This window comes from Anabrus simplex, chromosome 2 (genome assembly GCF_040414725.1).
Source record: "Anabrus simplex isolate iqAnaSimp1 chromosome 2, ASM4041472v1, whole genome shotgun sequence".
Classification (NCBI taxonomy): Eukaryota; Metazoa; Arthropoda; class Insecta; order Orthoptera; family Tettigoniidae; genus Anabrus; species Anabrus simplex.
Genome location: NC_090266.1, coordinates 545,081,920 through 545,154,008, shown reverse-complemented (window position 1 = coordinate 545,154,008; position 72,089 = coordinate 545,081,920). Strand labels below are relative to the sequence as shown.

At 39.1% G+C, this 72,089-nt stretch overlaps 1 protein-coding gene across 2 annotated transcripts; it reads right to left on the bottom strand.

Moving 5' to 3' along the window:
• Window positions 1-16,904: 16,904 nt before the first annotated feature.
• On the bottom strand, window positions 16,905-70,613 carry LOC136862922 (Kruppel-like factor 3). Of its 2 annotated transcripts, none has more exons than XM_067139205.2 (2): window positions 70,419-70,613; window positions 16,905-18,809 (listed from the first exon to the last, which is right to left on the bottom strand). In XM_067139205.2, exons 1-2 carry the CDS (start codon window positions 70,434-70,436, stop codon window positions 17,640-17,642), a joined length of 1,188 nt encoding a protein of 395 aa, XP_066995306.1. In that variant the 5' UTR covers window positions 70,437-70,613; the 3' UTR covers window positions 16,905-17,639. The 2 variants fall into 2 exon arrangements, with proteins under 2 accessions (XP_066995306.1, XP_068081914.1); XM_068225813.1 differs by lacking the exon at window positions 70,419-70,613 and adding an exon at window positions 67,852-67,884.
• Between the last annotated feature and the right edge of the window lie 1,476 nt (window positions 70,614-72,089).

The following is a 72,089-nucleotide window of genomic DNA, read 5'->3' as shown; positions in this document are numbered from 1 at the left end:
ATTTTACTGACGTTAAAGAATGCTGCACTACCCTGCTGGATAAGAGTCTGGTGCCTTCTGCATTGTGTGTTGCACCAATTTTCATGGCACGTTATTCATTACTCGTGTTCTGGTTCGTACTCGAACCTGTATATCTGTCTTATGCTTAATTCAGTCACTCTACAAAACTCAACATTTCCGAGTTTTGTCGTTAGATGGCAGTGCTACGCCATCTTTAATTTCCAGGCCTTGCTTCCTGTCGAAATTAGATAATGATGGTTACTCCTTGCTTCTTTTAATGGGATCGCGAGGAGAAACAACAAGATGGACACCTCGCTAAACGGGACCGCTTTCCTGATCTATCAGAAGGTTTTTAGCAAATGTAAACGGCGATTATCCCTATCTGACCATTTTATTGTTCTTTTATATTTCTCAGGTACGTGCATTTTAACTTTACCCTTTGGTGCGAACTGTTCTGTCCTAGAGCGTAGGGTTGTGTGTGTGTGTGTATGTGTGTGTGTGTGTGTGTTATTTGCCTATCTGATGTACGGTCCCAGCGCTTCGTATTTATGTGCCTATCTACATTTATCCTTCGATTACATGAGTGTTGGTCATTCGTGTCAGAATCTGTAAAATTGGATCTGTACGAATTGTGACCTTGTACACCTTGTGTGTCTTAGTTTTCCTATCGCTTGAACCTTGTGTTCGATGCTTCTCGTTCCTACGGAATACTGCGTCCTTTATATCGAGGCAGTCTGATTTTGTGACCCGGCTTGGTGGGGAAACCGTTGTGAGTGAAATTACCCTTTGGACGGTCCGATGGCCTCGCGCCACATATTTATTATTATGTTCGGGTGGTTGGCGGTGCATGCGTGAGGGCTATGCGTATGGGCAGGACGAAGCAGAAAGCCGCGCCATATTATGTATATTTTGCCCTTATTAACTCATGTAATGTCTCTGTATTGCCCTTTCATTTGTGCTCGTACCTAACCGGGCCTGTATTTGACTTATTTTTGATTCCTATGGCCGTCATTTTATTTCTCATTCCCCGTTTCCCTTTTCTTTTTCTTTTGCGATACTTCACATATGGACTGCACAATCTCGTGGCTTCCATCCATGAATGTTTATAACTAATTTGCTCGGCCCCCTCGTCCGCTTTGACGCATGGTTTTTATTCCGTTCTGATGGGTCGTCTAATGAAAGGTACAATTAACTAAGAGAAAAAAGTACCTAAATGAACATTGACCGTGTGGGCGTTTTGAGATATATATATTGCACCCATAAGCGAATTTACGTAATTAATTTACAAATTAAAAGTTGAATATTTCGCATATGGGATACCACAGTTAGGCTGTGAAACTAGCAGTCACAAAGGAACTTTCTGGCGCCAGTGTGACGGCAAGGAGAATCCACAAAACTCCTCTTAGAGCACGACCAACTTGTAAACCACCCTGAGTACTCCTTCCAATAAATTTTATGACACCGCCTAGGAGTGGCGACTTTCTTCTGGTTCTCACGAGAAAATCACGCGTTGAGGCCTGACCTACTTAGCTAGGACAAAGGGGACAACGACAATAACCGCCAATCCTTGGGAGGAAATGGAAGTATCCACTTTACGAAGAGCGCGAAAGTCTCAGCCAATCACAAAATTCTAAATTTGAATGAACTGTCATAGCGGGAAATCTACAGTCAGTATTTCGCGATCTGAAGCCCGGTGTGGTGGTGAAAAACAGTGTCCTGATTTCTTTATAATATTTGGAAAATTATCAGTGCGAATCTGTGGTTAATTAGTGCCTAATTAATAAAATTTAACTTCACACGGAGGAGTAAGTGGGCCCAGCAGAATGAAGTGTCATGGCGGGATGGAGCCATTCACCGGAAGAAAATAACACCAGTGACGCGCGCCGTCGTGTGGATTATCCTGTGATCATTTCCCACGGCGCAATATTACATGTAAGTCAGACAAAAATTAGGAAGATTTGTACATAAATTTCAGAAATCTTAACCTACGGATGTACGATAAAGCGCTCCTGAGGGCTAGATCATTACGCCACATCCCTTCCACGGAACTATTTTCTAGGTGGGGGGAGAACTCTTTACAAAACCCAGCGACCAGGGGGTTGAATTCTCAGTGTGTTTTGAGTTTTCGCAGTGGTTCTTGAGTATTCTCAGTGAAACTTCAGTTTGACAGTGTGAATCAGAGCGACAGTGAGACAGAGTGCGACAGCTAATTTAGTTAGTCAGCTTTACTTTCGGCTGGTAAGAAAGTGATTGGAGACACTTGTAGGCATTTTGAGAAAGCCTTGTATTATTTTACTTGGGAGAGTAACACTGCAGAAATGAACACTTTAACAAACTCTTACTATTTATGCAGAGATAAGGGGCAGGAGCTACACCTTCAACACTTGGCTTAAATGAGCTCACATCACGAGTCGAGAGGAACAAGTCCATGTTTTCAGGATAATTACATAAAGCCTCTTTAACCCACGGGTAGTTTCACATTTTGTTATCAGCATAAATTTCTCCACAACATTGGAACTGTATTTAGCTTGTTTTTACCATTTAATAAACTGTTTGGCAAGCGAGATGTTTACGGGCAGAAACTAGTAAAGACAGACAGGGAGGAGAATGACTTTTCTTTAAGGAAGGCCGCAGTGGTAGACCTTGACAAACAGTTATGTCCCGTTGGGGTTAATGTTCGATAAGCTGTGTGTGTAAACAAAAGCTGAGAGACCGGTGTGTAGACCAACAGGTGATTTCCAGGCAGGTAGCAAGACGACCGTCTAACTTCACGACAGGAGTCTGCAGTGGAGTGCGAGAAATACGAGTGTTTTCTGTCAACGTAAGCGTGTGTTACGCCATGGCAAACATGTGTCAAATTTGCGTGTGTAAAAATTTGGAATACCACATCAGCTTGAAGATGGAATTCTAAATTCACCATGACCGAGGCCGGAGGGTGAGTCAACATGCCTCCATCACACAGGTATGAGCATCAATAAATAATGTAAATAAATATGTAGGACCGTGACTAATCGATGATCAATGTAGCTTAAAGTATTGGGTAGGATTGTAAATAGTTCACATCTTTTAAATAATCATAATTGTAAATATAATAATAATAATAATAATAATAATAATAATAATAATAATAATAATAATAATAATAATCGAGTTATGTGTGCACTTCGTTTAGGTAGATGTTGTTTGCATGTTGTTATGGATTGTTTCTGTAGTATGTCACTTTGACAGTTTAGGCAGCTATGATATTTGATCTATGAGTGTAATGCCGATTTATAAGTAATTTTTATATTTCATCATGTTATTATATCGATGGTTTAGAGTCATATTTTGTTGGAGTTTTGATCTTGTAGACGCCGCCTCGATGATTTTAATGTTCATTTTGCTATTTTGCGCTTACAGCTTGTTTTATGTTGTCGGATCATCCTTCAGATGACCGCGTCTGATAGTATTTATCCCGTGTCTTTAGCGACGATTTTTGGTTGACGCGAGTATTTATTTCTGTGTAGTTGCGGTTACACATCTTTCAACATCTGTGTTTTGAGAGGCAATCTCGCGACTTTTTTTTATATGTAGAAACAGTGAGTGCCAGGAAACCATTGATGAGTCAGCTCTGATTTTTTTGTGAGATGCGAAGCAGAGAATGATCAAGAGATCGAGCTAGATGATTAATGTCCCTGATGATCTACGTTGATAATGGAAATATGATATTTGGACCATGTCATGAACTGTCGTAAGAAGTCGTAATGTGCACGACAGATATTTTGCCCGCCGGATACGAGCGAGGCCGTGTTGTGAGAATAATGAATAATAAGACGTCGAGAATTAATGAGTAAAGAGAATTGTGAAATGAATAATTTAGCCAAGAGTGTTAAATGTGTTACGACATGGGTTATGATTGTAGGCAGAAGCCTGTATTTGTTTAAATAATTCCAGAGAAAGTAGATGCTCGACAAATATGCTAGCCATTGTACAATGTGAGCAGAGCGACGAGTCAATGTGGTTTTTTTTAATAATCATGTAGAGTCATGGATGACATGAAATAACAGTCATTGTCCACAAAGGTTAAATAGTATCATGGCCAGACATTATTCGTCTGAGGTTAGAGATTGCCGTCAAATTCACAATATTTATATTTTGCTACTCGCAGCGGGGTAAATTTTTATGGAGACTCCGAGATTATTTTGCTCATTCCATCCTTATTAATTTCCAGTAGGCCGCGATGGTGGGATCTAGCTTTGCTTATTTGTTTTTCTTTCTGAGTGTACTTTATTATCGCTCATTTGTAGGACGTAAGCGTATGTGAATTATTTATAGTTGATTTGATGTAAATAGATAGGTGTAGATAGGCTAGTTTTGATTTTTTGTATTTTCTTTGTCGGAGCAATGTTTCTCCATTTAACAGATTTAATGATGTAAATAAGATTTCAGATGTTAGGTTAATGGATCGTCGATTAAGTCATGGTCGAAACGATAGTAGTGGTATGCTCATACCAGGCATTTAAGTAATTACCAAACTTTTAAAATCCACTACATTTTATTTTAGAAATGAAGCGATCTTTAATAAACCAATTGTATAAAACTGCCGCAATGAATGAGGTAAACAAGATGGCATCTGCCTCCATCTAGTGGTGGTACCACAAATAATGCGTTGATAATGAAATGCAGTGAGCGGCAAATCCAATAGAAATTTCAATGTACAAGGATCGCTATCATTTAAAATGTTAACATCAGGCACTTGGCCTAATCTTTGGATTATTTTTAAGCAGTCCAGTCTATCACAGCTATGCAAGTGAAGTTTAAAAATTAGATGAGTGGTTGTAACACTCAGATTGATGTTTCAATAATTTATTTGTTTAATCATGAGGTGTTTGAATAAGACAATGGTTATGTAGGAAATGAAGGGTGATGTTCATGGCTGTTTTCTTCGAATTATCCCTGATGTGATACACTTGGTTAGTGCAGGCCATGATTATTTTAAAGTTGGGTATTTTTACCAAATGAGCCACATGTGATAAATATTTGATAACTCCTATGAGTCAGTGGATTGATGACGTAACTAATTATTTTATTATGATTCAACTATTTTAATTTAGTTTGGAGAGATATTTCTCTACGTAATACCATTCTGTATTTCAAGAAGGTGGTCTTTCTGACCAGAGTTTTAAATTGAGTCATGTTATTAACTTGAAGACAGTGTCAACATAGTCTGCAATATTTTAATTAATGTGTTTGACCTTCAGTCAGTTTATTAGGCAGATTATGGTGTTAGTGTAAGGCAGATCTTCAATCTTTAATTTTTCTTAGTCTCATTTATTTCATTTGTTTACATTTTTTCACCAGTCTAGTTCACTTACATTCCTTTTGGCATTTTGCATTTTATTCAATAAATTAGTCTTTTATTTAAATTTTAATTCAGTCTTTGGGTACCGTCATTTTAGTTAGTTTACCCCCATCTTTTCATTTCCTCACTCCTTGATCGTCGGGTGGCCTCTCTTCGGGGATAGCGGACGGTCACGACTGAGGAAGAAGAGTCTACATGCAGCGGTGAGTATGATTTACATGTCATTTATTACAGGAGCAGCCGGCGCACAGAAGAAGGAAGAGTTCACCGCAGTTGTTGCCTTGAAAAGGGCACAATATATATATATATATATAAAAGAGAAGGAATAGAGTATTGTGAAATTGATTTGTTTTGGTTTGAGCTCTATTACCGTTAGTAATTCGGTGGGAAGCCTGGCTGGGTAAAGGTTTAAACATTTAACTGTGAGACAGATTTACGTGATAGAAATTTGACGTCCGCCCCGTAATGAATGGACGAGCTTGTAGCTTTCCTTGGTGATAAAAAGTGGATGATCTTGCGTGCCAACATCCTCACTCTTCAAGTTTGACCCTGTGCTGTCAAACTTGGATGTTTATGCTCACTTTGTATGTATTTCCTTTTAACATTTTCCTTTCAATGTCTTTCTTCGCATGATTCATTTATTAATTTTCTCTTCTCAATTTACTTTTCAAGATACTTGAGATTTGTGTGCTGATCTGCATTTGATTCATAGTAGCGTTGGTCCTTTGGTATTATTACTATTATTAAGGGACTAATCTCCAGTTCGAGGCTTATATGATGTGGCCTTTTCCCATCGCGATCGCCAGACCTCGTGTTTTCTAGTGCACTTGTTTCCTCGCGTTTCCTGTATTATTTCTCTCTTGTCTTCCTTACCGGGTATTGGCTCAGTGTGGATGAGATTTGAGCCCGTCTGTTACGACGAACAATTCCAACTAGACGCCGCTAATCGCGAGCATTAAGCATCCGTTGTCGGCCTCAGGGCTGATCACTGTAGGTGGTAATGCCTTCCATGAGGTATTCCCTGTACAAACGTGACACCGTCAATAAAAGAATGTTAAATGTCCGTACAACTTCCACAACGAAGAAGTCCAGCACAATGTTGCGAGTGGTATTCATAATGCGTCTGTCCGTAACAATGCTTAGGTGGCAATATTTATTGTAACTTCCTTACAAGGATATAGGAGATTTCAAGGATTTCGAAGCCGATCTGAATAGCTCAGAGGGCAATCACTGGCCTTTGGAGCTCAAGCTGGTTGTCCAATCCCGGCTCAGTCCGGTGGTATTTGAGGATGCTCAAATATGTCAGCCTCGCTTCGATAGATTTACTGCCAAAAAATTCCCGGGGGACGAAATTTCGGTACTTCGGTGTCTCCGAAAACCGTAAAAGTAATAGGAAGTAGAACAGATATTATTATTATTATTATTATTATTATTATTATTATTATTATTATTATTATTATTATTATTATTACAAGCGAATGGACCACTAAGGATCACGCTACAACATTTCTTTCTCTTCGTGCGGACTTTTCTCTGTGTCCAATACTCCTTCATGCGTTCGCTGGCCTGCTTCCGTTGTTCATCTGTCCAGGCTCTTCCGGTCTTCCTAGTTCTTCCTGCGGCTTGAACACCTTCCAAATTCTTCAGTGTGTTCCTAAACGTATTCCTTTATAACAGCAGGTCTTCCAAGATGCTTAACCTTTCCATATCCTTCTTCGTTTCCTTAATACGTGCTGTAGTGGTCTCTTTTCTCCAGAAGTAATCAAATATCTGTTTGGTAAGTCTGTTTGCGTTCATTCTGTATAGATGTCCAAGAAACGCCAGCCTCCTTTTCTTCATGGTCTCTGAGATTCTTTCCACCTTCTGGTAAACTTCTTTGTTACTCCGAAGTTTCTATCCGCTTTCAGTTTGGACAGCTCCCACAATTTTTCTGAGGATTCTTCTTTCCAGGACCTCTAGCTTCTCCAGCTTGTAGTTCATGGACAGGCATTCACTGGCATACAGGCATTCTGTTTCGACCACGGTGTTGTAATGTTCTAATTTGGAATTCCAAGATAAGCACTTCTTATTGTAGATGTCTTTTGTCAAGCCATATGCTCTCTCTCCATTTTTGAGATCCGATCTTCCACTGCAGCTTTTTCTAGCCCATTCTCCTGTATCGTCTCACCAAGGTACTTGAACTTCTTGACCCGTTCTATCCGTCCTATCTATGTTTCCAGGAATTTTGGTCCCTCTTTGATGTTCGTCATGAATTTGGTCTTTTCTGCAGAGATCCTCAGTCCTGTATGGCTGGCGATCCTCTCCAAGAGGTTAATCTGGATGGTTGCGACCTCTGGACTTTCTGATAGTATAGCAAAGTCGTCAGCAAAAGGCAAGCAGTTGACTTTAATCCCACCTGATTTTCTCCCTAGACAGATCGGGATTATCCCTTGATGTTCAAGTTCTGAGTTCCATATTCTCACTATCTTTTCTAGGACACAGTTGAATAGGAGTGGGGATAGTCCATCCTCTTGCCTCACGCCTGTATTGATTTCAAATTATTGTGAGAGATGCCAGAAGAATTTTACCTTGGAGGTTGTGCCTGTTAGGGTATCTTTGATTATATTTGCCAGTTTAGTTTTGGCTCCAAATTCCCTAATGATCTTATCCAAAGTCTATCTGTCCACCGAATCGAAGGCTTTTTTGAAGTCTATAAACGACACCACAATTTTCTTACCACTCAGCATTCTGTGGCGGAGTATTGACTTCAGGTTGAATATTTGTTCGATACAGGAGCGACCTTTCCTAAATCCTGCTTGGTATTCCCCTAGTTGTTGGTCCAGATTCGCTTCTATTATTATTATTATTATTATTATTATTATTATTATTATTATTATTATTATTATTATTATTATTATTATTATTACTGATATTAGAAAATCATGTCTTCGTAGCATAACTCCTTGCAGCGACTTCAAGCGAGCTAGTACAAGCTTTATAACTCTGGATTCACTAGCAAGGCGAAAGTTCTCGCTTTGAAAAATTACTGATGAGTTATAGCATTATGGCCCGGTTTAAAGATTTTATTGACCGCTCTAGCGGTAGTAATTACATGGCGTATGCTAACACATCAGCTGTAATGCATTTACGTGTCATAGATTGTAAAATACTGTGGAAAACACGTGTCTGTCACTTTCGATGTGATGAGACTGTACAAAATGGCGGTAAATTGACTTGTCTGTAATTGGTCATAACATAGCACGCGTTCTATGGTACAGCGACTGTCCCTATCTATCAAAAGAAAACGCCTCATGGACAAGTCAGGTGTGCGAATCTCTACAGACAAGAACTGGACTTCGCTCTACATAAAATGGTACAGTGTATTTGAGATGGACGTCACTTACTGCTTCTTTTACGTTCTTCTTTTTTAATGTGCGGGGACGCCTATATCGGACCAAATGAAATTGCTGTAAGATGTTACGTAAGATACGACTAACGAGGGAAGACATACACATACATACATGAAAAGAAAAGGTGATGTTTTATTTAAAAGAGCTTGTGTTTTTACAAAACTAATTCTAAATCGTTGACAGGATTCAAAATATCGACGGCTTACTTCTAAAACCTCGTATCTCCCAATGCTCTTCCTATCCAATATTTTCCTTAAGAGTGGTCACGCCTCCCAGCCACAAATGGATATGCAGCCCATCAGAACAATTTTCGTTGTCTTAATTTTCCTATGCTAAAGTGTAAAGGAAAATGGACATTAAATACATTATACTACAGGAATGTGTAAATTTGCCATGCAAACAATATACCTACAACACGATATGATAAGGTCCATTTTCCTTTACACGCCAGCATAGGAAAATGAACACAAAGAAAATTATTCTGATGGACTGCATATTCGTTTGTGGCTGGGAGGCGTGACCAGTCTTAAGGGATATAATGGGTAGAAAGAGCATTGGGACTTACGGGGTTTTAGAAGTAAGCCATCGATAGGTTACAAAATCCATATTAATCCTATTATTGAAAATACCTCGCATTCTGTCGTGAACATCTTCATTCAGTGAATCATATAGAATTACGTCCATTGCCTGTAACGTATTTCTTTCTTTCTTTCTTTCTTTCTTTCTTTCTTTCTTTCTTTCTTTCTTTATTTATTTATTATACCGTCCAGGTTTGGTTTCACCCACGGACCCAGCGAGGGTTCCCACCTCTACCGCCTCACGGATATTGTCCAGGAGCGTGAGACATTTGGCCTGGGTAGGAGGACCAGTACCTATCCCAGGCGGCCTCACCCGCTATTCTGAATAGGGCCCTTGTGGCGGATGGGAGGATTATAAGGGATATGCAAGGAAGACGGAAGGAAGCGGCCGTGGCCTTAACTTAGGTGGGAAACTACGGAAAACCACTTCGAGAATGGCTGATGTGGGAATGGAAGCCCCTTTGAAATGACCCCGTTCCAGTCCTCGTACCACTTTTCGAATATCGTGGCAGAGCCGGGAATCGAACCCGGGCCTCTGCGGGGTGGCAGCTAATCACACTGATCACCACACCACAAGGGCGATCCTGTAACGCAAAACTGGAAAATATTCTTATTTCTGTACCCGTTCAACACTGTACCTACAAATCGTCGGCTTACTTCTAAAACCTCGTATGTTACAATGTTCTTCCTACCCATTATGTTCCTTAAGACTGGTCACGCCTCCCAGTCACATATTTATATGCAATCCATCAGAACCTTTTTCGTAGCGCTTATTTTCCTGCGCAGACGTGTAAAGGAAAATGGACCTTACCATACCGTATAGTAGGGATGTTGTTCTCATGGCGAATTTAAGCATTCCTACAGTTTAATGTATTTAAAGTTCATTTTCCTTTACACGTCAGCATAGGAAAATGAGTACAATGGAAATTGTTCTGATGGGCTGTACATGCATATGTGGCTGGGAGGCGTGACCAGCCTTAAGGAAGAAAATGGATAAGAAGTGCATTGGGAGATACGAGGTTTTAGAAGTAAGCCATCGAAATGTTGTTGTTTGAGTCATCAGTCCATAGACTGGTTTGATGCAGCTCTCCATGCCACCCTATCATGTGCTAACCTTTTCATTTCTACGTAGCTATTGCATCCTACATCTGCTCTAATCTGTTTGTCATATTCATACCTTGGTCTACCCCTACCGTTCTTGCCACCTACACTTCCTTCAAAAACCAACTGAACAAGTCCTGGGTGTCTTAAGATGTGTCCTATCATTCTATCTCTTCTTCTCGTCAAATTTAGCCAAATCGATCTCCTCTCACCAATTCGATTCAGTATCTCTTCATTCGTGATTCGATCTATCCATCTCACCTTCAGCATTCTTCTGTAACACCACATTTCAAAAGCTTCTATTCTCTTTCTTTCTGAGCTAGTTATCGTCCATGTTTCACTTCCATACAATGCCACGCTCCACACAAAAGTCTTCAAAAACATCTTTCTAATTCCGATATCAATGTTTGAAGTGAGCAAATTTCTTTTCTTAAGAAAGCTCTTCCTTGCTTGTGCTAGTCTGCATTTTATGTCCTCCTTACTTCTGCCATCGTTGGTTATTTTACTACCCAAATAACAATATTCATCTACTTCCTTTAAGACTTCGTTTCCTAATCTAATATTCCCTACATCACCTGCCTTCGTTCGACTGCACTCCATTACTTTTGTTTTGGAGTTATTTATTTTCATCTTGTACTCCTTACCTAAGACTTCATCCATACCATTCAGCAACTTCTCGAGATCTTCTGCAGTCTCAGATAAAATAACAATATCATCGGCAAATCTCAAGGTTTTGATTTCCTCTCCTTGGACTGTGATTCCCTTTCCAAATTTCTCTTTGATTTCCTTTACTGCCTGTTCTATGTAAACATTGAAAAGGAGAGGGGACAAACTGCAGCCTTGCCTCACTCCTTTCTGGATTGCTGCTTCTTTTTCAAAGCCCTCAATTCTTATCACTGCAGACTGATTTTTATACAGGTTGTAGATAATTCTTCGTTCTCGGTATCTGATCCCTATCATCTTCAGAATCATAAATAGCCTGGTCCAATCAACATTATCGAATGCCTTTTCTAGATCTACGAATGCCATGTACGTGGGCTTGTCCTTCTTGATTCGATCCTCTAAGATCAGACGTAAAGTCAGGATTGCTTCACGTGTTCCTACATTTCTTCTGAAGCCAAATTGATCTTCCCCCAACTCAGCTTCAACTTGTTTTTCCATTCTTCTGTAAATAATACGTGTTAAAATTTTGCAGGCATGAGATACTAAACTAATAGTGCGGTAGTTTTCACACCTGTCAGCACCGGCTTTCTTGGGAATAGGTATAACAACATTCTGCTGAAAATCGGATGGGACTTCTCCTGTCTCATACATCTTGCACACTAAATGAAATAACCTTACCATGCTGGTTTCTCCTAAGGCAGTCAGTAATTCAGCGGGAATATCATCAATTCCAGGTGCCTTGTTCCTATTTAGGTCACTCACAGCTCTGTCAAACTCTGACCTCAAAATTGGGTCTCCCATTTCATCAGCATCGACAGCCTCTTCATGTTCCAAAATGAAATTATCTACATCGTTACCTTGATAAAACTGTTGGATATGCTCCTGCCATCTTTCTGCTTTGTCTTCTTTCCCTAGAAGTGGCTTTCCATCTGAGCTCTTAATATTCATGCACCTAGATTTCCTTTCTCCAAAGGTTTCCTTGATTTTCCTCTATGTAATATAATATTGATCTAGACTTTATGTAGTTACAACACCGATCTGTAATACTGTACTCTCACAATCCTCTAAGCACTGGTGGAAATTGTTCAGGGTTCACAAGTAGGCCTACATATTATGTTTGTAAACTATGCTTTATGAAATGAAACAACTGATTCCTTTGCTGAATATACTTGTAATTTGTGACACTTTACTTGTGATGTTTAACTTGTGAATATTTATTTGTGAAATAGAAATTACCTTGTAAACCGCATATTTGTAACTTATGAAGTACTAGTGAGTTTTATGAAACAAGGCATCCAATGATTCCAATGTGCAGCAACTAACGCAGTGCGTTCTGATTGGTTGATTTCCTATTTCGGCATAAACGTAAGCGCAACAGCTTGGATCTTGCTAACTTCTATGCTAATGTTTAACTGAACGTTTATTTTTGCGTTTATGTGATCTATTGTGATCGGTTCCATTATAACGTATAGCATCTAGTTTTTACGTTACGTTTAAGTTTCGTTGTGAATGGGACCTATACGGGCAAGTTCGCTACGGTATAGGGACTATCTCATAAAATACGTTTTATTTACACTTCCAAAAGCCATTCTATCCTCCCACTGGAATTCTGCTGCTCACGCGTTACACAGATATTCCTTTCGCCCGGTGATTATTAAACTGAATTCGCTATGGTCTACATTTTTTATAGTGGCCATTCACCTGATTAAACCGGGATCGACTTTGTCACACATTTGACTTTTTCGGGAGTCTGGAATGAATTGTTTGTCACCCTTGAGCGAACAAGTGAGGAAATACGTGGGTCAAATTTCACTTCCAGATGTTACCATCAAGTAAGTGGGTTCCAAAAAACCAAACCACCCCCATGGCGCAACAGCCCCGAAGGACCATGGCCTACCAAGCGACCGCTGCTCAGCCCGAAGGCCTAGAGATTACGAGGTGTCGTGTGGTCAGCACGACAGATCGTCTTGGCGATTATTCTTGGCTTTATAGACCGAGGCCGCTATCTCACCATCAGATAGCTCCTCAATTGTAATCACGTAGGCTGAGTGGACCTCGAACCAGACCCCAGATGCAGGTAAAAATCCCTGACCTGGCCTGGAATCGAACGCGCGGCCTCCGGGTAAGAGATAAGCACGCTACACCTACATCGAGGGGCCGGCAAGTGGGTTCCACAACTCCTAATGATAAATATTAATGTAACAGCAAATTCATCAGTGACAACAAGACTATGGGCAGGGACCTTACAACTTTCAATATAGACGTTAATGACTTGCTTTGTTTTGCCAGTAACAATTCTATCTCTGTTGCTTCGTACGTGTCGTTGTAGAATGATTTCGTAACTGAGCAGTCTTCTGTATATTTCATTAATGTTGCTTTGTATATTAACAGTACCATCCAGATGACATAAATAAATAAATAAATAAATAAATAAATAAATAAATAAATAAATAAATAAATAAAATTTCACAACTAGGCTTACTTCTTCCGCTTCTGACCGCAGGATGGTGTGCTTCCACGCCACATCATTCCTAGCTAACGACAAGTTCACAAAGTAGCGTTTCTTTGGTAGTGGTTTAACATCTACTTGTATATAGGCCTACTAGTTTTCATAGGCGGTGAGGTGGATATATGTAGCACAAGGAACATAGCACCCTAGTCTCAAGGTTCGGGCTAAGTATAAGCCTGCGTGATCAGAAATCACGGAAAACTACTTACGTGTATTGTATCCAAGTCAATGTGCATTTTTGTTTAATATTGTATGTTGTGAGTTGTGACGTGCATATAGGTACACGAAGTGAGATCTGTTCCATTCGTTGTAAGGTACTGACCATACTTACCTAATTGTATATGAATACTATATTTGAAACTTCATGGTGGAGACCATTAAAAATAATCATACAAATACTCTCCTTCTTCTGCTCTGCTGCAGTCGCGGCTACGAGTGGATGTGGTCCTGTTTCACTGCCGGATGCCCTTCTTGATTCCAATCCTATATGTAGGGATGTATTCACTGTAGCGTGCTTCTGTGGTGGTAGGTAGTGTGATGTGCCGTGTGTACATGAAGAGTTGTGAATTAAGACCAACACAAAAATGCATTCTCCGAGTCAGAGAAATTCACGAGAAATGGAATCTCGCACCCTACCGAAATTCGAACCCAGGCCCCTCTCAACTGAGGGTCTTGACGCTGACGATTCAGCCAAATAGTTAGACTATGAAGGTAATAATAATAATAATAATAATAATAATAATAATAATAATAATAATAATAATAATAATAATTTTATTAAAAAATTGGCCAACTGTAGACAGCTAGGAACCCAAGAATATGGTACAGTATTTTCCTTTTCATTGCAGAACATCTTCATACGTCGGATGATCGCCTGCCTCTATTCCTCCGATAACGCTCTCCGTAATTGACGTCGAATTTGCGAAAGCGAAAAGTCTGTAGAAGTGATCTATCACCTGAAGTCCACCCTGTTAGTTAAGATGTAATTTGTGATCTTCAGTCTTTGTAGATCCCATCGTATATCTTCCAGCCAACCGGTGCTATGTTTTAATTTGAAGACAATAATAATAATATCCAGCTCACAATAGAACCCATAGAAACGGAGGAAGATTAATTGGCTTCTGCGAGAATTTTGATTTAAAATTAATGTCAACTCATTTCTTGGTACTGTCACGAAAGAAAATGACTTTGAAATCGATGGCTTACTTCTAAAATCTCGTATGTCCCAATGCTCTTTCTACCCATTATATTCCTTAATACTGGTCACACCTCCCAGCCACATACGAATATTCAGTTCATGAGAATAATTTTCGTTGTGTTCATTTTCTTATGTGATGTGAAAAGGAAAATGGACGTTATCATACGTGTTGTAGGGATATTGTTCGCATGGCAAATGTACACATTACTACTGTATAATGTATTTAAGGTCCATTTTCCTTTACACCTTCGCATGGGAAAATGAACGCAAGGAAATTATTCTGATGGGCTGCATATCCATTTGTGGCCGGGAGGCGTGACCACTCTTAAGGAAAATATTCGATAGGAAGAGCATTGGGAGATACGAGGTTTTAAAAGTAAGCCGCCGATATAACAAAACGCATTATTTCGGAAAACTACAACAGCATTATAATACAGTAATAAGACCTGAAGCATTATACGTAATGCAAACCTTAATGAACAGCGGTAAATCACTCATAAAGTATATAGACAAGAAAGAAGGAAATATTTCATGGGAAATTTTTGGCCCAGTCTACACGGAGGGAGTATTGATGAAAAGGAAATCTCATGAAATTTATTGCCATATTGAAAAAAAAAAATCGCAGACACTATCAGGAAAAGGAGATTGAAATTCAATGGTCACATTCTCAGAATGAACAATGATAGACTGACCAAAAGAATTCTAAATCCTGCCTTCACACTGAAAGTCAAGAACAACTGGCTAAATGAAATAGAATCAGATCTTCAGGAAATCAACATCAACCAGGAAACTGTGAAGAACCGATCTGCTTTCAGAACATTGATTAATAATCATTGTTTCGCGGGTCCAAAAGCTAGAACTAATAAACCTGACAGAAGAACGTAAGAAGAAATTCAGTGAGAGGATGAAGAGATTTTGGGAAGAGGAAAAAGCAATTTCATCAGCTAAATAAGTTCAGCGTGCTCCTCATTTGGGCATAACCATGTGATAATAATAATAATAATAATAATAATAATAATAATAATAATAATAATAATAACAATTTGCCTAGATTCACCTCTTGTGAGGTAGAGTGTTTACAGTGAACTATACATTGTTTGGTGAATAACAAGTGATTTTATATATTTTATCTGAAATTCTCTGTCACATCCTTGAATTTGTCAATACGAAGGCCGCCGAAGTATAAACGATGCTGGTAAGGTCATTCGCTATGCAGCCGGTTCCGGGCGTAAAGAGTGTGAATTTGTCACACATAATGCCAATTGAAATATCAATTTCGGCATGCTTGTCATGCTGACAAGAAACAGCACCTTATGTTTCTGTGAAAAAGCATCGTGAAATTACATCATGTTTTATTTCCCTAGTAGTACTCTTCCGTGTCGCCTAGGCTATGTATGGCAGTTAATGATGAATACAGTATGTTGTGTATCCAACCAGGCTTCGATCTGAGGACTGAAATAATAATACTAATAATAACAATTATGATTACAATAATACTATGAATTTAACGTTATTGCTGATCTTATGAGATGCATTGTGCTTGAACTTTTCCATGAAATGTTGTTCAATAAAGTGCCAGTGATTTTACTGTTGTGTCTTTCCCTCTTAAACACTCTTGCACACATCTGCAATCCTGAATGTATGGGACGAAAGTTTGACCAACTACACTACAAAACCGGCCGATTCAAAACTGTGAACTCCTTGTTAACAAGATACACATAAGAGTACTAACAATTAATGCGGGAAAAGATGAAGACGAATAAGAAGAAAAATAAAACCTATTTCATGAACTACTAGTAGCTTTTAGGGAGACATGAAGGTCGAAATATTGTCTGCGGGGTATTATTTCCCTTGTCGAAGGATTAGCCAACGAGAGACTTTTGCAGTGAAATAATATGCTCATCACGAAATAATCTATAATGACCCTACAGAAACGAGTTCTGAAATATAGCACTTTCTCAATCTACCCGCTTGATCTGACCTGTAACAAAGCCAACAAATAGTGTATTTTGTTCTCTTGGGATCGATAGTTGATGGAGGGTAGTATCTGCAAGGGCATTTTTGTTATTTGCAGCTCCTGGCTCAGTGAAGGACTCGAAATGACTCCACCATAGATTCATTTGTAATTACTTTTATTTTACACATACTTTTTTAACATGTAACCGCACTCTATTTTGTTCATAACAGCATGTTCTTCTATTTATCACCTCCTCAGTGCTACACATTGCTACTTTTCATTTCATTTCTTATATACGGACGCACTGTCATCACCGTTACGTTTTTAAATACATTAGTTGGAACAATCTATTTTGATTTCATAATGAATTTACTTTATATGTATATATATACACAGAGTATTTACAATATATTTCATGGCACATCGTGGAAATATTACGACAACGAGAAAAATATACTCATCTGTGAATACTCGGTGAACATAGACGTATTGTCGACTACATGATACCTTACATCTAAGTACCTTTTTTTTAACATTTTGATAAATTCTGTTTTTCTAAATTTCCTAAATAACTTTATCTTACATTGTGATCATTGATTAAATGTCTATTCAAAGACATAATTTGAAATATTACTCTATAGAAATGGAATATAAATATTTTTGAACTTAAAATTGTTTGACTTTATAAAAGAACATCTATGTCCATGGCTGAACTTCAGCTAGAAGTGTATAAATACTTTCAGGATAACTACATTTCTGTAACAAGTCTGCTTAAATTCTGTTATTGTTCTACCCACTTATACTATGTACACAGCACTCGGAAACGCATAATCGTCGGAAAAATATATCTGGCCTCTTTGACTAGTTTGTCCTTAGAAGTTTATTGGAGAGCGTTGACGTTGACTACATGGTGAGATGCCGCTTCATGTGCAGGGAGAGATGGTCGGAACGTGAGAAAGCCCGCTCACAGAGGCGGCATTGGAACGGTCGATCGCCTGTGTGTTTGCGGTAGTGACGAGTGAGCTCATCCGAGCGAGCGAATTTCCAGCCACATCCCTTCCAGCTGCATTGGTATGGTTTTTCACCGGTGTGAGTTCTAAGGTGGGCTTTCAAGTGAGATGACTTGGTATATGTCTTCCCACAACCCGGATGAGAACACGTGTGCACAATGACTTTCCTCCTGCTCCAATTTCTCCTTCTTCGGGGTTTGGCTGGCTGCTCCGTAACGTTTGACGGTGGTGGCGGGGCTAGGGGAAGAGGATGACGGGGATGTGGATGTTGATGAGTGCCAAGAAAGACACCTGGAGGAGCCTGTAGGTGACCATTCAAATGTGGTGAGGACGGTGGGGTTAAAATCTTGAAATGTGTTACTTGAGGATGGTGATGGGGATGACGTGGATGATACAGGTCACCATATGTAGGTCCCGTTGAATGGTGGTAGAAACCGCCACAGTTTTCTGGGGTGGAAGGTGGGGATATTTGACCGAATGGGATGTGTCCTGGAGCAGAGGGAGCACCTGCACCTCCACCTCCTGTGGGAGCATACATCTGTTGTTGTTGACTTCCATACGGAGGAGGACAGAAATGTTGTAATGTCGTATGAGGAGGACCATTTGTAGATGAATACGGGTAACTCTGTTGTCGATGTAGAAATAATTGTTCTTGGCAGCTTTGAGGCATTTCAGTTTTTATCTTTCCAGCTGCAGGTGGAAAGTAAAGTGATGGTGCATCCTGTTTGGTAGTGCTGAGATCTTCTTCTCCTGAAGATGTTGGAAGATAAAAGCTATTTGGCGACACAACGGGAACTTGCTGGTCACCTGTTCCCGGTCTACAAGGATGTTCCACACCTCCACCATAGTAGCCTGGTTCCAGTGGAGAGCAAGATGCCGCGGGGAACACACAATCAGTCTCTAGCTTCCCCACTCCTGGTGGTGGGCCTGGGCCTTTACTGCTACTGTTATTGCTACTGCCATTGTAGCCACTTATACTGCCATCAGGGGCACAAGCACCATCCATATGAGCGTGAAGCGTAGCACCAACTCCAAGAATCACCGTCTCAATATCTTGCCACATCTGAAATCAAAAGGAGAGCAGTAGCATTAGAATCTGGGTTACCAACACCAGGTAATAGTCTTAGTTCTGCCTTCGCAACCTCTTACATTACAATTACTTAACAAACACGTGTGAAATGTACACACTGTTACATTCAAAATGCTTAAGAGACTTCCTAAGTTTTCGGGGAAATACACTCCCAAGTTAAGGAAAAATTTGTTTCTGGAATTATCTACTGTATTTATTGTTTGAAATGTGAAAATAAAGGGACTAAGGGATCTCCAAAAACAACAGATTTCATTTCAAAACTCGTCATCCCACTTGACGGATAGGCTTATTCAGAAAACACGTTACGGAGGTCGTCTCATAAGTCATGGCAACCGTGCTGTATCTTCCGAATACGTGAAATCACGGGAAACCCCGTGTGTACGTTAGAAGACCTGTGCCATTCTCCCATAGGGGGAGATAGAACAGTTGCCTCGCGGCGACATAGTGGAATAGCCCAATATATCATTGAAACACGCTTATTTATTTTAAAAAATACTTTTATCTTGACCGTATCCTACGCATGCGGACACAAAGACTGATAAATATATACCGGTACCGTTCGTACACAATAAAAACTAATTACTTTGCGTATTTTCACTTAGGTTAACATACAAATTATAAGGATCCACACTTCAGTTGTCTCCAGAGGAAGTTTTCTCCACCTTTGGGGTTCTTCTTTTAAGTAATATTTCTGAGAATTTTTCTTTGCTAGGGGCTTTACGTCGCACCGACACAGATAGGTCTTATGTCGACGATGGGATAGGAAAGACCTAGGAGTTGGAAGGAAGCGGCCGTGGCCTTAATTAAGGCACAGCCCCAGCACTTGCCTGGTGTGAAAATGGGAAACCACGGAAAACCATCTTCAGGGCTGCCGATAGTGCGATTCGAACCTACTATCTCCCGGATGCAAGCTCACAGCCGCGTGCCTCTACGCGCACGGCCAACTCGCCCGGTTTGTGAGAAATTATACGGGGTACTTTGTATATATATATATATATATGTCCGCCTCTGTGGTGTAGTGGTTAGCGTGATTAGCTGCCACCCCTGGAGGTCCGGGTTCGATTTCCGGCTCTGCCACGAAATTTGAAAAGTGGTACGAGGGCTGGAACGGGGTCCACTCAGCCTCGGGAGGTCAACTGAGTAGAGGTGGGTTCGATTCCCACCTCAGCCATCCTGGAAGTGGTTTTCCGTGGTTTACCACTTCTCCTCCAGGCAAATGCCGGGATGGTACCTAACTTAAGGCCACGGCCGCTTCCTTCCCTCTTCCTTGCCTGTCCCATCCAACCTTCCCATCCCTCCACTAGGCCCCTGTTCAGCATAGCAGGTGAGGCCGCCTGGGCGAGTTACTGGTCATTCTCCCTAGTTGTATCCCCCGACCCAAAGTCTCAATCTCCAGGACACTGCCCTTGAGGCGGTAGAGGCGGGATCCCTCGCTGAGTCCGAGGGAAAACCGACCCTGGAGGGTAAACAGATTACGAACGAACTTTGTATATATATATATATATATATATACCGGGTGGTACAGCTGCCCCTATTTTTCCCAAACATATGCAGCCAGCTAGGAATTAAATGTCTCTGAGTCCTATGTTGCGCAACATCTTACAGCAATTTTGTATTCAGTTATTCCGATATAGACTTCCCCGCACAATGCAAAAACGGTACAAGAGGCTGTAAGTGAGGCCCATCTCAGAAACACTGTACCATTTTATGTAGAGCGGAGTCCAATAGACCACTCATTTTTACGAAATGTTGCGGTACTGTACAAACCATAGCCACTCCTTTAGCAGCCGGTAGAGAAATTCGCACCTGATTGGTTGAAGAGGCCATTCTCTTTTGACAAAAATGTGTGTTCATGTTATCATAGAAAATGCGATAGGTTAGGACCAATTACAGATATGACAATTCACCGCAGTTTTGTATAGTCTCATCACATCGAAATTGAGAGACGCGTTTCTCACGGTATTTTATCATCTATGGCACTCAAACACCGTACAGCAGATGTGATAGCATACGCCATGTAATTACTAGCGTTAAAGCGTTCAATAAACTCACTGAACTGGACCATAAGGCTGCAACACATCAGTAACTTTACAAAGCGAAAACTTTCGCCCTCTCGTGAATACAGAGTTGTAAGAGACAGACGTTCATTCAAAAAGTAGCTGCGAGGAATTAGGCATTTTAGACGTACCTAGCTAAGCTACAAAGAGCATTGAGCGTTTGATATATTATTGAGTCATGCTTTTAAACTTTTTTCCTGCTCTCCTAGGCATGCTTTACGAAGATTTGACTTTCCTGAAACCTCAGATATTCTTCTAAGGAAGTTACAATAACTTAAACAGACACAATAATTATCGCCATGTAAGTACGGACAACGGACACATTAATTGTGAATACCACCGGAAATATAATGCTGGAATTATTTAACCAAGTCTTAGATACACACTCGTAGGGAATGGTTGCAACTCTCTGGGCTTAAGAGAGCCATAATTCTTTAGCACGCTGTGCTGTTTGCTGCAAGATAAACCTGTCTGCACATTCGCGTTCAGAGCTTGTAACATATAAGGTCAGTTTCGAAGATATAGTGTAGATTATTCCATTAGTACAGAGATATGATACCTATTTTTCGTTGTGTGGAGTGGCTACATTCTACTAATCGCAGCCAACATGTGATTCTTCCGACGGATTCGGAGACGAATTTAGAGTTCGAAACTAACTATGAGCTTTTCATTTTTATTTTTAGTCTCTTAAGGCATTCGTAGTAAAGGTTTAACTTATTGAGTTTTAATTTTCTTAAGTCTCAAAAGTCATTTTTCACCTTTACGGATACAGCGAATGAAGCGCACTGCATTTATTGTCAGCATTATTACAAACACATTCAACCAAACAACTGTGCACGTTCGATTCGAAGAACGACTGGACTTCATACATAGGGCATAGGAAATAGCACTTAGTAATCGTTGCAGCAAAGTGCAGGCAGTTTCCACCACATACGCTGCAGCAAGCAAGAATGACTCACCTCTACAGTACTCAGATATGCATTAACGAATGAGGTGGTCATTTTGAACATTTCCTTCATTAATCGAATGGCCATACATAAGCCCATTGCACCTCTGTTGGTAATAGCTTACTATACTGCAAATAGCTTTAAGGGCTACTTAGAAATGAACATAGCACATGCAACATGAGAACCGATCATGATTTAGATTTGTCTTCATCAACGCGACTCACACGAACATTTAAAACCGAAATAGAAAAATCACCGTATATCGCACTCAAACCTCTGACTAAGGAGCACAACTTTCCTCCTAAAATTTTGAGCACGCTCGGCTATCACGAGTTCTTGTTTTGCCGACGTTATATCAATACTACTTCTAGTCATTCAGCCATCATATTCTCTGTACATGAAGTTTCTATGATACAGAATTATCACAATTCTTTGCCATCATTCTGTATTTTATCGTTAATGCTTATTTCGTTGACACGGATAAACGAATTATAGAAAGCGTTGTAAGACTAGACATAGCTGTGGGTAGCCAAGGTCGATATTTTTAAAGTTAGGCTATAATCTGCGGGTTACATAAAACTGTGTGAATCGGGACAGCTGTACCACTCGGTATATGCAACAGCTTCACTCAGCATTTAGTAATGACCACACTACCTTATGTGGCCCTTCACAAAAGTTTTAATATATATATATATATATATATATAATTCATAATGCTCAAAGTTGTTTTTGTACTATTTAGGATACTCTAATGATATTTTTCGGTTTCCTTCTTCATGTACGGTATTTATTAACGATACATATGGATGGCTTATTTCTAAAACCTCGTATGTCTCAAAGTTCTTCCTATAGGCTACATTGTATTCCTTATGACAGGTCACACCTTCCAGCCACATGCGGATATGCAGCCAATCAGAACAATTTTCATTGCGTTCATTTTACTATGTTTATATGTAAAGGAAAATGAACCTTAAATACATTATACTGTCGGAGTGCGTAAATTCGCTTACAAAGAACATCCCTACAATGCGGTGTGTTGAGGTCTATTTTCCTTTACACATTAGACAATGAAAAAGAACACAACGAAAATTATTCTGATGGACTGCATATAAATGTGTTGCTGGGAGGCGTGACAAATCTTAAGGAATATAATGGGTAGGAAGAGCATTGGGCCATACGAGGTTTTAGAAGTAAGCCATCGATATGTGAACGTACACTCCCTCGCAGAATGCTGAACGTTTGCTCTTATTTTCCCTTGTTTGTACGTTAAGTCCACGTTAACGTAAACGTTCTTAAATATATACACTCAACTCATTATAATTTTTCAACCCTGTTTTCTTCTTACGCAATGCTAGGATTAAACAGCCTATCTGTTTATCACTATTTGAGTGGCTCATACGGTTGAGGCGCTGGCTTTTTGACCCCATTTTATCAGGTTCGATCGTGGCTCGTCCGGTGGTATTTGAAGGGGCACAAATACGTTAGCATCATGTCGGTAGATTTACTAGAACGTAAAGGAACTCCTGCTGGTCTAAATTCCGACACCTCGATATCTCCAAAAAAGTATTAGAGGGACGTAAAGCCAATAACAATATTATTGTTTATCATTTTTACCGTGTGGGAGGGGGGAGAACTGCCCCTCTAGGACCCTTCCCCCTTTTCTCTGCCTGTGAACTCTACTGAATGACACCGACAAATGGCGTCTGTCTATATTAGTGGCACACGAGAAAGTTCGTGTGTTAACAGCCGTGCTCCAAGATGAATGTAAATGAAGTTCAATAGCGGTAGAACGTGAAAATTGCAGAATCGCTTTACCGTATTAAACTGTTGCCTTCAAACGTGAACGTGAAAGAGCTGTTGACTATCGCGCAGCGGACGCTCATTGTGAGGTGTCAGAGGTCGTTGTCGGACAGTTCTTAATAAAAGACAGGCGTTGCACTTCGTAGGAATTATTCACACGTGTAGGTATTTCTGTGTCTTAAGTATTCCAAATTTTACGGCAGGACTTGCAGATACGCGAGATATGTTCAAGATGGTGGCCACATCAACAATCATGAAGGAAACGAAATGATGAACCGAATTATTACAACTGACGAAATCTAGAGTTCATTTTATGCATAACGAAACAGTGATTTCCCTCTATGTGTTACTCCCTGTCGTTAGGTCCTCTACTTGGACCCAACTTTGTGCTAGTGCTTGATAGGTGCATTCCAGTGGCCTTCAAACACATAGAGTGAATTGCCATTTAAATACCTTTATTAGAAGTTATAAAACAGTTGCTATGACGTACGAAATTATCCCTGTAGTAGTATATGTCAAGTATTCATTGAATATGTTGGGTTTAACCGTGCACCCTTTCAAGAGTTACAAAACCTTATGTACGAATACGTTTTGAACTCAACTCAGTTAAGTGAGCCGTGTAAGGCGTAATATCATTCCACAACGTCCGACTCGTTGGCTGAATGGTCAGCGTACTGGCCTTCGGTTCAGAGGGTCCCGGGTTCGATTCCCGGCCGGATCGGGGATTTTAACCTTAATTGGTTAATTCGAATGGCACGGGGGCTGGGTGTATGTGTTGTATTCACATCCTTTCATCCTCATCATGACGCGCAGGTCACCTACGGGTGTCAAATAGAATGACCTGCATGTGGCGAGCCGAACCCGTCCTGGGATATCCGGGCACTAAAAGCCATACGACATTTCATTCCACAACAAGCAATAAGATTATATATAGTCACTTCTGAGCCAAAACTGCGAATGTGACAACGCTCTTCCTATCCACTATTTCCCTTACAGCTGGCCACTCCTCCAAGCCACGTATTGATATGCAGTCCATCAGGACAATTTCCGTTTGAGTTCATTTTTCTAAGCTCTTGTTTAAAGAAAATGAACCTTAACTACATCGTACTGTAATAGTGGGTAAATGTGTAGTGCAAATATACATTCCTACAGTACGGTACAGTAATGGATAGGAAGAGCATTATCACATTCGCGGTTTTGGCACAGGAGCGACGATATAACGATATATTTTAACGAACAAGCAAATTATGCTCGACCATTGCAATCACATACGAATAGATAAGTTAATCCAACTCATTTACGGGATCTTACAAAAATCCTAGAATAGAAAACATAACATTTGCTAGGGCTGTTACTTGAAATGCATGAGAGCAAGCCCGTTGTACTATGTGACTGAAAATGTTGTGATCTTAAGTCTTGGGTTTAATGAAAACACAAACCATAGTTATATGATTTTGCATTTCAAAAATGTTACATATCGATGGCTAACTTCTAAAACCTCGTATCTCTCAACGCTCTTCCTACCCATTAGAGTGGTCACGCCTCCCAGCCAAATATGGATATGCAGCCAATCAGAACAATTTTCGTTATGTTCATTTTCCTATACATGATACTGTAGGAATGTGTAAATTCACCATGAAAACAATATCACTACAACACGGTATGATAAGGTCCATTTTCCTTTACACGTCGGCATAGGAAAATTAACACAACGAAAGTTATTCGTTTGGACTGCATATTCGTATGTGGCTGGGAGGCGTGACCAGTCTTAAGGAATAAAATGGGTAGGATGAGCATTGGGACATACGAGGTTTTAGAAGTAAGCATCGATTTAATTTTTCAGAAGTGCCATTTCAAAGTTTAAAACGCAATAGAGTCTTTCGTCTTCATGGTTAATTAACGGAGATTAACTTTTCCATTGAATATACTTATTCCGTACATATAAATGATACATATTCAGAAACAGTTTGTGTGTTTGGAAAACTATCCTAATTATTTTACATTAAGATATTATGAGGGAAAGCAGGTTACACTAAGAACTATTAATTCCATAGTCTTATAAAAGAAGTGAAACCAAGACTTCCCATGAGGGCAAAATCTTTCACAGTTCACCGTTACTTTTATTTTCCAAGCATCCAGCTTACACGAATACTACAAAAGGCTATATTACTCTCCAGCCCTTGACAATTTATTTCATTATTTTCTTTTTGTTTTCTATACCACAAAATATCTTGAGATGGCGAACGTCAAGAAACACTTCATCAGATATTGTAAGTCTGTCTGAAATTTAAAAAGAAGACTTGTTTAAGGTAAAGGTCATCAAACGTAAAAGCAAAGTGCAATATTCGTGTCAAAACATCGAAGACGAGCGCTGAGAGTTGAACACAAAATTTCAAACCACTATAAATAATTGAAATTACTTGTTTATGTCCTCTTTTATTGCAAATACTGTATTTGTAGTAATCGTAAAAACCTAACAGATGACAGTTCAACCTCATTTGTCGATTTTTATAGGGTTAATGGATATTTCTTTTGGATTTTTCACATGTTATTATTAGTATTGAAAGCATTTAGTGTTATGCATTCTTTATTACTAGGTATACTTGGCCGGTGTCATTATCTAATGCTTTTCATGTCAGTTTATTTCTCCAGTCAAACATTTCACCAATTCTATGATGGAGCATTGTCAACGACAATGATGGAAATTTACAATTTAAGACCACATTTCAATCCCAATATTTGAGATTCACCTAATACTGTAGAGTTATGATTTTGAAATAATACTAGTATTATTAAAAACCAGACCAATATATAGCCATTTTAAAAATGTAAGGCATTTTATATTAATGTTATTTGATTTACGTCCAACTAACTACTTGTACGGTTTTCGGAGACGCCAAGGAGCCGGAATTTTGTGCCGCGGGAGTTATTTCAAGTGCCGATAAATCTACCGACACGGGTGTGATGTATTTGAACACCTTCAAGTACCACCGGACTGAGCCAGAATAGAACTTGGGCTCAGAAAGCCACTTCCTAAATCGTGTGAGCTACTTATCCAGGCAGTAAGTTATTTTATGCTGTAGGTTGTTGCAAGTGAAAGAAGTGAAATTAGATGAGCTTCTCTTTGAGATTAAAACATGCTCTGCCGGCTTTCTTTTGATTTTTATATAAATTTCAAACCTTTGCTGAAATGGACAAAATTTCCTCGTCTTTTTCATGTTAACCATGAAGTCACTGAGCGAGACGTCGCAGTCAGCATTTCGTCGGCTTATTTCTAAAACCTCGTATGTTACAATGTTCTTCCTACCCATTATATTCCATAACACTGGTCACGCCTCTCAGCCACATACTTATATGCAATCCATCACAACATTTTTCGTAGTGTTCATTTTCCTGTGCAAGCGTGTAAAGGAAAATGGACCTTACCGTACACTATTATAGGGATGTTGTGTTCATGGAGAATTTAAGCACTCCTAAAGTTTAACGTATTTAAGGTACATTTTCCTCTACACTTAACCATAGCAAAATGAACACAACGGAAATTGTTGTGATAGACTGTACATCCATATGGTGGCTGGGAGGCGTGACTAGTCTTAAGGAAGAAAATGAATAGGAAGTGCATTGGGAGATACGAGGTTTTAGAAGTAAGCCATCAATTTTCAGCACTGTAGGCCTAATTCTAAATTTACTCTGCAGGAAGTGCTAAAAAATAATTTCTGTAGTATTGGACTTAGCCAAGAGATTCGTTGGTTGTCAAAGGTGCGTGACAGCAAGAAAATCATTACTTCGTTTTAGGGAAAGGAGTGTGTCAATGCAAAGTGTCAAATCATTGCCGAGAGAAAGAAGTACAATAGTCTCATAGAGGGTTAAAACAACAGTGAAATGTGAATACATCATGTCAGGAGCATAATAAGCAAATAAAAACTACTTATAACAATGATTGCACAAGTCTCCCAAGAGCTCCCACACCGCTTCAAAATAGATCCCAAATCGAGAATCTTTAACGACATCACCAGCTATTTATTTATTTATGTATTTATTTATTTATTTATTTATTTATTTATTTATTTATTTATTTATTTATTTATTTATTCATTTATTTATAGATGTAATTTGTTTGGGAAATTTTATAAAGTGTCATTTTATTGGGTGGTCTTCAACTTCTGTCTGGTGTTGTACAGGACCGATGAGGAATATATCGATGGCTTACTTCTAAAACCTCGTATCTCCCAATGCTCTTCCTATACATTATATTCCTTAACACAGGTCACGCCTCCTGCACACAACATCCCTACGATGTGGTATGATAAGGTCTATTTTCCTTTACACACTGGCAAAGGAAAATGAACACAACGAATATTATTCTGATGGACTGCATATAAATGTGTGGCAGGGTGACGTGACCAGTGTTAAGGAAAATAATGGGTAGGAAGTGCATTGGGATGTACGAGGTTTTAGAAGGGGTGAAGGTGACATGTGGAATGTCACATTTGGTATTACGGTACGTGACGTCGGGTCAAGTCCAGTTGTTTTTCCCTGGTTATCAAGGGCAGTCAATTTGGAAACGTTTGCAGCTGCCACATCCTAATATACGTGAACCGTGTGATAGTGTAAATAAACTGACACTACAAGTGATGGAGCCATATTGAGATTTCGTACGAAAACGTATGAATAGCCTATGTCACGATGTAAGGTCACACCTATTTTCTCTAAATATGCCCTTGATTTCAGTATATACGGGAATTGAGAAATTCTTCTTCCTTGTCAGGTACAGTCCCGAATTTTTTCTATTTCAGTATTTTCTTTTCTCAGATACTTCTTGAAAGACACGGTATTCTCTTTCATAAGAGAGAGTTAATTTCAGGTACTGTGTGTGGTATCTGCCACCTATGACCTACTGGTTTGACTGAAATGAAGGAAAGTATTGAAGTATTTCTGATGAGTCGTAGATTATTATCCAGGTCATTATGGTACACCAAGGAAACTCAGAATTATACTGGAAATGTGGGAGCTATCTGAAGTTATTACTGAGCTGAGGACATTTCCTAAAATGTCTACGTATTCCTATAACTGCTAAAAATGTCCGACTCCTTGGTTGTATTTCAGCGTAGTCGCCTTCGGTTCAGAGCCCCGGGTTCGATTCCCGGCCGGATAGGAGATTTAAACCTTAAATTATTAATTCCCCCACAACCCTGCAACTCATACACCACACGCAACATTATCCTCCACTACAGTAACACACGGTTTCCTATATACGGCAGATTCCGCCCACCCTCCCCGGAGGGTCTGCCTTACAATGGCTGCACCAGGCTGGAAATAGTCACACGAAATTATTACTACTGCTAAACATGCAGAGTAGAGAGCAGAGAGTAAAATTAGAATCACTATTAATACCTGTTTTGGCCGTTAGCACCTATTTTTGCGATAAATATACGAGTATATTTAAACGCCTGAACGCTATTCATTTATAATTATTTTAGTTTAGTTTACTTTTCGCTTCGATATATCTTGTTGGTCTGCAAAGAGTAAACACCCAACATATCACGCAAGATTTATAAGCAACCTGACTGAAATGGGGCATAAATTTACCCCAGAAAACTTTGAAGACCAATGAGCTGTTTCAGTGGAAAATGAGTTCAATAATAAAATGACACTTTCAAAAAAAAAACCGTGTTTAAGTTTGTTCAGGAGATAATTTAAAATGTAAATATCGATGTCTTACTTCTAAAACCTCGTATGTTCCAATGGTCTTCCTACCCATTATATTCCTTGAGACTGGTCATGCCTCCCAGCCACATATTTATATGCAGTCCATCAGAATAATTTCCGTTGCGTTCATTTTTCTGTGTTAACGTGTCAAGGGTTTACACGTTAGCATAGGAAAATGAACACAACGAGAATTGTTCTGATTGGCTGTATATCCATATGTGGCTGGGAGGCGTGACCAATCTTAAGGAATATAATGGGTAGGGAGAGCATTGGGGAATACGAGGCATTAGAAGTAAGCCATCGATATTTCCATAGTTTATACCTAACAGCTAAACTCAGAGATTTGGATTTGAATATTTTTGACAATTATGTCAAATTATAACCCAAAAATAATTAAAACTGTGTCGCAATGAGCATTTTCAATGCAAAATATAAAAAATGAATATTATATTCTAAGAACTTTGCGAAAAATGTACTTATCGACTTCAGATTTTGTGTGGAGCTCTATCTTATTAACATATGCATGTGTTTTAAATTCGGTTGTCATAAGTGTTAAACTATAGAAGTTCCAAATTTCCGTCTTGACTCCCCTTAAGAACTGACAACTCTGTACCCAGTCCATGTATACAGTAGTCATAGACTACTTCCCAAATTGCTTGAGCTACACAGGGCCAGCGTTGCTGGCGGGCGATTGCCGGGCCCACTCCAACTTTCTGGCGGCGTGCTGACTCGCAAACACACAGTGGCTTGCCCCAGCTAGCTCGCTCATCGCTTACCGGGAACATTCGTTCCTCTTCCTTCCTAGTCCTAACCGTTTGCGGTGACGTACACCAGACTAAGGTATTCCAGTCTAGAGGTACAATAATAATAATAGTCAGGCTGTGTGGCACAGACGGTAGAGCGCTGTCTTTCTAAGTCTAAAATGACGGGTTCGATCCTGGCTCAATCCGATGGTATTAGAAGGTTTCAATTTACGCCACCCTCGTGTCGGTAGATTTACCGACGCGTAGAAAATCTTCTGGATAAAATTTCCGCCACCTTGGCGTCACCAAAGATCGTAAAATAGTTCATGAAAGTAGGACAACCAATAACATTAAATAATAACCAAATGATATGTTCATTATGTTCATATAAACATTCTTCAGCTTATTCCAGCTGGAGTCACACAGGTACATTTTGATTTTGGCCGGGAGTGGTGGGGGGGGGGGGGGGCTAAGACCTGTCCTACTTGACGCCACATCATTTTTCAGATGGAAATTTCTATCCAGGTTCGAACGGGATTCAAATCTCAGCCTTCCGGGTGGGAAGCCAGCAGCTAAAAACTTATTTAATCACGCCCGCCGGTTATTATAAAAAGTATTACCGGTATTGTTATTATTATTATTATTATTATTATTATTATTATTACATCACTCCTCCCACCTGCTGAAGGGTTCATCGGTGCGTGAACTGTATCGCACGTCTGGATTTGGCCCTGTTTTATGGCCTGCCACCTCTTCCCTCGGGAATTAACCTGGTAATCATTGTTGGTGTAACCTGAGTGAACCTTAGGATCATGTGTCACTCCAGATGTTGGAATCTCGTTTCTTAAATGCTTCGACTGCCTAGTCCCATCCTTCTGGGTGAACCGATCGGGTGTATCTTTGAAGTAGTCATTCCTTATTACAATTGCTGGATTTTGTATAGATTAAGTATATAATTCTCTAACGTCAGGCGGTAAAAAGGAACTTTCAGATTTAATACATGTATATACAAAAAGAGGAGTTGCCTAGCTGAGGTAGTAAAGGCGTGTTTGGTTCACCCGGAAGGAAGTGAATTGGATTACCTATGAGGAATTCGAAGGATTTAGAAAAGCGATTTCCACTTAAGGAGGAGCATATGGAACTGAGGTTCCATCAGCTGAGAGAAAATATTAGTATCCGGTTAAATAACGAGAGGTGGGGGTAAGTTTTGACCAGGATAACATTCTACCCGATCTAGCGCCGAGGTTTCCACTCATCCAAGGGCATTACTGGTCTGCAAAGAAACGGCCTTACTTTACTCTCCTTTGCATTGCTTTGCTATTCTGCAAGGAGGGAGGCGTGTTTTGAAAATAAGATGGATTGTTGTAAATACAAAACATACTCAGCAAATTTACGGCAATTCAGTTTGTTTCTAAGTCCACAGATCTTTTTCCCTTGTATTATGCACATCTAGCCTCAAACTACTTAATTCCGCGGCGATCATTAATTACTCTGACGGAAACTAACTACTGCAAGTACGAAGATCAAATTATTTCACTCGAATTGTAGCCATAGCTATTCCTAGTCGGTAATTATAGAATGAGTGTTTCAGAATGTATAGAAATTTCGTCATATGTTTTAGTGCGACTTACTGCACAATGCTGTGTTATTTGATACAGACAGTCAGCTGCAGTCTGTAGGAAGATTCGTCAGCTATTTGTTTTACATCGGTCTTATGGTGATGATGGGACAGGACAGGGCTAGGACTGGTGAGGAAGCGCTCGTGGTCTTAATTAATGTACAATACCAGCGTTTGTCTGGCGTGAAAATGGGAAATCACAGGAAACCATCTTCAGGGCTGCCGACAGTGGGGTTTTTAATCCACCATCTCCAGAATTTAAACTCATAGCTCCTTGAGCCAAACCGCGTGGCCAACTTTCTCTGTTATGGAGGAAGATATCTGGACACTAAATCACGAAGTCTTCATTCACTGTTCTGTATTCTTACAGTTGACACAGACGTTACCGTACTTTTTATATATTCACATGTAGGCTAAACCAAAATAAGCTTTTTATGCCGTACATTCTGCGTATTTCGTTATGTTCAAAATAGAATAATATACAGAAGTTTGAGCACTCAGATATTATCGAAGATAACTTGATTAGATATGTGTCTGCTGTAGTCTACGGATACCACTGAATGTGAAGAGAGCAGGGACACAAACGTATTCCTACAATAAAAAATAAATGAGTTTTTCTCATAGAATGCTGTGCTTATTAACGTGAAACTTTATTTCACGCTGAATGGTTCAAGAGAATTTAATTCTGGAATATAATAATCATCGTGAACATTTACGCTAGCAGTTTCTTTGAAAGCTGCACGTCCATTGCTGACATTGTGCCCCTTTATGCAGTACGCATATTACATACTGGGTCCTTTAAAGTTGATTAAGTTAATTATCTAAGTATATTAATGAAAATACTACACAGCTGAACAAGAAAAGTTAGCTTATTATGGCTTATTACAATAGCCTTTCTTGAAAGAGCAAGAACAAGAGTCCTAAACCTGTAGTAGCTTGTGAGAAAAATATTCTAATGCACTCTTTTTTCCTACTTTACATCCTTTCGTAAGGAGACATTTGTTTCTCCTGTCATTATGAGCATTCAATAAAGTATAAGAAAATTTTAGTCGTCATGATCATCTTTGTAGACTAATATTAGTGTAGAAAGACCGGTCAAGAAATTTCGTTGGACTGGTTTAAAAATTTAGAAATGTGTTGTCCCAGCTATACGAATGCAATTATGAAGCTAGTAAATTGAAGGTTATCTTGGTCGCATAGGTTCTTTCTGCCTCACGACATCCGGTCCTGCCCCGAGGATTTCCGAAATCTGCAGCTCGTAAGTACTTTTACTTGTAAACACTTATTTCGATTTAATCTGTTCTGTTAACTATATACCATACTAGCAAGATACCTGCGCTTCGCAACAATTTTTAAATTAATGTTATTATTAAAAGATTTGCATTTTGGAGCGTCCACTGTCATCTGATTCTGTAAAATGCGCCCACAGTTCGTACGTCAACAGACGGTTTTGGGGAAATTATAATTTATTTTCTGATCGAAAGACACTCATTTGAATCCCTCATCGAAGAATATGAATATTTAAAACCCTATCTTATTTAACGCCTAGGATACAAAAGCGACCAAACCGTGAAATTTTGATTTTGTACGTTGGACAGTAATGGAGGAATGAACACGTTTTAAGGGGTGAATGTTTTTAAATATTTATTAACATCTAGGATATAGAAGACCACCCTTCATAAAAACATTAAGGTCGTGCCCGAAACGGTTTCGGAAGGATGAATATTGTATTTTTGAGGGTCAACCAACATCTAAACACCATAGGAAAGAAATAATATGAAGTATACGATATTTTACACCTAGAACATAAAATAAGACACTTCTCGTAACATTACAACTTTGTACTTAAAACGGTTTTGGAGGGATGCATAATTTCGTTCACAGAGCTAACCTCGTTTAAAACTTTAGGGGTGGAACGATAAAAAAATATTTCCTATTTCACACCTAGGATTTAAAATATATAGGCCTAGCGCTGTTTGGAATTTTGTCTTCGTACTTTAAACCGTTTTGGACGAAGGAATGAATATATTTGTTTTCGTATTTTAACCCCCATTTAACTCCATGGGTAAAATTTGTTTCAAACCTTCTGTTATTTAACACCTTGGATACCATTTGAAATTTTAACTTCGTAATTCAAACGATTTCATATAAATGCATATTTTTGACATCATTCCTTACCCTCCAGCCAAAACCCCTAAAGGGCGTATTGTTTTAAGTCCAGTTCTACCGAGCTCGATAGCTGCAGTCGCTGAAGTGCGGACAGTATCCAGTATTCGGGAGATTGTAGGTTCGAACCCCACTGTCGGCAACCCTGAAGTTGGTTTTCCGTGGTTTCCCATTTTCACACCAGGCAAATGCTGGGGCTGTACCTTAATTAAGGCCACGGCCGCTTCCTTCCCACTCCCACTCCTTTCCTGTCCCATCGTCGCAAGAAGACCTATCTGTGTCGGTGCGACTTAAAGCAACTAGCAAAAGAAGTCTAGTTCTTATTTGTTCCCTCATAAAAATGTTTTCAACTCCCTTTACACACCCCTTAAGTTAATTCACCCTCGCCCCAAAGGCGTGTTTCTTTATTTTTAAAGGAGATTCCAAATTCCAAATTTCACGTCCGTAACATCCTTCGTTTTTAAAAAATATAAATATACTCATACAAAGGAATCAACTCATTTTTTCAATTCAATTACCCCCCTCCCCCTCGCATAATTGTTTTATGTTAAAACAAAAGAACACACATTTCTTTATTTTTAAAGTAGACTCGAAATACCAGTTTTTACGTCTGTAACATCTTATGTTTTTCAGATATAAGTATCCTCAAGAAAATTCAACCATCTTTCTGTCCTTTTTACCCCTCCACCCCAAGTGTTTTTCCGTAAGTTTTTGAGATACACTGTAGATATTCTCACTGTAAAAATTCACCCCCCTTAACACTTCCCCTTAAGTAGAATTTCAGAAAACAAATTATGCGTGGTTTTTTTACTTTTAAAGGAGATTCTAAATACCAATTTTCTTGTCTGTAACATCTTTATTTTTTATGTATATAAGTATTCTCGTAAAAGAAATTCAGCACTTTCTTGACTTCTTTTCTCCCACCTCATCCCCTTAAATGGATTTTCCAAGCAAAAAGAATAAGTGTATCTTTATTTTAGGGAGATTGCAAATGCAGATTTTCATGTCTGTACCATCTTCAGTTTTTGAGATAGCATTGAAAATGAAAACCTACGACCTGTTTTCCAGTCATTGACCTGGTCAGGGATGTAATGAATAAATCATATATAGGCTATTAGTACGATGGGGTAGCCACTCTCAGAGTGTTTTATTAATGACTGATAGATGCTACGAAATGAGAATGGAGAGTGTTGCTGGAATGAAAGATGACAGGGAAAACCGGAGTTCCCGGAGAAAACCTGTCCCGCCTCCGCTTTGTCCAGCACAAATCTCACATTGAGTGACCTGAATTTGACCATGGTATACAGCGGTAAGAGGCCGACGCGCTGCCGTCTGAGCCACGCAGGCTCCCTGAGATAGCATTATCCTAATAAAAATAATTCAACCCCATTTTTCGGCTATTTTTAGCCCATATGTGATTTTTTCTAAAACAGGAAATACGTGTTACTTTATTTGAAAGACGTTAGAATACCGATTTTCATGTCTGTAATATGTAATATTTTTTTTAAATATACTGTAAATATGCTTATTTTAAAAATTCACACCCTTTTAACACTTCCCCTTAAGTGGAGTTTCAGAAAACAAATTATGCATGTCCTTTTACTTTTACAGGAGATTCCAAATACCAGTTTTAACGTCTGTAACATGTTACGTTTTTGAGGTACAGTATACTATAGATATGCTCATTTTAAAAATTCACTCCCTTTGTCACTCCTGCAGATTTTCCAAAAACAAAAAGAACGTGTTTCTTTATTTTTAAAGGAGATTCCTAATACTAATTTTCATGACTGTAACTTCTTTAGATTTTGAGATATATATGTATTCTCATAAAAGGTATTCAACACTTTATCATCATTTTTCACGCCCTTAAGAGGATTTACCGAAAACAAAAAAAAAATGCGTGTTTACATATTTTTAAAGGAGATTCCAAATACCAATATTCACGTATTTAAACCGTTAAATGTCTTAGATATTGAACACTCATTTAAAAAATTCACGCCCCATTTTCTCCCCCTTAGCGACAATATATTACAAAAATCCTCCCTTAGTGAGTACGAGAGACATCCCATTTTGTCCTTGAACGTTTGATCCCACTTCACCTGAATGTTCTTTAATAAAGACACATTAAATTCATCGAAATAATAAGTGTTTCGATTACCTCAACATTGTCAATATTCACTTTCATAGTACTACTTTAAAGATTCACTCTAATAGTACTCAGACGATTCCTTCCGTTACTATGAAAGTATGCCTTGTAGGTGTCCAGCATTTGAGTACAGTATTTTGCTAATATCAATATTGCCAATATCCAGTACTAGCAAGGTACCCGTACCTCGCTACGCTTTCAAATGGGAGTTTTTTCAAAGTTTTACATTTTGGAGAGTCTACTGTCAGCTGAGCCTGTAAAATACGTTCTCAGTTCGTACGTCAAACGATTTGGGAGGAATAATTATTTATTTTATAATTTACCACTCACTTGAACCCCGTACGGAATAATTTGAATGTATTAAACCATATCTGATTAACATCTAGGATATCGATGGCTTACTTCTAAAACCTCGTATCTCCCAACGCACTTCCTATCCATTTTCTTCCTTAAGACTGGTGACGCCTGCCAGCCACATATGGATGTACAGTACATCAGATCAATTTTCGCTTGGTTCATTTTCCTATGGTAGTGTGTAAAGGAAAATGAACCTTAAATACATTGAAATGTAGGAGTGCTTAAATTCGCCATGAAAACAACATCCCTACAATACAGTGTGGTAAGGTCCATTTTCCTTTACACTTTAGCATAGGAAAATGAACACTACGAAAAAGTTTCTGATGGATTGCATATAAATATGTGGCTGGGAGGCGTGACCAATCTTAAGAAATATAATGGGTAGGAAAAACATTGTAACATACGAGGTTTTAGAAGTAAGGCGACGATATCGTCGGCTTACATCTACAGCCTCGTATGAAACCTCGTATGTTACAATGTTCTTCCTACCCATTATGTTCCTTAAGACCGGTAACGCCTCCCAGCCACATATTTATATGCAATCCATCAGAACCATTTTCGTAGTGCTTATTTTCCTGTGCAGACGTGTAAAGGAAAATGGACCTTATCATACCGTATTGTAGGGATGTTGTTTTCATGGCGAATTTAAGCATTCCTACAGTTTAATGTATTTAAGGTTCATTTTTCTTTACACGTTAGCATAGGAAAATGAGCACAACGAAAATTGTTCTGGTGGACTGTACATCCATATGTGGCTGGGAGGCGTGACCAGTCTTAAGAAAGAAAATGGATAGGAAGTGTATTGGAAGATACGATGTTTTAGAAGTAAGCCATCGATATATTAAGGCCGTACTCAACCTTATATTAATCTGAAATACCAAGTTTCATTAATATCCACCCATTCGCCTTCCCGTAGCAGACATAGACAAACATTAAACTGAACTCGACATAGGTCATATTAATACCATCGGTATTCTGGAACCGACTGGAATGTCACATTTAAAGGAATGGTATCATATGAAATGGTCGATAAAACGAAAAATGGCAGAGTTTCTCAATTTTCCCGAACAGTGCTATGGAATGACCAGGCCACGGACAGCACTGACCGTTGCTCCGCCATTTTCTGTTAAGTTTGCACTCTACCCATTGCTATCAGCGCCTCGTAGCAAGGATCGAATAGCCGGAAGACTACGATGATCCAGAGTGTGATGTACTAGTAGTTACCAAAATATATATGAACCAGAGGAATAGCATGCTGAAAAAGAAGTTCTCTAACTTCCCAGCTACTATTTTTTTTCGCACCAATGTTCAGTCAGGCTGTTCTAGTGGGCACGCAGCAGTAACGCCATCTATCCGAGATGACTGGTAGCAGAAGAGACAAAGCACATCATAGCAAACAATAGACAATGTAATGTTACTGTTAATCAGTTTTATGGGCTTTCGATATTGTAGGTTTTCTTCCGACTCGGTGATGTTAGGGAATCCTTTCATGTCGTTCCTTCACGATCTTTTCCAAGTTTGTTAGTGGCCTTTAACATTTTCCTGATGACTCGCTTTATCACCTTAGGATAATGACGACAGAAACTACCACCATAGTCAGATAACACGATTGAACCATATTTCCACATCGACAATGCGGGGCGTCACATGTAGCAAGCACCAAGAGTCTAAATAATGAATATCTCTGTTATCAGTCCGGCCCGGCGGTGTAGGGGGCAACGCGTCCGCCTGTTACCCGGCGGCACCGGGTTGGATTCTCGGTCTGATCAGGGGATTTTAATTGTAATGATTAATATCCCTGGCGTGGGAACTGGGTGTTAGTGACGTCCTTAATCTTCCTTTCCTCACACACAATATTCCACACTACCGCCATTCCAATTACACGCAGGTTCATACAATATGGTGCCAGTAGGGGCAAAAGATCCACATGGGTCACGCCCCGAACAAATAACATTAAAAATATCTCTGTTATCATAGCCAGTACTGTAAAACTGTATAAGACTTACAGTAAAAGATCGGAAAATGTATCATATCGATGGCTTACTTCTAAAACCTCGTATGTCCCAATGCTTTTTCTACCCATTATATTCCATAAGATTGGTCACGCCTCCCAGCCTCATACGAATATGCAGTCCATCAGAATAATTTTCACCGGGCGAGTTGGCCGTGCGCGTAGAGGCACGCGGCTGTGAGCTTGCATCCGGGAGATAGTAGGTTCGAATCCCACTATTGGCAGCCCTGAAAATGGTTTTCCGTGGTTTCCCATTTTCACACCAGGCAAATGCTGGGGCTGTACCTTAATTAAGGCCACGGCCGCTTCCTTCCAACTCCTAGACCTTCCCTATCCCATCGTCGCCATAAGACCTATCTGTGTCGGTGCGACGTAAAGCCCCTAGAAAAAGAAAAAAAAAAGAATAATTTTCGTTGTGTTAATTTTCCTTTAAGGGATATCGGAGACTTCAGAAATTCAAGTCTTCGTAACGGATGCCTATCTGAGAAAGAAATGAAACCAAACGAGACTTGAGTGAAGCAGGGTTTGAACCCTCACTGCTCGAATAGCCAGGTAAATCTATGGTGTATAATTCCCCACAGCTCCTTCAGGCTTGCAGATTCAACCATTTTACTGTAACTCTGTATTCACAAGAGGAGTTAAAGTTCGACCTTGCAAAAATGACTGATATTTTACAGATTTATGGCCCTGTTTTAAGCCGTTATTGAGCATACTAACGAAAGTAATTGCATCGCGTAAGCAATCACATCTGCTGAACAGCATTTCCGTGCCATAGATTATAAGATAGTGTAAACAACATGTTTCTATCAATTTCGACGTGATGAGACCGTACACAATGGCGGTGATTTGACACGTCTAAATCGGTCATAACCTATCACATTTCCCGTCAAAATGGCCTCTTGGACCAGTGAGGTGCGCAATTCTCTACCGACAGTTATAGGGGTGGATATAGTTACACACATCATACATACATTATCATTATAGACTGTTATGCCTTTCAGCGTTCAGTCTGCAAGCCTCTGTGAATTTACTAAACGTCGCCACAATCCTCGATTTGCAACTAGTGTTGTGGCCTCATTTAGTTCTATACCTCTTATATTTAAATCGTTAGAAACCGAGTACAACAATCGTCGTCTTGGTCTACCTCTACTTCTTTTACCCTCCATAACAGAGTCCATTATTCTCCTAGGTAACCTATCCTCCTCCATTCGCCTCACATGACCCCACCACCGAAGCCGGTTTATGCGTACAGCTTCATCCATCGAGTTCATTCCTAAATTAGCCTTTATCTCCTCATTCCGAGTACCCTCCTGCCATTGTTCCCACCTGTTTGTCCCAGCAATCATTCTTGCTACTTTCATGTCTGTTACTTCTAACTTATGAATAAGGTATCCTGAGTCCACCCAGCTTTCGCTCCCGTAAAGCAAAGTTGGTCCGAAAACAGACCGATGTAAAGATAGTTTCGTCTGGGCGCTGACTTCCTTCTTACAGAATACTGTTGACCGCAGCTGCGAGCTCACTGCATTAGCTTTACGACACCTTGATTCAATCTCACTTACTATATTACCATCCTGGGAGAACACACAACCTAAATACTTGAAATTACCGACCTGTTCTAGCTTTGTACCACCGATCTGACATTCAATTCTGTTGAATTTCTTACCTACTGACATCAATTTAGTCTTCGAGAGGATAATTTTCATACCATACTCATTGCACCTATTTTCTAGTTCCACGATATTAGACTGTAGGCTTTCGGCACAATCTGCCATTAAGACCAAATCGTCAGCATAGGCCAGACTGCTTACTACATTTCCACCTAACTGAATCCCTCCCTGCCATTTTATTCCTTTCAGCAGATGATCCATGTAAACTACGAACAGCAAAGGTGAAAGATTACAGCCTTGTCTAACCCCTGTAAGTACCCTGAACCGAGAACTCATTCTACCATCAATTCTCACTGAAGCCCAATTGTCAATATAAATGCCTTTGATTGATTTTAATAATCTGCCTTTAATTCCATAGTCCCCCAGTATGGCGAACACCTTTTCCCTCGGTACCCTGTCATATGCCTCCTCTAGATCTACGAAACATAAACACAACTGCCTATTCCTCTCGTAGCATTTTTCAATTACCTGGCGCATACTGAAAATCTGATTCTGACAGCCTCTCTGTGGTCTAAAACCACACTGGTTTTCATCCAGCTTCCTCTCAACGACTGATCGCACCCTCCCTTCCAAGATGCCAGTGAATACTTTGCCTGGTATACTAATCAATGAGATACCTCGATAGTTGTTGCAATCCTTCCTGTTCCCTTGCTTATAGATAGGTGCAATTACTGCTTTTGCCCAATCTGGAGGTACCTTACCAACACTCCATGCTAATTTTACTACTCTATGAAGCCATTTCATCCCTGCCTTCCCACTATACTTCACCATTTCAGGTCTAATTTTATCTATTCCTGCTGCCTTATGACAATGGAGTTTATTTACTATCCTTTCCACTTCCTCAAGCATAATTTCACCAACATCATTTTCCTCCTCCCCATGAGCTTGGCTGTTCACAACACCACCAGCATGATTTTCGTTTACATTGAGAAGATGTTCAAAATATTCCCTCCACCTTTCGAGTGATTCCGTGGGATCTATTATAAGTTCACCTGAATTACTCAAAACACTGTTCATTTCCTTTTTCTCTCCCTTCGTAAGATTCTTTATTACTGTCCAGACAGGTTTCCCTGATGCTTGACCTAGCCTTTCCAGGTTGTTACCAAAATCTTCCCAGGACTTCTTTTTGGATTCAACAACTATTTGTTTCGCTCTGTTTCTTTCATCTACGTACAACTCCCTGTCTGCCTCGGCCCTTGTTTGGAGCCATTTCTGATAAGCCTTCTTTTTACGTTTACAAGCTGCTCTCACTTCATCATTCCACCAAGACGTTCGCCTTTTCCCATCTTTACACACAGTTGTTCCTAGGCATTCCCTTGCTGTTTCTTTTACAGCATCCCTGTATGCCATCCATTCACTTTCTATATCCTGAACCTGCTTTTGTCTACTGTTCGAAACTCCTCACTAATCATATCCATGTACTTCTGTCTAATGTTCTCGTCAAGTACACTTTATAATCTCCTGTATCTTCCTCGTTATCTCCCCTTACCCGAATGTCACTTACTCCTAGCACATCCAGATGCATCCTCTTTGCTGACTCAGCCAGTTCTACTTTCTTTCTTCCATAAGCCCCATTAATATTGTTAGCTCCCCATCGAATTCCATTTCGTTCGCCAAGTTGTTTCCAAGGAGTCCCTCGCCTGTCAAATGGGAGTGGGACTCCCTTACTCCCATAGGTCCGAGGCTTGCTTAAAATGTTCTGAGCTCGGTAGATTCATGAAGCAGGATGCTACCCTACTTATACATAGTCCAAGTGAGTATCTCTCCTCTAACGGGTTATGGACCACCGGTGGATTGTATAGTCCTAGCCGCCTGAGCACAAGGAAGGCCAGGACTCAGAATATGTCCGAGATGCCCACTCCCATTCCATAGCAACTGGTATCCCGACTCTCAGGACCACTTACTAGGCCACTCAGCCGTTGCCCATGGCCCACAAACATGAACCACGTGGATATAGTTTGTCAAATAAAATCATATTTCGTAAAAATAATTAGAGAATTGGACTCGTCTACATAAAAGGTACAGTGATTTTGAGAAGGGCCTCGCACACACCTCTTGTACGGTTTTGCATTATTTGGGGAAGCTTAAGTGAGCATACAATTCCTGTAAATCGATGGCTTACTTGTAAAAACCTCGTATCGCCTAATGCTCTTCCTACCCATTATTTTCCTCGAGAGTGGTCACGCCTCCCAGCCAGAAATGGATATGCTGCCCATCAGAACAATTCTCGTTGTGTTCATTTTCCTATGCTAACGTGTAATGGAAAATGGACCTTAACAAAGTTATACTGTAGGAATGTGTAAATTCGCCATGCAAGCAATATCACTACAATACGGTATGATAAGGTCCATTCTCCTTTACACGTTAGCATAGGAAAATGAACACAACGAAAATTATTCTGATGGACTGCATATTCGAATGTGACTGGGAGGCGTGACTGTCTTAAGGAATATAATGGGCAGGAAGAGCATTGGGACATACGAGGTTTTAGAAGTAAGCCATCGAAATGTTACATAACCTAACGAATAAGAGACATGTAATTGCTAGGAAACTGCACACGTTCGAGAAAAAATAGGCGCAGCTGTAGCACCCGGTATGCATACATTCATGAAAAAGGTAATAATTTTCTTCCAAAGTAGAAATCTGATATCGTCGGCTTACTTCTAAAACCTCGTATGTTACAATGTTCTTCCTACCCATTATGTTCCTTAAGACCGATCACGCCTCCCAGCCAGATTTTCATATGCAATCCATCAGAACCTATTTCGTAGTGCTCATTTTCCTGTGCAGACGTGTAAAGGAAAATGGACCTTACCATACCGTATTGTAGGGATGTTGTTTTCATGGCGAATTAAAGCATTCCTACAGTTTAATGTATTTATGTCCAGTTTCCTTTACACGTCAGCGTAGAAAAATGAGCACAACGAGAATTGTGCATAAAAGCGTCATATACACAGCATAACTCGAGCGTCAAAGGATATCTAACAATGAGTAGGCCTATAGGTACGATGTTTTCCTTTGCATGTGTTTAACACTATTATTAAAAGAGTGGCAGGAATGTTGATAGGGTGTAGTAAAGATTCTGAAGAAGTAATTTCTGATTTGCAATTTTTAATTGGAAATATGTTGCGAAGAAGTCCGTTTAGGGAGTAGTTGCACCTTGTTCAAACATCACTGGTAGTTACGATAAATGATGGGGGGAGCTAAAACGGATGCAAGATAAATTGAAAAACCCACACACTCCTAAAGTTGCTCAAATGTATTACAAGACGTAATCGTGCCTTAAAACAACTGTCAGGAACTGGAGCTTAGGTCTGGCTGATGAATTATGTTCCACATATCTCGTAACATGCGTGAGATAACGTTCAGCGTACGTAAATAGTGCTGCTTCTTTTCACCACTACTTTAGAATATGTTTTCTTCTTCAGGCGTAACTTTTCGTCAAAATTAAAAGCGTCCGCTCATTTCCCTTTGATGTAAGAAAATAATAATAATAATAATAATAATAATAATAATAATAATAATAATGTTATTGCGTCCCACTAACTACTTTTGCGGTTTTCGGTGACGCACTCTGGTGTAAGACAGCTGGTGGGGCTTGGTAAGGCAGGTGTATATACTATTACTGAAGGACATAAACAAAGCACTTGACACTTACAAAAATGTACTGATCGTGAACATCAGCAATGCATTAGACTATGTTGTCAGTGATTCAGGATGGCACAAAACGTAACCAGACATAATTACTAACTCAAAGACTTTCAGAATTATTTTAATATAAACTAGGGGACGATTTATAAATATTAAACAAATCAAATCAAATGCGAGTTCACACACACACACACACACCCACCAATATATCTGCTAGTTCATCAGTCTAAAGGCTGGTTTCATCCTCAAATAGCACCACCAAAGGTTATGCGGTGATTGTGAAAACGCAAAAAAACTATATCTGCACCAAAGTGAGGAATATCTGGTACGATGGGGTATAGATCCATCACTTTCATCGCTGGTCCAGAAAGGGGTACTACAGCACTATGCTATAAATAAAATTTTTCATGACACTCAGAGGCACAATCCGTGCACCGAATCACACTGTTCATCACCACCCACATTTTAGTAGATCCCATATTGTCGCAGCTATAAATGAGGACTGGGGCTTTGGTTGAAACTGCATTTTACTTTGGCCGCTGTCAAGAGAAAGGTAAATAAAAAATACTGCATCCATCAAGAAATAGTAACATGCGGAACACATTTGAATATACCACCTCCGCAAGAATAGTGACACAAGTCAAAAGTGAACGTTTTCGAGGAAACAAAGTTAAAAAAATTAAAACACCATACCAATATTACATCAAAATTTCACAGAGTTTCTTTGAAATAAATCACAACTAAGAAGTGTCAAGCTTCTTGACTGACGGTGTTCAGTACGCTGAAGTGGTATAACGACATTCGCAGTTTTTCGCAAGAAAGAAAGATTTACACTTGCGACGGTTTTCTAGATCGAAAGAGTATTTTTCAATATGACTTCTGTCATAACTTATAAAAGATGATTTTGTTGTGCCGCTATGCTTGCGGATGTGCGATATATGTATGGCATATTTGCAACGAAATCCACGTTACAGAAATATAAAAACAACAACACCCACCAAAACACACCCACAAACAGAGTTACCTTTAAGAAGAAGATCATTTTTAGAGGCATTTAGAATGAAGAACGCTACACAGTATAATCGTTGATTTTATTCTCGATATTTAGAGAGGTGAAACACTTTGAAAATGTCTGGCAAAATACGTTTTTCTTCACTTTGAGGAGAGAAATCAAGAAAAGATCACATCATGATCAACAGTTTTAGAAATAATGCTTTCTTATCAAATTGGTATGCTGATTCATACGTCATCGACCAAGCTTTTCGAAGCCCTTAGAACAATTCTTAAACTGTCCTGTAAATTCTGTAAATTTATTAATAAATGATTTGTAATAATTTGTTTCCTGTAAGTGAGTTAGATTGAAATAATTTCGCCGTTTTACGCACTGATTTAGAAATGTCTATACGAAGCAACTGAGAAATTTACAACACTGTTTCAGCCTGAGTTTATCGCCACATCACTCATTAGTGGTCAAGGTTGCTGACTACTGTTCGATTGTTCACATTTCAATATATAGCTGTGCCGAAGGGTCTCTTCCGTCTTCGCATAATGGTCTGAAGCTGACTAACTCATTAGTGAGATTAATGAAGGAGATAGCTGATACGAAAAGTAGCGATAAGTTTCACGAAAATAGACATAAACTATACTGGAAGCCATCACAGCTATTCGTTACATATGGCATCCGGTGTCTTGGAGCAAGCTTGTAGTTATAAAAATCGTTCACATCGTTATCATAGCTTCGAGAACACTAGTTCTACGTGTAATTCCAATTACAGAGACTGATTTTTATTTCAAAAATCCCAGTTGTATTAACAGGTATTCAAAACACCAGTACTTTTTTTCAGAATTCGGTAACAATACATTTAACATATCAATGGCTTACTTCTAAAACCTCGTATGTCCCAATGCTTTTCTACCCATTATATTCCTCAAGAATGGTCACGCCTCCCAGCCACATACGAATATGCAGATCATCAGAATTATTTTCCTTGTGTTCATTTTCCTATGCTGGTGTGTAAAGGAAAATGGACCTTATCATACCGTGTTGTAGGGATATTGTTCGCATGGCAAATTTATATTCCTACAGTATAATGTATTTAAGGGCCGTCGATATTATGTATTATTTGCCTTCATCTCATAAGTCACAGTTTTCCATACCCATGAAAATGCGTGTACTGCGAGAAAGTCTGCAATTAGTTCAATATAGAATAGAGTCGGTAGTTAAATGTTACTTCTCCCTGCTTTCCTTCTTGAACTTAAAGCAGAGCGTTAGTAAGACACCACTTGTTTCAAATGCCAAATGAACTGCTTTCAGTACTATGAATTCTTTACAAACCAGGCATAAAGTCCACACAGAAATGAAATAAAGAATTTAAAAACTAGGACAAGGAACGAAAGAATTTAAAGGTCATTAACATCTTCTCAGATACCGGTACTGAACAATCAGTCGTGTTAAAATCATTGAGTATACTTTTAGTTATATTAAAAACCAATTTATTTTCAGTTTCGACTTAGTTAAGATATAAACTTTATGTTATAAAAATAAGATAAAAATAATAGAAAATACAGTACCATACCAGAAAATAACTTTATTAATAATAATATGTTTATTTTGAGAATATCGGCGGCTTACTTCTAAAACCTCGTATGTCCCAATGCTCTTTCTACCCATTATATTCCTTAAGACAGGTCACGCCCCCACAGCCACATAGGAATATGCAGTCCATCAGGATAAATACATTATACTGTAGGAATGTGTAAATTTGCCATGCGAATAATATCCATACAACATGGTATGATAAGGTCAATTTTCCTTTGCACACCAGCGTAGGAAAACGAACACAACGAAAATTATTCTGATGGACTGTAAATTCGTATGTGGCTGGGAGGCGTGACCAGTCTTAAGGAATATAATGGGTAGAAAGAGCATTGGGACATACGAGGTTTTAGAAGTAAGCCATCGATATAGGCTATCGTCGCTGCTGTGCCAAAACCCCGAATGTTAAGAGCGGTCACTTCTCCCAGCCACATATTCATATCAGAACAATTTTCAAACAATTTTCGTTCAGTTCGTTTTTCTATGCGCGCGGGTAAAGGAAAATGAAACTTAAATGCATCATACTCTAGGAGTGAAACAAACATACATTCCTACTATGCTATAGTAAGTTTCATTTTCCTTTACCCAGCCACACTGGGAAATTAAATGAAATGTCGTATGGCTTTTAGTGCCGGGATATCCCAGGACGGGTTCGGCTCGCCAGGTGCAGGTCTTTCTATTTGACTCCCGTAGGCGACCTGCGCGTCGTGATGAGGATGAAATGATGATGAGGACAACACATACACCCAGCCCCCGTGCCATTGGAATTAACCAATTAAGGTTAAAATCCCCGACCCGGCCGGGAATCGAACCCGGGACCGTCTGAACCGAAGGCCAGTAAGCTGACCGTTCAGCCAACGAGTCGGACGTTGGGAAATATACTCAACGAAAATTCTTCTGATGGACTGCATATACATATGTAGCTTGGAGGCGTGACCAGTTTTAAGGGAAATAATGGTTAGGAAGTGCATTGGTACATTCGAGGTTTTGGCTCAACAGCGGCGATACATTTAAAACACTGGATTGCGGAATTTTCAGTCAATGAAGGGTCACTTTCGGATCGCCGGGAGTCAGCGAGGGAAGCAAATATCGTGGATGTAATTGGAACTGCGTTAATAAATCGTTTTGTGAGTACTGTCCTGCTGTTCAGCACTGACGAACTGTTGCTTTTATTTGTTAACTGTGTTTGACTGTATGAATTACTGGAGTGTCTCCGACTCGTTGGCTGAACGGTCAGCGTACTGGCCTTTGGTTCAGAGGTTCCCGGATTCGATTCCCGTTCGGGTCAGGAATTTTAACCTTAATTGGTTAATTCCAATGGCACGGGGGCTGGGTGTATGCGTTGTCTTCATCATCATTTCATCTTCATCACGACGTGGTGGTCACCTACGGATGTCAAATAGAAAGACCTGCACCTGGCGAGGCGAACCCGTCCTGGGATATCCCGGCACTAAAAGCCATACGACATTTCATTTCATTACTGGACTGTCTTAGTCGAACCAAGGAACAGTCATCGCGTGTTGTGTAGCCAGTAGCACTGTGTTTGAACCCAGTGCTCTGCCCGCACCTGCTGTACGGAGTGACTTGACTGGGAGAAGTGGAAGTATTATAGCCTAATCTAGGTAATACTAATGCCCCGGACCCCCTGCTGTGTAAAAAGAATAGAGAGTTGTAAACAGTGAGTGTGGTCATTCCTGGCTGATTAGAATTGAGTGTGTATATATATATATATATGTGTGTGTGTGTGTGTGTGTGTGTAAGTGTGCATTTATTGGGTCATGCTGAAATAAATTAGAGTAATAAAACAAATGCTGGTTCATTCGTAACAATATTCTCAACTCAAATCGACACTGTCGAAGAGTGCTACTAACTTATAAGGACACTGTCGTTCGGGGGTGTCACCTCGAAGGTTCTATGGGAAGACAATTTTACATTCGATCTGACAAATTCTTTAAAAACTCTGAATTGCAGATCACCTCAAGAGGTAAGACTAACTCAGGCATGAATTTTCCTGTGAGATCCTTAGGATTTCCTCTTCTATTAAAACCAAAATACTAGACTCAGCATAAATCACGGTATGGTAAGGTCCCTTTTCCTTTACACGCCTGCACAGGAAAATAAGCACTACGAATGGCGAATTTAAGTGTTTCGACAGTTTGATGTATGTAAAGCTCATTTTCCTTTAAACGTTAGCATAGGAAAATGATCACAATCAAAACTGTTCTGAAGAACTGCGCATCAGTATGTGGCTGGGGGCGTGACGAGTCTTAAGAAAAATTATGAGTATGAATAGTATTGTCGGATACGCAATACTGTTTCTTAAAGGATGATACATAACGATGGCTTTCTTTTAAAACCTCGTATGTCCAAATGTTCTTCCTACCTATTATATCCCTTAAGACTGGCCACGCCTCCCGGTCATATATTTGAAAGCAGTCCATCAGAATAATTTTCGCTGTGTTCATTTTCCTTTGCTAATGTCTAAAGGAAAATGGACCTTAACGTACCGTATTGTAGGGATGTTGACTGCATGGCAAATTTACACACTCCTACAGTATAATGTATTTAAGGTTCATTTTCCTTTACAAATAGGCAGAGGAAAATGACCATAACGAAAATTATTCTTTTGGACTGCATATAAACATGGGCCTGGGAGGCGTGACCAGTCTTAAGGAATATAATGGATAGGAAGTGTATTCGGACTTACGAGGTTTTTAAAGAAAGCCATCGATAAATACTTCTACAAGAAATAATACTGATAGTTCCACAATTTTATTTTTTGAGCCTTCAAGGAATAAACAATTGAGTTTTTTTTTTGCTTCGAAATAGAAATGTGTGCACAAGAAGGATATGAAAGAAATTTTGCGTTATTTATTTAGTAATCGAAAAGTGCGTACCATGATGAAGGGTATTTTATAATGAATAAACTATAATAAATCGTGCGCAGTTCATTCTGACAAATACTGGTAAATATTCTGTAAAATTTGGGAGAAATTATTTTAAACCCAATGTTGAAGTACCGAACAAATAATAAGCAAAGCAAGCCAAACTGGTGGCCAGACCATTACGAGCCTAGGTCTTTAACAACGTTTTACCCAACCGGATGCCCTGGAGACATGGAACAGACCTAGGAATTTACGATACTGGTCAGGACTAGATTCAAGTAGACTGATGATGACAGCCGAACATCGTGGAAACTTCGCTGTGATTGTGGCCAACCTTCGGTAATGGAGAAGGCACTACAAGAAGAAAAACCCTCTTTTAACAGAGCCCGCGTAGCTCTTCTCAAGAATATTAGATGATGATGGAATTTCATTGATCTCAACTTCCACAATAATCTATAACGTTCACACCACCAAATAAAATATAAATTCTCTTTATTCCACAATAAAATTTCCCTTCGACATTCTTTTCCAATATTCCTTTGTTTAAACTGGCTTTAACTCGAACCGACACAGATAGGTCTTATGGAGATGATGGGATAGGAAAGGCCTATTAGTGGGAAGGAAGCGGGCTTGGCCTTATTTAAGGTACATCCCCTGCATTTGCCTGGTGTGAAAATGGGAAACCGCGGAAAACCATCTTCAGGGCTGCCGACAGTGGGATTTGAACCCACTACCTTGCGGTTGCAAGCTCACAGATTCCACTATTCAATGGATGACCAAGGTATATTAAAATTATATGACAAGCCCGTCTGTTGGCCATGATCGTTAAGGCGTGAAGTCTATATTGTCTGACACCGTAGGATCGAAATATTTTTACCATCAGAATGTTGGTTGGCAGGGTAGGAGGAGGAAGTGCTATGAAATTTCTAATCACCAGATTGCTTGCCAAAAGCCTGGATTCAGTTCCGAAACTTTCCACAGTGCCCATATGGAACGAGGGCATTTGAAGCTGTTGATGGTGATTCATCCGTCGGATGGCGACGTAAAGCCTTGAGCAGACCCGTTGGTGCTATTCGACATAAGTAGGCTATGTGCCAGCACCGGGTTTCACCATCTCCCTTTATGCTATCATACATCACGTCATTGATTTCATCTCATGAACTTATCTAATGAGGTTGACTTCAGGAATAGCAACCGGTCATAAAATTTCGCTACGAAGCCTCATCTCGCTTTACAACCTACCCAGCACAGGAAAGGGACAAGGGTTGGAAACGCATACATACATTAAAAACTGTATTATAAGTTCGGTACGTTTATTTAAAGGAATCGGCAAAGTATTCCTCGAAAAGGAACAAGGAAATTCATCCACATCATGGTCAGGCTAACGAGAAGTTGTTCTAATTCGCAATAAGGTCACTTTTGATGCTCATCCTAAACGTGAGTTGCACTCACTTCTCCCAATTCACTCCAGAAGGGAAATTGAAATAAGGTAATATTTTTAATCCTGATGTATCCCAATACTAAGATAATGAGCCTGAGTTGGTGACATATGCAGCCAGTCCATTAAATCATGGGTCAATTACCTAGATGTTAGGCCCATTTAAACAACAAGCATCATCATAATCAACAATAAATCATCAAGATCATATACGTATGGAAACTTTATTATCTTAATTATAAAATTATTATTATTATTATTATTATTATTATTATTATTATTATTATTATTATTATTATTATTATTATTGGGGTCGTAATTAGCTCTGTGGCTTTGCTGATGGATTACGACTCAGAAGACTGAGGTTCGAGTCCTGGTAGACCCTGGGAAGAGATTTTCATTTAAAAATCACGTGGCGTCAGGATCGGCATCCGGCCTTAAATCCCCGAACATACCCGACGCTAGAAGTAAATGGAATAAACTGAAGAAAAAAGAAGGAAGGAAAGATAGAAATTGTTATTGTTATTGCTATTATCAATTTACAATTTGCTTTACGTCGCACCGACACAGACACGAGGACTGTGGGATACGAAATGGCTAGGGGTGTGAAGGAAGTGCTCGAGGCCTTAATTAAGGTACAGCCCCGGCATATACCTATTGTGAAAATGGGAAACCACGGAAATCCATATTCAGGACTGCCGACGGTGGGTTCCGAACCCAGTATCTCCCGAATGCAAGTTGATATCTACGTGTCTCAAACCCCGCAGCCACTTGCTCGGTATATTATTATTCTTCATATTATTATTATTATTATTATTATTATTATTATTATTATTATTATTATTATTATTACAGTTATATGACTCGTTTTGGTTACTGATGATTTATTTTGAGAATAAACAAGGGCAGTCACATAATGTATGATTGCCCAATTAATCGATGTGTATCGTTTCGTAACTTTAAGCATCTTTGTAGAATCTTGAAATTCAGTTCGTAATGCCGTTGCGTCGTTTTTGTTTTGTATCAGTGGTAAATTCCACTTGAGCGCATATATCGTTGCTGTTCGGGCAAAACGTCATATCTGACAATGCTTCCTATCCATCATTTTCCATTAGACTGGTCACACCTCATAACCACATATGGATGCAGTCCATCACAACAATTTTCGTTGTGTTCATTTTCGTATGCTCGTGTGTAAAGGAAAATGAACCTGAAGTACATTATACTGTAGGAGTGCGTAAATAAGTCATGCAAACATACATCCTAGAGTGCGGTACAGTAAGGTTCATTTTCCTTTACACGTTAGCTTAGGAAAATGAACATAACGAATATTGTTCCGATGGACTAAATATCCATATGTGGCTGGGAGGCGAGACCAGTCTTAAGTAAATGGATAGGTAGAACATTGTGAGATATGACCTTTGGCCCGAACAGCGACAATACATAATTAAATGATCTTAATTGAATATTCAATACATACATGATTCTTCACCCTGCATAGATGTTCACTAAGAAAACAAATCATTTAATTCATCATTTGCCTTTTGCAAACATTGATTTTCATCAGATGAATCTTCAAAAACTATCATCAAAATATCTGTGATTCCAAGGTGAATATCGTTTTTAGGTGTATGAGGCATGAAACTACTGTTTATCGAATTTAGTGAAGCATCATACATGTAGTGGTATATATATTAAATGTTTGTTAAATTCAACCACTTTCAGAAATTTCGGGTTTGATAGGGAGTTAAGAACATTTATTCATATTCAGTTAGAAGGCTTATATCCTGCCAAATGTAGGAAGACTGTCTTTCAACACTCCTACAATAATTGTGTTTTAAGGTGTACTTTGTACTAAACTACAGAAAAAAATTATTCAAAATTCCTCTAGATCCACAGTTTATGAACTGTCATCGATATAATTAACTTCCATCTTACAGAACACTGCAATATTATCCTAGGTATGAATATTGAAAAGCGAGTATTTTACTCTCCGTTTCAGAATATGAAGTCAGTTTCCTACAGTAATAGTTTAACTATGTATTACGTTGCATTTTGTTAACGTTAGTCTGAATAAGATGTTTAATACCTCTACCATCCCAATTTAAATTACATGTTTGCTTGATTATACGAGGAAATGGAACTTAGAAATATACTTCCAGAATTTATCACTGCATTTTATAACACGCACAGTAGAAAATCACACCTAATACTCATGCTAGAAAAATATACAGACAACCGGATCAATAATTTGGAGGGCCGATGACCTGCGATGTTAAGCACCTTAAAACAACAAGCATCATCATCAATAAGTTGGAAGTTTCAATAAATGTTATGTGTTTTGTACAGCGAAAAAATATCAGTTTTAAATGTACAGGTTGAGGAATATGATTTAAAGTATAATCATTTATTACATTTCCTTATGTGATAAAAATATTTGAATTATTTTCTCTGTTCTTAATTTAAGATGATAATTTTGAAAACAAAATATATTCCGTCAAAACTGTAAACTTTCAGTCTTCCATTTTTGCACCTTAAAGAATATGTGCTAACGGTGTACTCTCAATAGACTGATCAATGAGAAGACTGGTCCAGTATCTCTCAAACGATGCCAAGTTGTAATATTTGATCATCTCCGTCTCCATATGCTATCTTCAAACTTCATGTAAAAATGTTCAGTGACAAAAATGCACTTTTCGTGAGATCATATTATTGAATCCGAGTATTGAAAATGAAAATTATTGTTTTCTCCTTTCAAATTCAGTGCATGTTCAAGTGAAGTTTATCAAGTCTTAATATCGTCACTCCTACGCCAAAACCACGAACGTGAAAATGCTCTTCCTATCCATTATTTCCCTAAAGACTGGTCACGCCTTCCAGCCACATATTGATATAGACTCCATCAGACCAATTTCAGATGTACCAAATTAGATTACTAAATTACTGATTTTTAATTATGTCGGCCTAAGAAGAGCGTTATCCGGCGTCAGACGTAACATCTAAATTAGCCCATATCAAATAAAATGTATAAACAGTTTTACTTTCGTTGAGGAAGAGTTATTTGTAAATAAGTTGAGCACATAATGAACTACAATATGCAGCCAGTCAATTTTTTTAATCGTGTACACCGCGTGAGAAAACGTTCGTTAAATTATGATGGACAATAATCACAAACCAAAAATCGAAACATTAGTTCCTTGTGCTGGAGCTAATCTTGGGTCTGTTCAAGTAAGGACTGTCAGATCTTAGCCTAACCACGTTCGTAAACTAATGGCCAGGTGGACTTAATTGGACAAGTATTTCGACGGCTTACTTCTAAAACCTCGTATGTCCCAATGCTCTTTCTACCCATTATATTCCTTAAGACTGGTCACGCCCCCAGCCACATACGAACATGCAGTCCATGAGAATAATTTTGGTTGTGTTCATTTTCCTATGCTGGTGTGTAAAGGAAAATGGACCTTATCATACCGTGTTGCAGGGATACTGTTTGCATGGCAACTTTACACATTCCCACAATATAATGCATTTAAGGTCCATTTTCCTTTACACGCTAGCATAGGAAAATGAACACAACGAAAACTGTTCTGATGGGCTGCATATCCATTTGTGGCAGGGAGGCGTGACCACTCTTAAGGAAAATATTGGATAGGAAGAGCATTGGGAGATAAGAGGTTTTAGAAGTAAGCCGTCGATTTACTTTTAAAAATGTTACATAACACAACAAGTTTCTAAGTAGGAAGTGGGTTTCAGAACTATAAACTCACTTAAACTTATCCGTGAATGACTTCTACACTAGAATAACTTCGTAAGTAAAATGAGTGAATCGGAAACCATCGTTTATATTATTCGAGCACAAATTGTTCTGCAGATGTTATCTGCGAATATAGGTTCTCAAACAGGGGTGTAAAGTAACTCGCAGGTGTGTGTCGATAACTTCATAAATATGAGCTCAGAGTCACTGGCAATCATGTAATTACATGTACATACTCTCGTTCTAGGCTAGTATTTCATTAATAGCCTAGTCAACAGGTCTCTATGCGAAAATGAAGTCTGCGCGATGAACTGAAGCTAACATTGGTCTGGCAATTCACATAGAAGTTCTTAAATACTGAATCTACCCGCTAACTCCTACGCGTTCCTCTACGTCTTCTAATATTCACAGGTAAATTTATTATTTTTGCAATTGATCTATCTGATGAACATGTGGTTGTAAAAGTTCGATATCTTTCCTATAACAAGGGAAAAGTTTGAGAAAGGAAGATTATTAAGTGCTCCTACAGAGAGATTTTTTATATTTAGCGTACGTTATCACGGCTCCTGATTACATTCTGTCTTAATATCGTCACTGAAGATCAAAATAAATCGATGGCTCACTTCTAAAACCTCATATATCTCCCAATGCCCTTCGTATCCATTATTTCCCTTAAGAATGGTCACGCCTCCCAGCCACAAACGGATATACAGAACATCAGATCAATTTTCGTAGCGTTCATTTTCCTATGCTGATGTCTGACTCCATGGCTAAATGGTTCGCATGCTGGCCTTTAGTCACAGGGGTCCCGGGTTCGATTCCCGGCAGGTCGGGAATTTTAACTGTAATTGGTTAATTTCGCCGGCACCGGGGCTGGGTGTATGTGTCGTCTTCATCATCATTCATCCTCATCACGACGCGCAGGTCGCCTACGGGTGTCAAATTAAAAGACCTGCACTTGACGAGCCAGACATGTCCTCGGACACGCCCGGCACTAAAGGCCATACGCCATTTCATTTTGTCCTATGCTGATGTGTAAATAAAAATGAACATTAAAAACATTATATTGTAGGAATGTGTAAATTCGCCATGCAAACAATATCCCTAAAATACGGTATGATAAAAACCATTTTCCTTCCACAACAGCATAGGAAAATGAACACAACAAAAATTATTCTGAAGGACTGCATATTCGTGTGTGGCTGGGAGGCGTGACCATTCTTAAGGAATATAATGGGCAGGAAGATCATTGGGACTTAAGAGGTTTTAGAAGTAAGCCATTGAAATGCTCTTTCTATCCATTATTTTCCTTAGGACATGCTACGCGTCCCAACTACAAATGGATACGCAGTCCATCACAACAATTTTCGTTGTGTTCATCTTCGTATGCTTACGTTAAAGGAAAATGAACCTTAAGAACATTATACTGCAGGAGTGCGTAAATGAGCCATGTAAACATAAATTCCTAGAGTGCTGTACGGTAAGGTTCATTTTCCTTTACACGTGCGCATAGAAAAATAAACACAATGAACATTGTTCTCATGGACTGGTCACGCCTCCTAGCCAAATATGTATATTTTCCTTAATGGATAGGAAGTGCATTGGGAGATATAACCGTTTGCCCGAACGACGAATTTTGTTTGGGTTCATATTTCTATGCTGACGTGTAAATGAAAATGAACCTTACCATACCGTACTGTAGGAGTGTGCATATGCTTGGCGTATTTACGCACTCCTACAGTATAATATATTTAATGTTAATTGTCCTATATAAACCAGCATAGGAAAATGAACACAACGAACATTTTTCTGATGGACTGCATAGCCATATGCGGCGGGGAGGCGTGAATAGTCCTATGGAAAATAATGGATAGGAACGGGATTGTGAAATACTAGGTACTGTTTCTTCACAAACGATATTCAAACTAACACATTTCAGGGATGAACATTTGAAGATGAAAGAATGTCATCAGTCTTATAAGTGGAGTAGACTATTGAAGAAAATGAAGTACTGATTGCATGTTAAGTTCATGACGGTTGAACGAAAGGAACAAATCGATGGCTTACTTCTAAAACCTCGTATGCCCCAATGCTCTTTCTACGCTTTATATTCCTTAAGAATGGTCACGCCTCCCAGTCACATACGAATATGCAGTCCATCAGAATAATGTTCGTTGTGCTCATTTTCCTATGCTGATGTGTAAAGGAAAATAGACCTTATCATACCGTGTTGTAGGGATATTGTTCGCATGGCAAATTTACACATTCCTACAGTATAATTTATTTAAGGCCCATTTTCCTTTACACGTGTGCATAGGAAAATGAACACAGCGAAAATTGTTCTGATGGGCTGGATATCCATTTGTGGCTGGGAGGCGTGACCACTCTTAAGGAAAATATTGGATAGGAAGGGCATTGGGAGATACGAGGTTTTAGAAGTAAGCCGTCGAAATATTGGTTGATTATGAAGGTTATGCACTTAGTAAAGGAAATCAAGTTTTAATGATCAAGGAAATGCAAAAGCGCCCAAAGTAAATTTTATTGTCAACAATAGTGAAAACTCGCGAAGAAAATTATACGATTTTAGGTTACCCTACCATACCCTGCAATGTATGAGAAAATCCATGTCTCAGTGTCACCTACAGAGAGCAGTGGGAAGTTTACATCTGAAACAAGCTTCTGGTTTTACGTGAGTGATGATGCTGTGTTCACAGCCAAGCGAGCTTGTGTTTTAAGCGCAATCCCAACCAAAAGGATGCTCGTCCTCATTTCAAAAATCCCACTTGCACTGAACCTCAGCCACCTATTTTCTGTGTTTATATGACAAAATGTTGACCTTCCACATTTTAAATCCCTATTTCTTTTAGAACTTTCTTGTTACCATTACTATACGTTGTGTAATGAGCGTTTTCCTTTGTCTTAGGGTCCGCATAGAAAGAATCCCCTCTGATTGTAGTGTGTTGGATTTCCGGCTCTGTCGTAAACTTTAGACTGCTTTGATGTCTCAATAAAAGACTAAAAGAACAACAATAAGGACTGTTTGAAGGTATATAACGATGTGTAGTCATCGTTGTAAATACAACTGGGATGAAAATTGGGTTCAATTCCCGCTGTTGGCCATCCAAGACTTAGAGTACATTAACGTAATGTATCACTTCATGTCGGTGAATGTTGTTACAATGGGCATACAGATCTACATATCTCTGCAGTTTCATTCCCGATTCTCCACTAATCCATTACAAATGCACGCATCAGAGCCACGACGTAAAATTATTATTGTTATTATTATTATTATTATTATTATTATTATTATTATCATTATTATTATTATTACTATTATTATTATTATCGTGCCGCGAGCAATACCGCGCATCTGACAATGCTCTTCCCAGGCATTGTTTTACTTTAGACTGGTAAAGCCTCCCAGCCACATATAGATATGCAGTCCATCAGAACGAGTTTCACGAGGTTTTACGACCGGATGCCCGTCCTGACATCAACCTCATCAGAGGATGAAGTGAATGTGATATACGACATTGGAAGGGAGAGGGTGAAACGCAGACTTGCACATAGCCTGCTCCTGTCGAATAGCAACATGGGGTCTACTCAAGGCTTTTCGTGTCCCTATCCGTCGGACGGATCACCATCAACAGCGTCATGTACCCTCACTTCATATACGGTTCGCCTCCGCAGCGTAACGGATAGTGTTATTAGCTGCCGTCGTCGGGTGCCCGGGCTCGATTCTCGGTACTACCAGAAATTTAAGAATGGCAGGAGTGCTGGTATGTGGTTAAAATGGTACACGCAGCTCACCTCCATTGGGGATGTGTCTGAAAAGAGTTGGGCCACCTCAGGGTGAGACCACGGGTTTTTTACGCCATATAAGCACAGCGGAGTGATTTAAAATTTCATCCAGGCTTTTGGCACGCAATCTAGTAATTATAAATTGTATACAACCACCTCTTCTACTCTGCCGGTGAATATTCTGATGACGAAAATATTTTCTGCCAGTGGAACTCAAACCGGCTAAGGGGCGGTGTCAGACCATACACACTTCACGCCTTAACGATCACGACCACCTGGCGGGCTTATCAGACATATTTCATATCCTTAAATGATATTACAATATATCCCACTACAGTACGTAAAGCCCCAGTAATATCAGCGGCATCATCACACGTTCATTTCATTGGAAGAAAGTAAAGAATGTTTAGTTAACCTTTACGGCAAAATACAATCTCAGCTACTCATATTCGAACTCTGGTAGTAATAATAATAATAATAATAATAATAATAATAATAATAATAATAATAATAATAATAATAATACGGTTATTTGTTTAAAGATCTATCAACGGGAATGCTTTTAAGTGATGGTGGTGTGTCAGAATTAGTTCCTGCAGAAGTTATTTAAAACGCTGGAAGCAAATTACAGGAAGGGATTATATTTAAACATCCTCAAATGACACCGACCTTATCTGGGATCGAACCAACAACCTTAGGGATACTAGGACAACAACATACCGACTGCAGCATTGACAGCTGCTCCATAATGTTAACAAGGAACACTTTCAAAATAAGAATATTGCATTATGTTAACAAGGAATATACTACTTTAAAAATAAGAAAATTGCATATAAGGCCTCTACTCCTTTAGAAAATCGTTGATCTTCGCCATAAGACCTACCTGTGTCGGTGCGACGTAAAGCAAAATAGCAAAAAAAAATCGTTGATATAGTTTCTACTTAAGTTTTAATGCGTTGAAGGTTCCATTGCTCTTATTTACGACCCCGAGGAAGCTAACATTGTATATTTTATAACAATGGGAATGAAACTATTTCTATGGAATTTATATCAGATTCAATGTAGCTTGACCGAGCACGATAGCTGCAGTCTCTTAAGTGCGGCCAGTATCCAGTATTCGGGAGTTAGTGGGTTCGAACCCCACAATCGGCAGCCCTGAACATGTTTTCCCGTGGTTTTCCATTTTTTAACCAGGCAAATGCTGGGGTGGTACCTTAATTAAGGCCACGGCTGCTTCCTTTCCACTCCCAGCCCTTTCCTGTCCGATCGTCGCCATAAGGCCCATCTGGGTTGGTGCGACGTAAAGCAACTTGAAGAGAAAAAATAGCTTGCTCTATGTACGTTACAGTTGTACACATGAATGAAAATTACGCTGCGTATCAACACTTTCATAGGATATAGATCTTACCAACTTATACCTAGTGCTTTGAAACCAGCAGATACGTGTTCATTTTTGTAGTAGTTACAAAATAATTTCAAAACCGTAATGTATGTGAATCTTCTTCTACTGCTTTTTCCCCACACCTGTGGGGTCGCGGGCATAAACTGTGTCGAACATGTGGATTTTGTCCTGTCTTGCGGCCGGATGCCCCTCCTGACGCAAACCCTAATTGGAGGGAAGTAATCGCATTGCGTGTTTCTGTGGTGATTAGTAATATGATGTGATGTGTGCATATGGCGAGGAGAGAGTTGAGACGAACACGAACACCCAGCTCCCAAGCCAAAAGTATTAGTCAGACACTATTAAATTCCCCGATCCTGCTGGGAATTGAACCCGGGATCCTCCGAAACGAAGGCATCAATGCTGGCCATTCAGCCAGGGAGTTGGACATTGCGATGTATGTGAATGAAAATGAAGATCCACAGGCTGTTTCCAGTCATTCGACCGGATCAGGAATGGAATGAATGAAGCCCCATCTAGCGGCGAGGATAGGAATTGTGCCACCTGCCGAAGCCTGTGGCACTCCTCTGGGGCAATGATTAATGACTGACAGATGAAATGATAGTGGAGAGTGTTGCTGGAATGAAATATGACAGGGAAAACCGGAGTACCCGGAGAAAACCTGTCCTGCCTCCACTTTGTCCAGCACAAATCTCTCATGGAGTGACCGGGATTTGAACCACGGAACCCAGTGTGGGAGGCCGGTGCGCTGCCGCCTGAGCCACGGAGGATTCTGACGTATGTGAATATCATACATTATTTAAAGTAAATATACTGTACTAGTTAGACCTAATCATCGTTTGCGGAATTTTTGAGGACACATAACTTAAATATTACTTTATTATAAATTGCGACTGTTCATAATTTACGCGCCGGAAATTTGTTTATGTAATTACGTATGTATGTATGTATGTATGTATGTATGTACAGATAAATGTATAACCAATTATGCTCTTCCTAATTTAATGTTCTTCAGACATCAGTCTTTCAATTCGATAGATTTCACTGCGTACTCCCCTAATATCAGGAACTTTCCTTCCTATATTATGAACAGTTCTCACTATGCAACCTCTAAATTTCTCGAAAGCAGAACAAGATTTTAATGTAATACATCCCCAGCTAGTTGGCTGCTGGCTTGCAATCGGGAGATGCTGGTTTCGAACCCCACAATCGGCAGTCCTGAAGATGGTTCTCCGTGGTTTCTCATTTTCTCACTAGACAAATGTTGGCACCGTAAGTTATTATAATTAAGGCCATGGTCACTCTTTCCCAGTCCTAGCCCTGTCCTATCCTTTAGTCGCTAGAAGTCGTACCTGAGTCGGTGCGACATTAAAACAAGACAGCAAAAATAAAATAATCACACGTGCCTTCTATAAAGGTACTTACGACCTGCAAAATGGGGAGACGTGCAAGATAAATCTTAAGCATCAGTTCGTCAAACTGAAAGCTTCCCAGTTATCCTGATAGAGGAGCTCTTGTTTGGAAAACTTGCATTCGCTTAACGAGATGGTACAGAGTCATGGTATATTTCATTCAAAAATAATGTTGAAATACTGGAAGTTACGAAATAGAATGTTTCGTTAACACTGAAACTCGATATACTTGCAGTTTATTTGACTTAGTAATATTAATTAAAGGAGAGTATTCGTATAATTGAATCTCTCACGTCAGTAAGGTTTTGAATTGTAGAAGTATATATTTACATGTTCTGTGGGAAAAGGTCTGGCATGTAACTGAATGACCATCGTAGTGGCTCTCGGTTCAATGGACTCTGAGATCGATACCCAGTCGGGACGAAGATTTTAATCGCGTCTAGTTAATTCCTTTAACCCGGGGACTGGGTGTTTTTGTTCGTTTATTACATCATACTAAAACACCACAGAAATATACAATAGTAAATACATCCCTCGATATAATATTGCTGTCAAGAAGGGCACCCGGCCGTGAAACTGAGCTAATTCCATACAAATTGCCGAACACAGGTGTGTGAAGAAGTCAGAAAAAAGAAGAAGCGGCTCTACGAGAAGTATTTCGAAGTTGTGACAACCTATTAACTCATGCTATAAGCCTTGTCTACAACTCAAACCTCAACAGCAATGAAGTACGTTACAGAGGTTTATTCCTTGAGAGAGGTCGGTTTAAAGTATGTTACAGCACGGGTTGTTGCAAGTTTCCTCATTTGCGTAGAGTGAGTCACTGAGACAACCCACTCACAATGAGTTTCAGAATCGTCTGTTAAGTTTCTCGCAACACTTCTTTCTCAGTCCAGCGATCTACAGTGTGCTTCTATTATATGAACACTACCAGCGAAAATATAAAGAAAATTTGATCGAATCATGGTTTAGGATTTCGGCTGATTATTTCCATCTGCTTTCCCTAAGAACTAATCACCTCATGACTTTGTAGAAACCATGTAGTACAGAAGAACAATCAAAGAATGGATTTATTTTTACACAAACCTATCTAAAATTATACAACTACATTTGCTAACGAGTGCGTAATCAGAGAAGAGAAGGGTTAGGCATACAGTAACTGAGTTTCAAGGGATACCGTCTGAATGCATTGACTTATACTCGTTTATCTACAATATGTGTCATCCATTTCTTGCGATTTCAAATTATGTTGGCTCGACAAACGAGAAGATTTCCAAAATCAATGTACGAAAATTCAGTGCCCTCTTTAATTTAGCTGAAATTCTCGAGGAGTTTTGCGATCTTTTGTCATACTCTGTCGTCATTATATTAGATATTTTATGGTTCCAGAGGACCATATTCTCACATACCTGCCTATGATGAAAAGACGAGGAAATGAAAATATATTTAATAATTTCGTGTGACTATTGTTAGCCTGGTGCCGTCCTTGTAGGGCAGGCCATCCAACGAGAGTGTGCGACAACTGCCGTTTGTAAGAAACTACATGTTATTGTGGTGAAGGGTTGTGTGATACTTTATGCGTGAGTTGTACGAATTTGAGAACAGCACAAACATCCAGTCCCCGAGGCAAAGGAATTAACCATTAAAGATTAAAATCTCCGACCCGACCGGAAATCGAACCCGGGGTACTCGGAACCGAAGGACACTACGCTGACCAATCCGTCAAGGAGCTGAACGTTTTAAAGAACGATTGACGTATTCTTTGTTGTGCTTATCCGCCTCTTCTAAGATTAGAAAATATATAATTCAATTTTAATTATTAGAATAATGCATTTAAGATCAATTAACTTATATACACAGGCTATAAAGTAAGAGGCTCTAAAACTAAACGCCTTGACGTGTAACTCAATACAACTAAGAATATAACGTTGTTATTTCAAAACATAATCTCTTCCATGGAATAAGAATTATTTTTCTGAGAATCATCGCCCTCTGCAAATATGTGGTAAGAGTACCAGAGAAAGACAAACGGCTATAGTCTGAACATGTCCTTAGTGACCAGCATAGGGTAGCTCGATCTCTCATTGTCCCCATATATGTGAGAGAATTTGGATTGAAAATATCTACCATTTCCTTGTTCTGTAATAAAATTAAGTTTCGCTACTATTGAAACTACCGACTTCCCAACACATTAATTAACTTTCTCTGAATTACTTGCGTATTTCTGAGCAAGATTTGTTTCCGCAACATATAAAATGTACATGAACTCTATAGAATATGTAAGGTACGTTATATTGTTGAACAGTGAACGACAATTTCAAGTTACTTCATCACCGACGCCTTATCAGGAAATGGGAGTAAGGGACTACGAATAAAGGCCTACAGTGAACGACTGGGAAACAAGTGGTTCAGAATAGTCAATACATTAACCATCTAATTTCTTCTTGAATTGCAGGTAGTTAGAGTGAAATTTATGTCTGAAAGTCGGGTAATAAAAGTGGAAATATCCAACCTAATGATAAGGAAAGGAAATTAAGTAAGAAACAAAATAATTATACAATATGGAAGAGATGCAGTTCACTGAAATCTCCATTATACTGTATCGTTAATTTGTGTAATACACCTTTATACATTAACAAAGAAATAAAATGTTGAAAGGTGCTTGTTTGAGACGTTTAGACGATAGTAGTCTGTTTTAGAGATCATAGAGATACTTAGATGCGTAGACAATAAATTTTTTACTATTCTCAACCTCAGCCCACAGTTGTTCGCTCTATGCTCGACAACATTTATAGTCTATTCATATTTCAAGTTTGTGAGAGTTAGGCAGCGACCAATCGGGGTTGGATGGTTCCAAGATTGAGTCTCCAAGACCTAGATTTCTGAATAAAGTTACTACATAAATACTATCGTCTGTATTAAATATTCATATTATATTAAGGTGAAATAATTCGAGTACATAAATGTGTAAGCTGAAATGTGTAGCAAAAATACTTGAACTTATTTACGAAGCCGTTATGTTTTCAAGAGAATTAATGATTGTTAAATTAAGGTGACGAGCATAAAGCCATGATTCAGAAATAATGTGCAAGTGCATATGTTATTAGAATAAAATACAAGTAATTAATATTAATGTGTAATTAATAAAAGTTTGGTAAAATTTAGAATAATATGATGAAAAATCTCAACTGATATTCCATTTACGAGTGACAGTAATCACACCAACGTTCAGTGGATGTCACGTTGGAGTCATTGAGTCAAAGGAACATTTATGTTCTACATGAAATCCAGGAAATGTAAGGTATATGTCCTGGAGCGTTATTGGTACACAATATTACACACATCAGTAACAATACAATTGCGGTTAAAAAAACTATTATTCTGGAACCCACGAAGTAAAAAAAAATCATGAACGTGAATTCGTTGGTTAGATCACTGTGTTGATGGACTTACTAGATAATGGGAGAAAATAACAACAATCTTCTTGAGTTCTAAGGTACTTTTCATAATCCTATAAAAAATGTACTTCCATGTCCTCCCCAAACAACCAGTCGAAAACTCGCGGGTTATATTGAAGAGAGATCAGTGGTGTAATACTTCCGGTTGAAAAACTTGACAAACCTGTTAGTAGCATAAGACTTCTCTTATAAGTTCTGTCATGACATTTAATTCATGAAATGCAATTTAATCGAGAATTTCTTATTTCTCTTCTTACTTCCTTCCCTTTGAATAATAAATGATTTAGCCCACTTTCATTTGGATATCTATTTTCCCATGTTACTAGAAATTAAATGTGTTAATAAAATACGGAATATTGCAGAGTGTTATAATGAGATGCATATTCTTATAGGCGGAGAAAATATTGTCAGTGGTAAAAAAGACAGTATACAGACGAAGGCTAATGACGAAGATATTCTATCAGTATTGTACATTGTGTATCACGGGTTAATAGATAAATGGTAGTTACCTCCCTTGTTTGCCAAGTTATTGAGACTGGGTGAAACATTCTCAGTTCGATTTTCTGAAACAGTTGATTCATTAGTCCAGTTTGGGAGTGTCCAGTCTCGTGAGACCGACCAGTTGGAAACCTGACTGATACTGAAGTTACTTGAGAAGTTGGAAGGAATTAGCTATCTCATCATTGGTAAACTCTTTCTCGTTACAGTAATAAATAACACCTTAAGAAACACTACAAACCGTTCCTTAACGTGTCCACATAAACTGATTTGGTGACCAACAAGTCTCCTAGCTTGAGAGAGCATCAACATCCACAATCTAAAATAATTTTTAAAATGTAAAATTCAGTCCAGAACATGTGTACGTAATGGCATCTGGTGATACTCCCAATTAACCTTTGTTACAACAGTTAAAAGTAAATGAGCCGTCGCTAATTCAAAATTTATGAATTCTAATTTTTTTGTAGGGCCTATGGTTAAACAGTTATACTTCCTCTTAAAACTAAAAACACCCCCACCTTCTAATTTACTAAGTACAACTTTACATACGTGATATTGTCAGTCATTGTCCTCATCCAATCCCCAACCTCTTATCTCCTACATTAATCAAGATGAGCAAATTCTGTCTGGAGTTTGGACAGGTCAAGGCCCGATTCTTAGGATTCTTAAAAAATCCGAGTGTGGTCACCCAATATAGAATGAAAACTTCGTTAAATTTGTCCCCTAAATTACGTTTGTCATAGGAACATAGAGCCGGCCCCATGGGGTAGGGGTAGCGACTCTGCCTCTTATCCGGAGGCCCCGGGTTCAATTCCCGGTCAGGTCAGGTCAGGGACTTTCCCATAGTTCAGAGGACTGGCTACAGGTTTACTTAGCCTATCTGAGAACAACTGAGCATCTATCCAAGAGTGAGACATAAAGCTAAGAACAACGACCGAGAGAATTCGTTGCTCTCACCACGCGTCACATCGTAATCTGCAGGAATTCCAGCTGAGCAGCGGTCGCTTAGGAGGCCAAGGCCTATCAGGACTGCAGCGAAATGGAGTTTGGATTTCTGTATACACATAGACCGAAAAAATCCCTCCACGGTTGGCGTCAGTAAAGGCATCCGGCCGTGAAACTGGACTAGATTCATACGAAGTGTCATGCCATACATGGGTAATGGGGAAAAGCAAGAGAGAATAATAATAATAAGAAGAAGAAGAAAGTATGGTCTATGAACTGGAAAATAACTGTATTTACATGCTATAATTTTGTTTGTTATAAATCTAATTTTACTGAGGCAGCGTGACTCCTAACTACAGTTCAATAAAGTACAGCCTGAAATAAATGATGAGGATAATTATTTCAGTAAGTCTATTTGCATTAAAAATTATCGTTCTTGTTGTTGCTGCTGTTGTTTTGTTTTGAAATAGATAACATTCTTGTCGATAATCTGTTTATATGTGATCCGCATTCACAATAACATTCATATTTATGAATTTACTACTACTACTACTACTACTACTACTACTACTACTACTACTAATAATAATAATAATAATAATAATAATAATAATAATAATAACAATAATAATCTAAGAAGAACAAGTAGAAAATAAGTTGACTTGAGTGCTGCAGTAGGTTATTGTCTTTCTGATCCAAAACGAGTTCGACCAAAGCTGAGGTCAGTGGCATGTGAGGGTGTTAAAATGAGACAACTCGGAGTCTTTGTTTTCCGGCATATTAAATAACTCTATCGGAACAAAATTCAGGCCTCCTGGCGTCACTCGAAGTCTATTAAGTGCGAGTGAAAAGATAAAATTTCGTGCAGCTACTTCTAGCCGGGTGCAGCCCTTGTAAGGCAGACCCTCCGATGGCGGCATCTGCCATGTGTACGTAACTGCGTGTTGTTGTGGTGGAGGATAATGTTATGTGTGGTGTGTGAGTTGCAGGGATGTTGGGGACAGCACAAACACCCAGTCACCGAGCCAAGGATATTAAGAATTTATGGTTTAAATCTCCGACCCGGTCGGGAATCGAACCCGGGATCCTCTGGACCAATGGCCAGCACGCTAACCATCAGGCATGGAGGCCGACGTGAATACATGATAAACAAAGAAATAATAATAATAATAATAATAATAATAATAATAATAATAATAATAATAATAATAATAATAATAATAAACAAGCTGACTACGTGCTACATATCGGGTAACTGTAAGCTTACATTGGGTATGTGGTGGATTCGAGTCCTATTCCTGCAGCCCGGAAGATATTTTATTCCACATTTCCTCAAGAGGCAACGACGGGGCTGTAGATGGTTAATGCCATGGCCTAACTTCCCTCCTATGCTTCTCCTTCCCTATTCCAGCGTTGTCGAAAACCTAAAAGTGTAAGTGCAATATTGTGGAATGTGTAGAACTTATAAAGGGTTAAAATGTTGTAACTTATACATTAGATACCTTCCTGGCATTCATCTGCAGATGAAAACGACGGTAAAGCACATAAGAAATGTATTACCAGTGTTTGAAAACACACACTTCCTGACCCTGAACATGAGATTAAAATTTGATTACGACGACCTGGATGTTAAGGCCCTCTAAGCAACAATCATCATCTTCATTTGTGGAAAAAACAGGACTTGGGCCCGGGCCAAACAGACGGGAAACTACCCTAGAGATCACTTCAAGTGGCTCTAAATTATGTATGTATGTATGTATGTATGTATGTATGTATGTATGTATGTACGTAGGTTTGTATGTATTTATGCTGAATTTAAGTAACTAATATGTACGATTTGCCCGGCAATTTTAAAAATGCATGGATACTTTTGAAAAATGGTATAGCAAATAACAGTTAGTACAAATAATTAAAAAAAACTCTACATTTGAATTTGAGACATGAAACTCACTCCTTGAAATACCAGTCTGTCCAATATTGCACACTGTAGCGGTGTCCTCTGGTAATATCCGATTCACGTTTACGAATAACATTCTCATTGACTCATCTTCACCTCTTGCATAGAATCCATTCGTCTATAATTTTACTGACAAAAGCATTCGTCACTGATGCACGGTAAGTTAATATAGTAACGTCACCTAAGGTTTCTTACCTCCCTTTAACAATGGCGTGAGGCCTCCGAAAAGGCCTGGTGCGGGTCTTTCGAGTTGACGCCCTGTAGGCGACCTTAGCGCCTGTGACGATGGGGCCCTAACTGTTATGAATTCTAATGCTGTTAACGACACACACACACACACATACACACACACACACACACACACACACAGCCCCTAGCCATAGAGTTTAACCAATAAAGGTTAAAATCCCCTACCCGGCCGGGAATAGAACCCGGGACCCGTTAGTACAAAAGAAAGCAAGCTAACAACTTAGCCATGGCGCAGGACGCATATTCCTTTGAGAAGACATAACTTAGTGAGGAATTTGATTGGACCCTGCTGTGTGCCACAGGATCAGATCTAAGGTTTAATGGATAGCATAGTCTATTTACATGATGTAATAGTAATATTCTAAAGAAGGCATTGGCCTCCCCTAACAACGATATATTTACAGGAATGGCTTTAAGAAATAAGCGTTGATATACGTAACTATAAAGATCGCTGTTTCCACCGCACATCGCAGAAGAGTATCTATGTTGTTCAAAATTAGAATTACCCTTAGTTACTGCCTTATACTTTCATTTAAAAAATTTTATTCTTAATCTCTTTTTACGACACATGTATGTATGTATGTATGTATGTATGTATGTATGTATGTATGTATGTATGTATGTATGTATGTATGTATGCATGTATGTATGTATGTATGTACGTATGTGTGCGGGGAAAATCTTCGCGGATGTCTTAATGTGCTAGTGCTAAACAATATTTGATGTACAGATCAAAAAGCTTCAAAATGATATAACACATAAGTTAGTGAATCAAAAGCACAGTCATTAGTAACACTTTCATTTGTGTTTAAATTAGTGTGTATTGTTTCGGTAACTTCTATAAACTGAAGCAATTTTAACTGACATGCTGAATATTTGAAAATAAATATTTGAATGTAGAATTAGCGACCTATTTTTCATGGGTATTTTATTTATTAATTGAACACTGAAATACTAGTACAGGATAATCAACGATATTTACTTTATACCGAAAACAAAATGTAAACATACTAAATATCGCATTCTGTTAGACCAATGAACGATGACTTCCTAGCTCTATTACTTGTCCAAATTCATGAATCTACGTCGCAATACAAGGTATTTTAAGTAACATCTGCTGCCTCCCGAAATGTTTACCTCACACTTTAAACTTCGTCCAGAATCTAACTTAAATACTCCGTTTGCATAAGTTCCCTTCGTACTTAGCTAACCATCTGTAGTAAGAATCCTAACTGCCGGCTTGCTGGAATTAGTAGCGCACATCTGAATGAGGCTCAATGAATACATTTCCTTACAAGATAAGCTCACAAGTTAAATGCTTTTAATTTTGTCAGATATCATTGACCTGGATTAGTGTCGGATGATACCATAAGGTAAGTCACAACCTTTATTGATTCTATGATCAGGCGCCACCTCAAAAGAAAGGCGCCCCTTTACGAGCAGACTTGCTCTAAAGGAAAGCAGAGGTAATTTGTGGTTCATCCTATGTCGTACAATAAAGTTTTATGGATCTTGCTTTCCTTGTGATGTGCCTCAGCCATAACGAAATAACCTAGGCTCATGTTTTTTGAGCTTGAATGACATAAACACAGCTCTTAAAAATAAATTAAGGAAAATATACCTTTCAGCCAGTATTCCACTTTAAGTAATATGAAGTATCCCTAAGTTGGGCTAGGAACTGTTTCACAACACGGTGTTCAATTATTTGATTAATTTTGCACATGAAGATTCGAATGTTATGAACAGTATACAAATAATATTAAATATCGCTGTTGTTACTACACGTAGGCTCTAAGTGAACGTTATCGTTGCGAGCACTAACACACATGTATACACAGCCGTGCACCTGACAAGATTACAATTGATTATTACATTAAGTTATTTGCCTACTTGATTTAGTTGACGGACGTAGTGATTTATACGAACGGAACACGCAGTTTTCTTTACCCCACTCCAGGGCTTTATTAATATTCTCCTGAGTGGGAGAGCCTCTTAGATTTTTTGTACCTACATTTATGAATCTCCTAAGAAGGAACCGCTCTCAGTCTGTGGATGCGGCTCCTTGCCTTCTGTGACTAAACATCATTTAAGAACGGCTCGTTTGAATAACCCGGTAAGCATACACAAATTAACATAAGGAACAAATGCCACATTGTGCGAGCCACAAGCTGACAATCGCTGATCTTAACCCCACTCGATTAAAGGGTTCAGGCTCATCTGTTCGAAAAAATGTTAAGAGATGCATTTCACCCTGGACTAACAAAATATTATAAACATGAAGATAAAAAATAGTAAATGATTTCGACACTAACCTCTTGGAAATCAGCCATCCCCTTGGGTTGAGCAGCCCGCCAAAATCCACCACCAACAGCTGAGTGATTTGCGTGTCTGAATACTCGTGTGGGCGTATTGCCTTCTATCTGCCAGCCACCTGTTCGCTTGCTTTCACATGCACGATTCACTTCTTGCAGGCGCTAGCCCCACGCTTAGAATGGCTTCGCGGCAACAATAGCACCTGTTCTTATTGGACTAGTTTTGAAAATCACTTCAGGAAGCCACCACGACTCACGAACTTCCATCTCTACCTGTGTGTCTCGTTCTCCGGAGCTCAACCGTGATGTCACGGTGAACCAATCACAAGACAGCTCCGTCCAGAGCCATCCAATCAGAGCGTCCCTCTTCTCACTCTACAGTTCAGCTGCTTCCCCAGGTTGATGCTAGAGGGGAGATCAAACCACGGGCATTCCTACCATCAGCTGACTTGCCATATCGAAAATCTGATGTACCGTATGGATCCCGGCTTATCACAGATAGCGGAAGATGGCTCGCTTTCCACCCGCGCGTTAAAGTCTCTCCGTCAGTCTCGTGAATGTGTAAAGACGTTCACGAACATAAAATATTTCACTCACTGATTTCGAGTGAAGATTAATTCGAACCTTTCCCAACGTTTAAGACCGTCCATCCATGGGCCTAGATCCTTTAACCAGGCAAGCAGCCAACAATGAAGTATCGAACAATAAATATATTTTGATGAAAAGGAAATGAAAAGAATGGGAAATCGGAAACGTTTAATAGGTTTACCGAACATATGCTAATGAACATTTTTACTTCCACGTCTGTAGTGTTTCTAGATAATTTTCCACTCCACAGAAGTAGGGAATCATCCAATTTATTGCGACATTTTAACATGACAGTCCAATATGGGTAACATATTGAGCTTAAAATAATAATAATAATAATAATAATAATAATAATAATAATAATAATAATAATAATAATAATAATAATAATAATAATAACAATAATCCACAGCCGGTTTCCAGTCATTCGAGCAGGTCAGGAATGGAATGAATGTAGCTCCCATCTAGAGGCGAGGATAGGAAATGTGCCGGCTGCCGAAGCCTGTCGCACTCCTGTGAGGCAACGATTAATGAATGATAGATGAAATGAAATGATACTGGCGAGTGTTGCTGGTATGAAAGATGACAGGGAAAACCGGAGTACCCGAAGAAAAACCTATCCCGCCTCCGCTTTGTCCAGCACAAATCTCTCTGGAATGACCAGGATTCGAACCACGGAACCCAGCGGTGAGAGGCCGGCGCGCTGCCACCTGAGCCGAGGAGGCTCAAATAATAATAATAATAATAATAATAATAATAATAATAATAATAATAATAATAATAATAATAATAATAATAATAATAAAGTGAGCGAATGGGCTTCGAAGTAGGTGTCGTTCAACTTTAAACTTTCATTCAGGAGGTGGCGAGTTCCAACCCCACCGTCAACAGACCAAAAAATTGTTTTTTTTAATAAATTTCTCTATTCCCATGTCAGGCTACCACCGGGGTTGTGCTTGAATTAATGCCACGACAGAAACTGTCCCATTTCCAGTCCTATCCAATCCGAATGATACCGAAAATATTTTTAGCGTTAAGGTGGCGTTAAAACAAATAACAAAAAATATGATCATGATGGTACAA